The sequence below is a fragment of the Ambystoma mexicanum genome, chromosome 8 (genome assembly GCF_040938575.1).
Source record: "Ambystoma mexicanum isolate Mex_15411 chromosome 8, UKY_AmexF1_1, whole genome shotgun sequence".
Lineage (NCBI taxonomy): Eukaryota > Metazoa > Chordata > Amphibia > Caudata > Ambystomatidae > Ambystoma > Ambystoma mexicanum.
This window is the reverse complement of record NC_090929.1, coordinates 706,928,593-707,000,681: the sequence shown is the minus strand read 5'-3', so window position 1 is coordinate 707,000,681 and position 72,089 is coordinate 706,928,593. Positions and strand designations below refer to the sequence as shown.

Genomic DNA, 72,089 nt, shown 5'->3' with positions numbered 1-72,089 from the left:
CCAATTGAAAGTCTGGGAAGTTTTTGTTCAAGTTCTGATACCACCTTGAGGATGAATCTTGCTCATATTCTGAGAGTACAGCATTGTTTTATTTTGTGCTGAGTATCTGAGTGTTTCAGGTCATTTGATATGTAACCAGAAGGAGTCAGTAATAGCTTTGAATCACTTAATGAGCATTTCCAAGTAGCACATCAGAAAGAACTCCTCAAGTATAAACATTTCAGATCATTGGCACACACACTGACATGGCCTTCGGCTTTGACATATCACTGCATTATCTCTTTTTTGTAGAACCACAATGACCAGCGCACGGAGAGCTAAGCTGCATCAAGAACCATCGTCACATGACTTGAACCTAGAATTGGAGAGGAAAGACAAAGAACTAAACATGGTAAATTCCTTTTGCTTTTTAAATTAAAGAAAGTATCTTAAAACATGTGTGAACTGTGTCATCACTTTCATATATTGCTCTGAATGGGCTTTCTTCACTTTGTCAGAGCTCCTGCACATCGCTTGACAACACTGCTCATGTTCCTCGCAGAAATCTGCACTCGCTGCAGGGGGTAGAGATGAATCACACCAGATCCTTCAGCGAACCACCAATCAGTAGTGCAATGCATGACAGGGAAATAGGAGCAAGGCCAAAGGTCATGAAATTCCTTTCTAAAGCAAAGCGCAATTCAGAATCCAGTGCAGAGGCTCATATGGACATAAACCCAAGCGGCATATCGCCCCTCAATGGCAAAGCTGAAAAACAGTCAAAGGCCAACAGATTCTGCATTGGTATATCACCCGGCAAAAGAAAGTGCAGGAACAAGTTAAGTGCAGAGCCTGATATGGACAAGAACGCTAGTGGCATATCACCCCTTAATGGGAAAGCTGAAGAGGAGTCAGAGGCCAGCAGATTCTGCATTGGCACATCACCCGACAAGAGAAAATGCATAAAAGGGGATCCTGAAGAAGAGTCACAGGACATCGGGTTGTCCACTGGTACACATCTCACACGTGAGCCTCAGGTCACCAGAACCAAGTAAGTGAAATTAGATTTCAGACAAACTGAATGGTGGGAGAATTTGGCAAAAGTGAGAGAAACCAAACAATGTGATTTATTTCAGCAATGCAGAGTATGACCCAGTCAAAGCAGGAAGGAGGGTATATATTGCATAGCAGGTCTGTATTGACCATAACATTAAACAAGGATTAGATTATACTAGGTTGTCCTAAACAAAAATCCCAAGCAATGTTTTTTAACATGAAATCCACTGGAACTGCATAGCCAGAAACAGTGACATTTTAATGAAACCAAATAGAAATCCTGTTAGAAGCTGCAGAAAGATAATAAAGTAGCGCTTTATTGTTCGCAGTAGTTGTACAGCCCAAAACATTGTCTAATTTTAATTTATGATGCTTACGAATTCATGTTCCACATCTGTCCATATTTATGTATTTATGCTGTATATAGGATTAATGGATTTAGTTATATTGTCAGTTCCATGTACAGAATAAAACATGACACGCCTAGTTCTCAAAAACAATCTTTTTATAGGAGGTCATTGGGCCTCATTACGACTTCACAGGTGCAGAATTAACGTGCTGGCCTTACTGTGTACCGGCACGTAGGTGCACCAGCAAAGTACAAGTTTTCACATGGGACACCTGATTCACCTCCAGCTAAGAGCTCGAGGTATGTCAGACACCTTACCCGAAAATGTCCCAGAAACCGTGGAGTTTACGGTTGAGGACAGGTCCTTCTGCGACCACATTGATGTTTCGCCGATTTCAGGCAACCATCTCATGAGTGAAGGTGCTTAAATATGGGGAAGGTGTGGGGTGTCCAAATGTTATGTAGCCAGTCATGTTCGGAGGGTACTAACAGTTAACTATTCAAAACCTGGTGCAGATTGGTGAAACAGTGTGGAATTGTATAAGGAACGATGCTTCGCCAAGCAACAAACCCACAAATTCTGAGTTTTGCTTAAATCTAGGGAAAGGGATGGGGTGTCCAGATGTCATGTAGCCAGCAATGTCCAGAGGGTCCTAACAGGTAACTATGCAACATTTGGTATAGATTGGTGAAACAATGTGGAATTGTATAAGGAAGAACGTTTTGCCACAAACCCAGCCACCCACACATTTTCACTTTTATAAATATAAATAGATAGATGTAGTGCAGATCAGATCCAGCACAGAATCCTTTTTTTCTCTAGTTATATATGTAAATTAGGGTTACCACCTCCAGCTGAAGCTGTCCAGGGAGGTTTATTTTTGCCATGTTTATAGCTGTCATTGTTCATTAGTTCTTGCAATTTTTGTGAAAAGCACTGGTAAACTATTGCGGAACAGGAAGTTATCAAAACTACCCATTGTGATGAATCCTCAGATGTCGCCCCTTCTTCTCTAGGGAGAGCCCTTTCCCATGAGGCCAGGGAGGTGAGGCTGCTACCTAATAGTTCCCCTGTGGGTGGCACTCAGAGGGTGGATCTCATGGAGAGGGATCCCCTATGGGACTAGGTATGATTGCCCCATAGAATGTAGTATGCCAAAACATATCCCAACCTCCCTCCTCCTCCCACCCTATACAGGGTCCCATAATCCCACACAGATCCATGTATTTGTGTTGGGTAGAGGATTTGTTCCCCTCCCCTCCCAAGAAAGTAATGAGATGAGAAAGAGTAAGGACTACCTATGCAAGTCTTGTGTGGAAACTGGGACGAAGAAGAGTACAAGTAACAAGTAACAAGTATTGATGTTGAGAACATCAATACTGAGATGAAGAATAGGCGCAGAGTAATGAAGAATACTCTGAGGCACCAAGATCAACATTCTTATTTTTTTTTTTGATTACTTGAATTTAATCGATAAGAGTTTAACGATTTTTACAAGAACCTTTCTTCTACAGATGCGCTTGTGCGCTCCGATGCTGGGGTTGCGGGGTTAAAAAATCTTGGGTTAATGTTCGAGTAACACGAACCCTCAATGTCTGGGCTCTGTTTCCTCTTAGCTGGTTCCAGAGAGAGACAAGGTGGCTGAAGATGCCGATGACATCACCTCTTCTCCTTCTACTATATTAGTCTGTGTGCTGGCTATCATTTCGAATGCCAGATCTATCAATTTCACCGTTGTGATTGTCCATCTCGTTGTTTCTCCTGAGATTAACCTATTCCACACCGCCTCTTCATCTAGCGTGATCACCCCTTGCAGGCAGGATTGAAGATATATGTCTCTGTTTGTCCTCGTCTTGGGGCATCTTAGGACTAGATGTGTCAGTGTTTCCACTTCCTCCTTGTCCTTACATAAGCGACATCTATTATCCGTCTTCGGTGACCGAATTGCTAGGATTTGGTGGGTCATCAGCAGGTTTAATCTGGCTCTCAAAAATGTTCCTCGCATCTTTTTGTTCGGAAATTTCATGCAGTAATTCAAAGGCGTTTTCACCTTATTGAACATCGGCGGGAGATGTGTGAGTAACTTATTTTCCCTCGCAGTATCAATTTTCCGAATCCAATCCATTAGCTCGATTTTTGTTTTTACTCGATTCGGATTTATTCTTAGATCTTCTTCTGAGCAAGATATTTCTTTCAGAGCTTCCTTGATTGTTGTTGCCCAGTTATTAAGTGCCTTACAGATTCCGTTTTTGAGTTCTTCCGCGATCATAGCATATATTGGTAAAGAATCAGCCATTATGATTTTTCTGTAAAGTCTCATCTTGCTTTGTTCCACCGATGATGCGAGGGAGACCAGGCCTAGTTCCCTTCTAATTGCTGACATGGAGGTCGATTTAGGTAGACCTAGTACTGACTTCTACACATGGACTTCCAGTTTTTGACATATGGAGTTCGGCATGTTGAGAGAGGCTTCCATACCATATATAATAGCTGGCACCACCTTCGCCTTGTAAAACTTTATCGCTGGCACTATGGAGAATTTCCCAAATTTTTTGTCAATCAATCTTACTTGAGCTGTGAGTCTTTTCACCTTGTCCCATAGCTGGTCTTGCATGGCTTTATCAGCCGGTGACCCCTCCATGGTCACCCCTAGATATTTGAACTTGTCGACTACTTCCAGCTTTGTATCCTCCAAATGCCATTTCTGCTCCTTCAATCTCTTCTTTCTGGTTTTCTCGAGAACCAGCACTTTTGTTTTTGATGTATTAATTTCCAAATTATTTCTTCTCATATAGCTTGCCAGATTTGTCAATTTTCGTTGCAGCCCGATAGGCGTTTGGTCGATAATGATGGCATCATGTGCATAAAGCAGACGTGAGATGTTACTATTGCCAATTTACGGTGGGAAAGCTCTTATCTTTTCCATCCTCCTTCTGGTAGTCCCCCAAGAAAGTGATGAACAAGGCCGGGGCTAATGGGCAGCCCTGTTTAACACCTTGTTGGACTGCAATCTCTTCCGACAAGATGCCTTGCTTGCTCAGTTTCACCCTGACCTTCGTGTTGTCATGTAAAGCTTTTATCGGGCCCGTGATGGACGCTGGGCATTTCTAGTCACTTAGTTTTGACCATAGTTTTTCTCGGTCCACTTTATCGAATGCTTTCGATAAGTCTGCAAACGCCAGGTAAACTTTAGGAGATCCTTCTCTTACTTTCGCTTTCAGAATATGTAGCATCAAGATGTTTATGGTCGTACTTCCATTTTTCTGAAACCCTGTCTGGAAGGTGTCAAAGCAGGGTGCGCTTTTATCCCACATTCTAAAGTGGACCAGCAGCTGCGTTGCGTAGATTTTGCCCACAATATCTAACAAGGCTATGGGCCTATAACTTTCCGGGTTATCTCTTCCACCTTTTTTATACACCGGCACAATTATAGCCTTTAACCATGTTTCCGAGTCCCATTTTTGTTTGAGCGCAATGCGTGAAGATTTTGCTTATTATGACTGCCCAAGCGCTCGAAGCTTGTTTCAGGTCCACATTGGTCAATCCATCGGGCCCGGGCGCCCTCGATGTTTTTAAGCTTTTGATTGTCCTTTCGATATCGGTAACCTTCGCCACGTCCACCCAAGGGACTTTTGGATCTACTTTTTCGATAGTTGTTTTTGGCTTGGGGCGCTCAAATTGGGCCGTTAGGTATGTTTTCCAGCTTGTCTCAGAAACCGCATTTACCAATTCTGGTGGTTTTGAAGGATTTGCTGCTTTGATTATTGACCAGAAGTCACTAGATTTCTTGGAACTGAGACTTTTCAACATACTTTCGGCATCTTGTTGGTACAACTGTAGCCTGTAGTGTTTTATCCAGTGTTTGTACCTCTTAGTCTCAATGCTCCAATTTTCCTAGGCTTCCTTGTGGTCTTCTTTTTTAGCTATTTTTCTTAGTCTCCTGACCACTTTTCTTTTTTCCACCACCTGTTTGTCATAGACATGTGTTGCACTTGGCTTTTTCCTTGCCTGACTTCCCACTGGTTTTCTGTATGGCATTAACAGCGGAAGATAATTTGGTCGATTTACAGGCACTTGTACCTTGGCTGCGTCTGGGAGTATATATTTATCTGTTATTCTTCTAATGTCTTCTTCCGACAAACGGACTCTCGATTGTTGGATATTAGACTCCAGGTTATAGTTGTATGCATGCTTCTGCATTTGTGCTCCTCGCCATTTGCATGTCAGGAGATTATGATCACTGTGCATTGTTCTATGGACTTCGTACTCTTCGATCATTGGTAAGAACTCCGTTGACACAAAAATATAGTCCAGTGTTTCTTTGCAGTTCATGTTCTCCCACGTTGGAATATTCTTTTGGTTGGGGAATACCGCTGCGATGTTATGAAGGTTTCTTGGTTTAACCAACGCCCCCCATGCAATACCTCTCTCACGGGTCGTTCCTTGTACTTTCTCCAACTTCTTTTCTTTACTCCCATCACTACAATCCGCGTTTAAATCTCCACAGACAATGATGTCCGCATTCTCATACTCCGCGTTGAGTGAGTCTATTACTTCTGCCATTTTGGCGCAATAGATTTTGGTTGCCATTTTCTGTGGATTCCAATATGTGTTTATTATGATGAGTTGATTTTTGTCCACCTTCATCCCCGGTTCAGATTGGTCGGTCCATGAGGTCAGCGTAACTAACGTCTCATACGATTCGTGTAGCTTAGTCGGTGTTGCCAAGCCTACTCCCGTTTTTGTGGCTGTCAACAGGCCTGACGATGGGCGGCCTAGCACACCCTTGCTTGCCGACGATATTTCAACAACAAAGCCGTCAAGGCAGGGATTTTCTTGCAGCCAAGTCTCTTGTAGACATATAATGTCTAGTGAACCTAAATCGACGTCACCAGGTCTGGTTAAATGAACATGCCCCCTTGTGTTCCATGATCCCAATACAAAGCACTTCTTACTTTCATCTTGCTTTCCGTCATTCTGTTCAACCACCATAGCTGCCGCTAACAACTTTGATTGCTAGTTCTCTTTTTTTAAATTCAGTGCTGCTCTTATCCATGACAATGGACCTGTGCCTTCTCACGTACTGCTTGCTTCCACCGGGGCTGGTTTGCCTGACCTCTCGTTTCGGTTGTGGTAAGTGGTTCGTTCTATGCTATGTTGGCGATAGAAGTGTCGCGCTTCGGCTCTTGGTCGTGCGCTGTATTTATCTGGTACTGTTCCTTATGTTCATTCCTTGATTGCTTATTATCTTTGCTTTTCTCCTCACCATACCATCTTTTATTGTGTTTTTTATCCTCTGGTCGTACATACTCCCTCTCCGAGTCATAACCCTTTTTTTCTAAGCCTTTACAGATTCTATTGTCTCGATAACGCTCTTCTGTTCGTGATGTATAGTGGTATTCTCTCTCTCCTTTCTGGTTGTAGAGGTGGTCTTTCTTATCTCTTGGCGTTTTTCTCTTTATTTCTGTCAGCCCAAACCCGTTTTGTTCCATTTCTCTGATTGCGTTATCATCTGTGTGTTGCACGCTAGTTTCTTTAACATGGATGTAAGCCTTTGCGATCTTTCCTCTTTGATATGGCTCTACTAACAAGATTTCTTCTGTTTTTATCTTTTTCAGCGAATTCATTCTGCTTATTAGTTTCAAGATCGTCTTCCTGTTCAGAATCATGTATCCCTTTTTTGTATCAAGTTGTTCGACTTTGAAAATGCGTCCCTGTTTTTTTACTTTGGGAGAATCTGTTCTTCGACGATCCTCTGAGCTTTTAGCAGCCCCCATTCGCTGTGGTGGACTTTGTCGTCCCTGTTTTTTTGCTTTGGGCGAATCTGTTCTTCGATGATCCTTTGAGCTTTTGGAGGCCTCTATTCGCTGTGGTCGACTTTGTCGTCTCATTCTTTGGTCTCTAGGAGACCTAAGTCCCTCTTCCCTCTTCTTCTTTTTTTGTTCCCCTACTACTGTTCTCTTTTGTCTCTCATGTTCCTCTTGTAATCCTTTACTTGTTTGTGCTTTTGGGTTTTCTTTGTTCTCGATTTCTTTCTCTGGTTCTTTCTGTTCTTTTGTTTGTTGGTCCATATTCACCTCAATCACTGAGTTGTTTGAGGCGGTCTCCCAGTGTTGGGATAGATTCATCAAATTTGTATCGCACATGAAATCTTCTACTGATCGTGGGGAGCTCCTCATTTTATCTCTGTTTGTCACTCTCGGTGTATCTTCTTGGCTTTCCTTGTTTTTCTTTAATTTTTTTTTCCTTTGCCTTTGATGGTTCCGGCTGCTTCGCCTTCTCTCCCGGTGACGATTTCTGAATCTTGTCATTATTCGCTATTTTTAGTACCACTGGGACTTTTTCTTTGAGGGTGGTTAAGCAGTCCCGATTTAATTGGGTATAAGTGTTGGATTTTTGGACTTTCTTCATTTGCTTCCTTTATCTCTTGCTTTTTCTTTGAGTTGTCCACGATTTCGTCGTTCTGTCTTTTCTGATTGATTCCTCATGGTTCTCAACTCCTTTTGGCCCCTCTCCCTTGGTAAAAGCTCAATTTGTTTTTTAAGGTCCTCCACTTATTTTTCCCAGCCTTTATGATGTCCGATATTCCTTTCTTCTTATGCAGTGATGTAGCCTTCTATTTGGGTGATTTTCGTGGACATAGAAGCCAGGATTGATGTGTTGTCCTGTATTCCCTCTTTTATTGCTTTGTACAATTTGCACGGGGCATGAGCGGAGGGTGGGTGGGAGGGATAGAAACACACGGGGCATGAGTAGGGGTTGAGGGGAAAGACACACGGGGCATGAGTGGGGGGTGGGTGGGAGGGATAGAGACACACGGGGCATGAGCGGGGGGTGGGTGGGAGGGATAGAGACACACGGGGCATGAGCGGGGGGTGGGTGTGAGGGATAGAGACACACGGGGCATGAGCGGCGGTGGGTGGGAGACATAGAGACACACGGGGCATGAGCGGGTGGTGGGTGGTAGGGATAGAGACACACGGGGCATGAGCGGGGGGTGGGTGGGAGTGCTAGGGGCATGAGCGGGGGGTTGGTGGGAGGGCTAGAGACACACGGGGCATGAGTACGGGGTGAGGGGAGAGACACATGGGGCGTGAGCAGGGGGTGGGGGAGGGGGAGAGACACACACAGGGCATGAGCGGGGGGTGGGTGGGAGGGCTAGAGACACACGGGGCATGAACGGGGGGTGGGTGGGAGGGCTAGAGACACACGGGGCATGAGCGGGGGGTGGGTGGGATTGCTAGAGACACATGGGGCATGAGCGGGGGGTGGGTGGGAGGGCTAGAGACACACGGGGCATGAGCGGGAGTGGGGGGGAGGGAGAGAGACACACGGGGCATGAGCGGGGGTGGGTGGGAGGGAGAGAGACACACGGGGCATGAGCGGGGGTGGGTGGGAGCGAGAGAGACACACGGGGCATGAGCGGGGGGTGTGGGAGGCGTGAGACACACGGGGCATGGGTAGGGGGTGGGCGGGAGGGAGAGACACACACGGGGCATGAGCGGGGGTGGGGGGAGGGAAAGACACACACGGGGCATGAGCAGGGGGTAGGGGGAGGGAGAGAGACACACGGGGCATGAGCGGGGGGTGGCAGGAGGGAGAGAGACACACGGGGCACGAGCGGGTGCTGGTGGAGGGAGAGACACACACGGGGCATGAGCGGGGAGTGGGCAGGAGGGATAGAGACACACACGGGGCATGAGCGGGGGCTGGGGGGACAAACAAAAACACAGACATGCCGCACGGACATGAGTTTGTGCGGCAGATCCCGCTCCTCGGCCCTCCGCTGGCCACCGACACGGGGCATGAGCGTGGGTGAGGGGGAGGGAGAGAGACACACAGGGCATGAGCGGGGGTGGGGGTGCAGGGAGAGAGACACACGGGGCATGAGCGGGGGGAGGGAGAAAGACACACGGGGCATGAGCGGGGGTGGGGGGGAGGGATAGAGACACACGGGTTATGAGCGAGGGTGGGGGGGACGAACAAACACACAGACATGCCGCACGTACATGAGTTCGTTCGGCAGATCCCGCTCCTCGGCCCTCCGCTGGCCACCGTGTGCGATGGCGTGAGCGGAGGGCTGGAGGAACAGGGGACATACGGAGCATGAGTGGGGGTGGGGGGACAGGAAGGACACACGGGGCATGAGCGGGGGTGGGGGAACAGAAAGGACACACGGGGCATGAGCGGGGGGTGGTGCAGACACGGGCATGAGCGGGGATGGAAGGAACAAGAGACAGACACGCTCCTGCTGACCTGACAAAGCCTCTCATGCGGCAAAGAAAGATGGCGGGCATCTCTGAAGCCAGACGCACTGCACACTTTCACCGCATCCAATGAGAGAGCATGTCAGATGTCCACGGACATCACGCAAGCTGCTGACCCAATCACCGTCCTGTCCGCGGAGCGAACAGGGAAGTCCGTCCGCGGACCGAACACAGATATCACTAATTTTTTTTACCTACTTTTTGGTCATTTTAAAAAAAACTAATGGACGGATTTTCACCAAATTTGCAAAAGCACGCTTTCGGACCAAGCTGCTGCTCCTGGTCCAAATTTGGTGAAAATCCGTCCAGCGGTTTGGGTTGTAGACGCAAGCAAATTCGTTTTCCCATTACGTCTATGGGAAAAAAAAAGTTTTGGGACCCCCCCTATAACTTTGCCCCCCCAGGACGAATCCTCACCAAACTTTTCAAAAAAATTTATAGTGACCCAAATACTTGTTTGGTGAGGATTCATCCAGGGAGAGCGAAGTTATACGCTGCCCAAAAAGTGCTCTTCCTATGGAAACAGCAACTTAACCATAACTACATGGCCACTACCGTGCCATGTAATATATAAGCCGCCCAAAAAGTGCTCTTCCTATAGAAACAGCAACTTAACCATAACTACATGGCCACTACCGTGGCCATGTGATATATATATATATATATATATATATTCAGTGAAAAAACGTTAGTTAAGAGAGAGTTAAGGTGCTCAGATTTAATGCAACAAAACCCCTGAAATGCAGGACTCGTATTTTAAGCCAAGTCCACCTTACTTATTCACTCCCTGTTCCGCAGCAAATGACCACAATGATGACATCACTGGTGGCCACTATTTACATCACACATGACATCAATGATGACATCAATGATAGTGTTCCTAATGACATCATGCATAATATCACTGATATCACTGATTTTATTAACTACGTTTTGAAATATGACTGTTTTGCTACATAACAAATATGAACATATTTCATACTTACTCACTACATTGTATTCTGCACTTGTTTCCTTAAATGTAATGGACAGTGCATAAGTGTAGGTGCATACAGACATTATTACAATGAAGAGTAGTATATAAGCATGTATGTACTTTGGAAGGTAATTGTTATATTATATTGGAAAACAAATTAATAATTTATTTTAAAAAGAAATGACTAAAATATCAGTAATAAAATAGACATGTCTATAATTAAATATTTACTTTCTAATCTTAATTTCTTTTCTATAAATGTAGTTATGTAGTATAAGTAGCAAATGTTTGTGTATATTAGCCAAACTTCAAATTCTTAAATACTATACTATAACAATGCACACATGTACATGCTTTCTTTTATTTGTGATTATTTTTTATAAAACTTGTCATTTAGGAATGAATGTATTCATGTAATGTTATTACTATAAGGAGAATTGTAAATTTAAATTGTATTTGCTTACTAATACATGAAATTGAAACCATTTTATATGACACTACAAATTGTTCTTTTAAATTGTATATTGATAAGTTCGACAAATTAATGTTCCACGCATACTCATATGATTCTCCTATCAGTGTATTTTTCGATGTCATGTTGTTATTAAGTGTACGAAAATAAAATATTTATCTAAAGAGGTGAAAAAAGTATTCTAACTTATATAATCAATAATTTCATATATGATGTAATCATTGATCCAATCAGTGATATCATTAGTGATGCCATCAGTGATGTCATCGGTGATGACATGTGTGATGTCATCATTGTTGGCATACGCTGTGCAACAGGGGGCGCATAGTTAAGGTGGACCTGCTTGAGTGCTTGTCTTGCGAGTTCTCAATTTGAAGGGTTTTGTTGCATTAAATTTGGTCACCTTAACTGATGTTTCCACTGAATTTGAATGGTTTTGTTATACTATAGTTTTCCCGGGACATTCTAGCCATGGCCACTGTACATGTTGCACAAATAGTTTTCTTTTGGGCCCACTAGCCATCGCCACTGGCCATGTCACCATTAGTTTGTTACCAAACACCCAAGCCCCGCTGCCCAGTAGATGTAGGTTCTGCAGATATCAAACCTTTTTTTAAACTCCTTATTCCTGCGATAAATTCACAGTAATCATTTCCAATAACTCTGATTGCCTCACTAGCCCTCTCCCATTACCCTCTGTCACTCATTGCTTCGTGTGACGCAATTTTGTCTGAGCAAGTCTTGCAGCGTTGTTGTAGCAATCTCACAAGATTCCTGCAGTCTTCCTTAGATAAACCAAACAATGTTGTAACTGCAACTGGCTCCCCAACCCATCTCCAAATCCCCAACTTCACATGGTGTCTTCTTTCTTACTCCCGACCTCTGATGTGATTTCTATTGCTATGGGTATTGGTATTTATATAGCATCTAAGGACAGGCCAACTGAGCTCTGTTGTTGAAAACAGTCAGTGTTCCCCTGGGAGTTACTAGATAAACAGAAGGGTTTTGAGTCTCTCTTTGAAGTTGAGAGAGATGGTTATTAGACTGTCTAAGTTCATGAGGGAGTTCATTTCAAAGCGTGATTGCATCCTTTTGACTCCTCCAAATAGTGTAGTAAGTTTTTATTTTTGGCTTATCGCAGGAATCGCTTACATTGAGAAAAAAAAAATAATGAAAAGCCTCCGAGCCTCTCTGTTGCAAAGTAGCAAGACCGATATATATAAACGTTTTGAATATTTTACAAACTTCTGGCTGGATTTACTCCAAACTAGTCAAGGAAATTAAGTTAACACTATGTGCCCAAGTTGTTTCTTATTTGGTCCAAACCAGTGATTTTCACCCTACGGCCGTTCAATAACTGCGCTTATTCCCCATGTGACAATGATTGTGAGTAGGCTGAAAACTGTATTTTTTTGTTTTCTTAATTCTTTTTCATTCTTTTATGAATTGCCCCCAAAACATCCAGTTCGAGAGCACCCTTGACAAACTTATTGTTTGGAAAATTTCGTTCAAATCCATCCACCAAGTCAAAGGTTATTAGCAATAGAATATTGGGAAGAAAGACCTGCTTTTAATTTCTGAAAAGCATCTCAGACTCAGCTACAAAGCTTCATTTGAGGTAAATAAAAGTTTTTAGGAGCACGGGGCACCCCCTTCTCTGTCAAATATTTTAAAAAAGACTGGTCGGATTTTTCCCAAAACCAGTCAAGGAATGTATGCTTTGAGCCCAAGTTGTCTTTGATTTGGACCAAATTAACCTAGATGTTTTCGCGCTATGGCTTCCCACAATTGCACTTTTTCTCTATGGGGAAAATGAATGGTAGTAGGCCTGAAAATAGCGTTTCTTTGTTTTCTTAATGTCTTTTTAATTTTTTAACAAATTGTTCCCAGAATTTCCAGTTTGCGGGGGGCACATGACAAACATTTTGTTTGAAACATGTCATCCAAATCCGTCCAGCGAGTCAAAGGTTATTAACAACAGACATTTGTGAAAAGTCTATGTACAATGGTTTCACTTAACTATAGGGCGGCGACCACTGCCCTATAAAATATATGTCAATATGTTGTTGTTTTAGCGTGGACAAGTGCCAGGTGGGGCACTAAACACAAAGCTGGCTGCTCTCTTGCGCAAACATTTGTTCTTTATTAAAACGCTTCTATAACAGATTACTTTATATTTCTGTTATTTTTCATTCATTTCCTGCTGCCTATATTTATTTCTATTTATATATATACATACACACATCAGAGGCAATGAAGACCTCAGCAAGTGTAGTGTCAACGCTGCTGTCTACACTAGTGAGTAATGGGCATAGCACCCTGTATCCCTCACCCAGCACATATCAGTGAAGTGCATGGTGTTAGGTAAAAGCTTCACCTATCTGCTGCACTGGTGCACACTAAGGGCCTCATCATGAGTTGGGCTGTAGCCCTTAACTGCGGTGGTAACGGTATTACCACTGCATTTAAAGGCTGGCCCTATCACGAGTTGGGCACTAAATGGGCTGTGTTACCTCCAGTTTTTTCTGTAGGAGAAAATCCCTGTTTTCGGCGGTATTACCGCCAACTGTATTAGCCTGCAGTGTTATTGTTGAAAATGCTCCATTGGATCCAATGGACCCAATGGGGAATGGGGATTTACCGTTAACGCCCAACCCGTGATCAATACAGCCGGACCGGTGGGTGCTAAGGCTATTACAGTCGGGCACTATTACAGGCGGGATACAGCCCAACTCGTGATGAGGCCCTAAGTGTGCAACTACACAGGATAGCAGCTGCCATACCATGAAAGAGGGATCCTCTCCTACTTCTCTGTAATGCTGTATTTGGCATCTCCACCCTTTAAAGAGGTGCATTAGGGCCTGCTCAGGTGTGGGTACCAGGAACTCCCCAAGCAAGGCAGTTGCTCTGAGTCTTTAGCACCCAATTGAAAGTCTGGGAAGTTTTTGTTCAAGTTCTGATACCACCTTGAGGATGAATCTTGCTCATATTCTGAGAGTACAGCATTGTTTTATTTTGTGCTGAGTATCTGAGTGTTTCAGGTCATTTGATATGTAACCAGAAGGAGTCAGTAATAGCTTTGAATCACTTAATGAGCATTTCCAAGTAGCACATCAGAAAGAACTCCTCAAGTATAAACATTTCAGATCCTTGGCACACACACTGACATGGCCTTCGGCTTTGACATATCACTGCATTATCTCTTTTTTGTAGAACCACAATGACCAGCGCACGGAGAGCTAAGCTGCACCAAGAACCATCGTCACATGACTTGAACCTAGAATTGGAGAGGAAAGACAAAGAACTAAACATGGTAAATTCCTTTTGCTTTTTAAATTAAAGAAAGTATCTTAAAACATGTGTGAACTGTGTCATCACTTTCATATATTGCTCTGAATGGGCTTTCTTCACTTTGTCAGAGCTCCTGCACATCGCTTGACAACACTGCTCATGTTCCTCGCAGAAATCTGCACTCGCTGCAGGGGGGAGAGATGAATCACACCAGATCCTTCAGCGAACCACCAATCAGTAGTGCAATGCATGACAGGGAAATAGGAGCAAAGCCAAAGGTCATGAAATTCCTTTCTAAAGCAAAGCGCAATTCAGAATCCAGTGCAGAGGCTCATATGGACATAAACCCAAGCGGCATATCGCCCCTCAATGGCAAAGCTGAAAAACAGTCAAAGGCCAACAGATTCTGCATTGGTATATCACCCGGCAAAAGAAAGTGCAGGAACAAGTTAAGTGCAGACCCTGATCTGGACAAGAACGCTAGTGGCATATCACCCCTTAATGGGAAAGCAGAAGAGGAGTCAGAGGCCAGCAGATTCTGCATTGGCACATCACCCGACAAGAGAAAATGCAGGAATGAGTTAAGTGCAAAGCCTAAAATCAACATATCCTGCATAAAAGGGGATCCTGAAGAAGAGTCACAGGACATCGGATTGTCCACTGGTACACATCTCACACATGAGCCTCAGATCACCAGAACCAAGTAAGTGAAATTAGATTTCAGACAAACTGAATGGTGGGAGAATTTGGCAAAAGTGAGAGAAACCAAACAATGTGGTTTATTTCAGCAATGCAGAGTATGACCCAGTCAAAGCAGGAAGGAGGGTATATATTGCATAGCAGGTCTGTATTGACCATAACATTAAACGAGGATTAGATTATACTAGGTTGTCCTAAACAAAAATCCCAAGCAATGTTTTTTAACATGAAATCCACTGGAACTGCATAGCCAGAAACAGTGACATTTTAATGAAACCAAATAGAAATCCTGTTAGAAGCTGCAGAAAGATAATAAAGTAGCGCTTTATTGTTCGCAGTAGTTGTACAGCCCAAAACATTGTCTAATTTTAATTTATGATGCTTACGAATTCATGTTCCACATATGTCCGTATTTATGTATTTATGCTGTATATAGGATTAATGGATTTAGTTATATTGTCAGTTCCATGTACAGAATAAAACAACGATCTTTTTATAGGAGGTCATTGGGCCTCATTACGACTTCACAGGTGCAGAATTAACATGCTGGCCTTACTGTGTACCGGCACGTCTGTGCACCAGCAAAGTACAAGTTTTCACATGGGACACCTGATTCACCTCCAGCTAAGAGCTCGAGGTATGTCAGACACCTTACCCGAAAATGTCCCAGAAACCGTGGAGTTTACGGTTGAGGACTGGTCCTTCTGCGACCACATTGATGTTTCGCCGATTTCAGGCAACCATCTCATGAGTGAAGGTGCTTAAATATGGGGAAGGTGTGGGGTGTCCAAATGTTATGTAGCCAGTCATGTTCGGAGGGTACTAACAGTTAACTATTCAAAACCTGGTGCAGATTGGTGAAACAGTGTGGAATTGTATAAGGAACGATGCTTCGCCAAGCAACAAACCCACAAATTCTGAGTTTTGCTTAAATCTAGGGAAAGGGATGGGGTGTCCAGATGTCATGTAGCCAGCAATGTCCAGAGGGTCCTAACAGGTAACTATGCAACATTTGGTATAGATTGGTGAAACAATGTGGAATTGTATAAGGAAGAACGTTTTGCCACAAACCCAGCCACCCACACATTTTCACTTTTATAAATATAAATAGATAGATGTAGTGCAGATCAGTTCCAGCACAGAATCCTTTTTTTCTCTAGTTATATATGTAAATTAGGGTTACCACCTCCAGCTGAAGCTGTCCAGGGAGGTTTATTTTTGCCATGTTTATAGCTGTCATTGTTCATTAGTTCTTGCAGTTTTTGTGAAAAGCACTGGTAAACTATTGCGGCACAGGAAGTTATCAAAACTACCCATTGTGATGAATCCTCAGATGTCGCCCCTTCTTCTCTAGGGAGAGCCCTTTCCCATGAGGCCAGGGAGGTGAGGCTGCTACCTAATAGTTCCCCTGTGGGTGGCACTCAGAGGGTGGATCTCATGGAGAGGGATCCCCTATGGGACTAGGTATGATTGCCCCATAGAATGTAGTATGCCAAAACATATCCCAACCTCCCTCCTCCTCCCACCCTATACAGGGTCCCATAATCCCACACAGATCCATGTATTTGTGTTGGGTAGAGGATTTGTTCCCCTCCCCCCCAAGAAAGTAATGAGATGAGAAAGAGTAAGGACTACCTATGCAAGTCTTGTGTGGAAACTGGGACGAAGAAGAGTACAAGTAACAAGTAACAAGTATTGATGTTGAGAACATCAATACTGAGATGAAGAATAGGCGCAGAGTAATGAAGAATACTCTGAGGCACCAAGATCAACATTCTTATTTTTTTTTTTGATTACTTGAATTTAATCGAAAAGAGTTTAACGATTTTTACAAGAACCTTTCTTCTACAGATGCGCTTGTGCGCTCCGATGCTGGGGTTGCGGGGTTAAAAAATCTTGGGTTAAAGTTCGAGTAACACGAACCCTCAATGTCTGGGCTCTGTTTCCTCTTAGCTGTTCCAGAGAGAGACAAGGTGGCTGAAGATGCCGATGACATCACCTCCTCTCCTTCTACTATATTAGTCTGTGTGCTGGCTATCATTTCGAATGCCAGATCTATCAATTTCACCGTTGTGATTGCCCATCTCGTTGTTTCTCCTGAGATTAACCTATTCCACACCGCCTCTTCATCTAGCGTGATCACCCCTTGCAGGCAGGATTGAAGATATATGTCTCTGTTTGTCCTCGTCTTGGGGCATTTTAGGACTAGATGTTTCAGTGTTTCCACTTCCTCCTTGTCCTTACATAAGCGACATCTATTATCCATCTTCGGTGACCGAATTGCTAGGATTTGGTGGGTCATCAGCAGGTTTAATCTGGCTCTCAAAAATGTTCCTCGCATCTTTTTGTTCGGAAATTTCATGCAGTAATTCAAAGGCGTTTTCACCTTATTGAACATCGGCGGGAGATGTGTGAGTAACTTATTTTCCCTCGCAGTATCAATTGTCCGAATCCAATCCATTAGCTCGATTTTTGTTTTTACTCGATTCGGATTTATTCTTAGATCTTCTTCTGAGCAAGATATTTCTTTCAGAGCTTCTTTGATTGTTGTTGCCCAGTTATTAAGTGCCTTACAGGTTCCGTTTTTGAGTTCTTCCGCGATCATAGCATATATTGGTAAAGAATCAGCCATTATGATTTTTCTGTAAAGTCTCATCTTGCTTTGTTCCACCGATGATGCGAGGGAGACCAGGCCTAGTTCCCTTCTAATTGCTGACATGGAGGTCGATTTAGGTAGACCTAGTACTGACTTCCACACATGGCCTTCCAGTTTTTGCCATATGGAGTTCGGCATGTTGAGAGAGGCTTCCATACCATATATAATAGCTGGCACCACCTTCGCCTTGTAAAACTTTATCGCTGGCACTATGGAGAATTTCCCAAATTTTTTGGCAATCAATCTTACTTGAGCTGTGAGTCTTTTCACCTTGTCCCATAGCTGGTCTTGCATGGCTTTATCAGCCGGTGACCCGTCCATGGTCACCCCTAGATATTTGAACTTGTCGACTACTTCCAGCTTTGTATCCTCCAAATGCCATTTCTGCTCCTTCAATCTCTTCTTTCTGGTTTTCTCGAGAACCAGCACTTTTGTTTTTGATGTATTAATTTCCAAATTATTTCTTCTCATATAGCTTGCCAGATTTGTCAATTTTCGTTGCAGCCCGATAGGCGTTTGGTCGATAATGATGGCATCATGTGCATAAAGCAGACATGAGATGTTACTATTGCCAATTTACGGTGGGAAAGCTCTTATCTTTTCCATCCTCCTTCTGGTAGTCCCCCAAGAAAGCGATGAACAAGGCCGGGGCTAATGGGCAGCCCTGTTTAACACCTTGTTGGACTGCAATCTCTTCCGACAAGATGCCTTGCTTGCTCAGTTTCACCCTGATCTTTGTGTTGTCATGTAAAGCTTTTATCGGGCCCGTGATGGACGCTGGGCATTTCCAGTCACTTAGTTTTGACCATAGTTTTTCTCGGTCCACTTTATCGAATGCTTTCGATAAGTCTGCAAACGCCAGGTAAACTTTAGGAGATCCTTCTCTTACTTTCGCTTTCAGAATATGTAGCATCAAGATGTTTATTGTCGTACTTCCATTTTTCTGAAACCCTGTCTGGAAGGTGTCAAAGCAGGGTGCGCTTTTAGCCCACATTCTAAAGTGGACCAGCAGCTGCGTTGCGTAGATTTTGCCCACAATATCTAACAAGGCTATGGGCCTATAACTTTCCGGTTTATCTCTTCCACCTTTTTTATACACCGGCACAATTATAGCCTTTAACCATGTTTCCGGGTCCCATTTTTGTTTGAGCGCAATGCGTGAAGATTTTGCTTATTATGACTGCCCAAGCGCTCGAAGCTTGTTTCAGGTCCACATTGGTCAATCCATCGGGCCCGGGCACCCTCAATGTTTTTAAGCTTTTGATTGTCCTTTCGATATCGGTAACCTTCGCCATGTCCACCCAAGGGACTTTTGGATCTCCTTTTTCGATAGTTGTTTTTGGCTTGGGGCGTTCAAATTGGGCCGTTAGGTATGTTTTCCAGCTTGTCTCAGAAACCGCATTTACCAATTCTGGTGGTTTTGAAGGATTTGCTGCTTTGATTATTGACCAGAAGTCACTAGATTTCTTGGAACTGAGACTTTTCAACATACTTTCGGCATCTTGTTGGTACAACTGTAGCCTGTGGTTTTTTATCCAGTGTTTGTACCTCTTAGTCTCAATGCGCCAATTTTCCTAGGCTTCCTTGTGGTCTTCTTTTTTAGCTATTTTTCTTCGTCTCCTGACCACTTTTCTTTTTTCCACCACCTGTTTGTCATAGACATGTGTTGCACTTGGCTTTTTCCTTGCCTGACTTCCCACTGGTTTTCTGTATGGCATTAACAGCGGAAGATAATTTGGTCGATTTACAGGCACTTGTACCTTGGCTGCGTCTGGGAGTATATATTTATCTGTTATTCTTCTAATGTCTTCTTCCGACAAACGGACTCTCGATTGTTGGATATTAGACTCCAGGTTATAGTTGTATGCACGCTTCTGCATTTGTGCTCCTCGCCATTTGCATGTCAGGAGATTATGATCACTGTGCATTGTTCTATGGACTTCGTACTCTTCGATCATTGGTAAGAACTCCGTTGACACAAAAATATAGTCCAGTGTTGCTTTGCAGTTCATGTTCTCCCACGTTGGAATATTCTTTTGGTTGGGGAATACCGCTGCGATGTTATGAAGGTTTCTTGGTTTAACCAACGCCCCCCATGCAATACCTCTCGCACGGGTCGTTCCTTGTACTTTCTCCAACTTCTTTTCTTTACTCCCATCACTACAATCCGCGTTTAAATCTCCACAGACAATGATATCCGCATTCTCGTACTCCGCGTTGAGTGAGTCTATTACTTCCGCCATTTTGGCGCAATAGATTTTGGTTGCCATTTTCTGTGGATTCCAATATGTGTTTATTATGATGAGTTGATTTTTGTCCACCTTCACCCCCGATTCAGATTGGTCGGTCCATGAGGTCAGCGTAACTAACGTCTCATACGATTCGTGTAGCTTAGTCGGTGTTGCCAAGCCTACTCCCGTTTTTGTGGCTGTCAACAGGCCTGACGATGGGCGGCCTAGCACACCCTTGCTTGCCGACGATATTTCAACTACAAAGCCGTCAAGGCAGGGTTTTTCTTGCAGCCAAGTCTCTTGTAGACATATAATGTCTAGTGAACCTAAATCGACGTCACCAGGTCTCGTTAAATGAACATGCCCCCTTGTGTTCCATGATCCCAAAACAAAGCACTTCTTACTTTCATCTTGCTTTCCGTCATTCTGTTCACCCACCATAGCTGCCGCTAACAACTTTGATTGCTAGTTCTCTTTTTTTAAATTCAGTGCTGCTCTTATCCATGCCAATGGACCTGTGCCTTCTCACGTACTGCTTGCTTCCACCGGGGCTGGTTTGCCTGACCTCTCGTTTCGGTTGTGGTAAGTGGTTCGTTCTATGCTATGTTGGCAATAGAATTGTCGCGCTTCGGCTCTTGGTCGTGCGCTGTATTCATCTGGTACTGTTCCTTATGTTCATTCCTTGATTGCTTATTATCTTTGCTTTTCTCCTCACCATACCATCTTTTATTGTGTTTTTTATCCTCTAGTCGTACATACTCCCTCTCCGAGTCATAACCCTTTTTTTCTAAGCCTTTACAGATTCTATTGTCTCGATAATGCTCTTCTGTTTGTGATGTATAGTGGTATTCTCTCTCTCCTTTCTGGTTGTAGAGGTGGTCTTTCTTATCTCTTGGCCTTTCTCTCTTTATTTCTGTCAGCCCAAACCCGTTTTGTTCCATTTCTCTGATTGCGTTATCATCTGTGTGTTGCACGCTAGTTTCTTTAACATGGATGTAAGCCTTTGCGATCTTTCCTCTTTGATATGGCTCTACTAACAAGATTTCTTCTGTTTTTATCTTTTTCAGCGAATTCATTCTGCTCATTAGTTTCAAGATCGTCTTCCTGTTCAGAATCATGTATCCCTTTTTTGTATCAAGTTGTTCGACTTTGAAAATGCGTCCCTGTTTTTTTACTTTGGGAGAATCTGTTCTTCGACGATCCTCTGAGCTTTTAGCAGCCCCCATTCGCTGTGGTGGACTTTGTCGTCCCTGTTTTTTTGCTTTGGGCGAATCTGTTCTTCGATGATCCTCTGAGCTTTTGGAGGCCTCTATTCGCTGTGGTCGACTTTGTCGTCTCATTCTTTGGTCTCTAGGAGACCTAAGTCCCTCTTCCCTCTTCTTTTTTAGTTCCCCTACTACTGTTCTCTTTTGTCTCTCATGTTCCTCTTGTAATCCTTTACTTGTTTGTGCTTTTGGGGTTTCTATGTTCTCGATTTCTTTCTCTGGTTCTTTCTGTTCTTTTGATTGTTGGTCCATATTCACCTCAATCACTGAGTTGTTTGAGGCGGTCTCCCAGTGTTGGGATAGATTCATCAAATTTGTATCGCACATGAAATCTTTTACCGATCGTGGGGAGCTCCTCATTTTATCTCTGTTTGTCACTCTCGGTGTATCTTCTTGGCTTTCCTTGTTTTTCTTTACTTTTTTTTCCTTTGCCTTTGATGGTTCCGGCTGCTTCGCCTTCTCTCCCGGTGACGATTTCTGAATCTTGTCATTATTCGCTGTTTTTAGTACCACTGGGGCTTTTCTTTGAGGGTGGTTAAGCAGTCCCGATTTAATTGGGTATAAGTGTTGGATTTTTGGACTTTCTTCATTTGCTTCCTTTATCTCTTGCTTTTTCTTTGAGTTGTCCACGATTTCGTCGTTCTGTCTTTTCTGATTGATTCCTCATGGTTCTCAACTCCTTTTGGCCCCTCTCCCTTGGTAAAAGCTCAATTTGTTTTTTAAGGTCCTCCACTTCTTTTTCCCAGCCTTTATGATGTCCGATATTCCTTTCTTCTTATGCAGTGATGTAGCCTTCTATTTGGGTGATTTTCGTGGACATAGAAGCCAGGATTGATGTGTTGTCCTGTATTCCCTCTTTTATTGCTTCGTACAATTTGCACGGAGCATGAGCGGGGGTGGGGGGGAGGTAGAGAGACACAAGGGGCATGAGCGGGGGTTGGGGGGAGGAAGATAGACACACGGGGCATGAGTCGGGGTGTGAGGGCAGGGAGAGAGACACACGGTGCATGAGCGGGGGTGGGGGAGAGGGAGAGAGACACACGGGGCCTGAGCGGGGGTCGGGTGGAGGGAGAGAGACACACGGGGCATGAGCGGGGGTGGGCAGGAGGGATAGAGACACACGGGACATGAACGGGGGGTGCGCGGGAGGGATAGAGACACACGGGGCATGAGCGGGGGGTGGGCGGGAGGGATAGAGACACACAGGGCATGTCAATCAATCTTACTTGAGCTGTGAGTCTTTTCACCTTGTCGCATAGCTGGTCTTGCATGCCTTTATCAGCAGGTGACCCGTCCATGGTCACCCCTCGATATTTGAACTTGTCGACTACTTCCAGCTTTGTATCCTCCTAATGCCATTTCTGCTCCTTCAATCACTTCTTTCTGGTTTTCTCGAGAACCAGCACTTTTGTTTTTGATGTATTAATTTCCAAATTATTTCTTCTCATATAGCTTGCCAGATTTGTCAATTTTCTTTACAGCAAGATAGGCGTTTGGTCGATAATGATGGCATCATTTGCATAAAGAAGACGTGAGATGTTACTATTGCCAATTTTCGGTGGGAAAGCTCTTATCTTTTCCATCCTCTTTCTGGTAGTCCCCCAAGAAAGCGATGAACAAGGCCGGGTCTAATGGGCAGCCCTGTTTAACACCTTGTTGGACTGCAATCTCTTCCGACAAGATGCCTTGCTTGCTCAGTTTCACCCTGATCTTTGTGTTGTCATGTAAAGCTTTTATCGGGCCCGTGATGGACGCTGGGCATTTCCAGTCACTTAGTTTTGATCATAGTTTTTCTCGGTCCACTTTATCGAATGCTTTCGATAAGTCTGCAAACGCCAGGTAAACTTTAGGAGATCCTTCTCTTACTTTCGCTTTCAGAATATGTAGCATCAAGATGTTTATTGTCGTACTTCCATTTTTCTGAAACCCTGTCTGGAAGGTGTCAAAGCAGGGTGCGCTTTTAGCCCACATTCTAAAGTGGACCAGCAGCTGCGTTGCGTAGATTTTGCCCACAATATCTAACAAGGCTATGGGCCTATAACTTTCCGGGTTATCTCTTCCACCTTTTTTATACACCGGCACAATTATAGCCTTTAACCATGTTTCCGGGTCCCATTTTTGTTTGAGCGCAATGCGTGAAGATTTTGCTTATTATGACTGCCCAAGCGCTCGAAGCTTGTTTCAGGTCCACATTGGTCAATCCATCGGGCCCGGGCGCCCTCGATGTTTTTAAGCTTTTGATTGTCCTTTCGATATCGGTAACCTTCGCCACGTCCACCCAAGGGACTTTTGGATCTACTTTTTCGATAGTTGTTTTTGGCCTGGGGCGCTCAAATTGGGCCGTTAGGTATGTTTTCCAGCTTGTCTCAGAAACCGCATTTACCAATTCTGGTGGTTTTGAAGGATTTGCTGCTTTGATTATTGACCAGAAGTCACTAGATTTCTTGGAACTGAGACTTTTCAACATACTTTCGGCATCTTGTTGGTACAACTGTAGCCTGTGGCGTTTTATCCAGTGTTTGTACCTCTTAGTCTCAATGCGCCAATTTTCCTAGGCTTCCTTGTGGTCTTCTTTTTTAGCTATTTTTCTTAGTCTCCTGACCACTTTTCTTTTTTCCACCACCTGTTTGTCATAGACATGTGTTGCACTTGGCTTTTTCCTTGCCTGACTTTCCACTGGTTTTCTGTATGGCATTAACAGCGGAAGATAATTTGGTCGATTTACAGGCACTTGTACCTTGGCTGCGTCTGGGAGTATATATTTATCTGTTATTCTTCTAATGTCTTCTTCCGACAAACGGACTCTCGATTGTTGGATATTAGACTCCAGGTTATAGTTGTATGCATGCCTCTGCATTTGTGCTCCTCGCCATTTGCATGTCAGGAGATTATGATCACTGTGCATTGTTCTATGGACTTCGTACTCTTCGATCATTGGTAAGAACTCCGTTGACACAAAAATATAGTCCAGTGTTGCTTTGCAGTTCATGTTCTCCCACGTTGGAATATTCTTTTGGTTGGGGAATACCGCTGCAATGTTATGAAGGTTTCTTGGTTTAACCAACGCCCCCCATGCAATACCTCTCTCACGGGTCGTTCCTTGTACTTTCTCCAACTTCTTTTCTTTACTCCCATCACTACAATCCGCGTTTAAATCTCCACAGACAATGATGTCCGCATTCTCGTACTCCGCGTTGAGTGAGTCTATTACTTCTGCCATTTTGGCGCAATAGATTTTGGTTGCCATTTTCTGTGGATTCCAATATGTGTTTATTATGATGAGTTGATTTTTGTCCACCTTCACCCCCGATTCAGATTGGTCGGTCCATGAGGTCAGCGTAACTAACGTCTCATACGATTCGTGTAGCTTAGTCGGTGTTGCCAAGCCTACTCCCGTTTTTGTGGCTGTCAACAGGCCTGACGATGGGCGGCCTAGCACACCCTTGCTTGCCGACGATATTTCAACTACAAAGCCGTCAAGGCAGGGTTTTTCTTGCAGCCAAGTCTCTTGTAGACATATAATGTCTAGTGAACCTAAATCGACGTCACCAGGTCTCGTTAAATGAACATGCCCCCTTGTGTTCCATGATCCCAAAACAAAGCACTTCTTACTTTCATCTTGCTTTCCATCATTCTGTTCACCCACCATAGCTGCCGCTAACAACTTTGATTGCTAGTTCTCTTTTTTTAAATTCAGTGCTGCTCTTATCCATGCCAATGGACCTGTGCCTTCTCACGTACTGCTTGCTTCCACCGGGGCTGGTTTGCCTGACCTCTCGTTTCGGTTGTGGTAAGTGGTTCGTTCTATGCTATGTTGGCAATAGAATTGTCGCGCTTCGGCTCTTGGTCGTGCGCTGTATTCATCTGGTACTGTTCCTTATGTTCATTCCTTGATTGCTTATTATCTTTGCTTTTCTCCTCACCATACCATCTTTTATTGTGTTTTTTATCCTCTAGTCGTACATACTCCCTCTCCGAGTCATAACCCTTTTTTTCTAAGCCTTTACAGATTCTATTGTCTCGATAATGCTCTTCTGTTTGTGATGTATAGTGGTATTCTCTCTCTCCTTTCTGGTTGTAGAGGTGGTCTTTCTTATCTCTTGGCCTTTCTCTCTTTATTTCTGTCAGCCCAAACCCGTTTTGTTCCATTTCTCTGATTGCGTTATCATCTGTGTGTTGCACGCTAGTTTCTTTAACATGGATGTAAGCCTTTGCGATCTTTCCTCTTTGATATGGCTCTACTAACAAGATTTCTTCTGTTTTTATCTTTTTCAGCGAATTCATTCTGCTCATTAGTTTCAAGATCGTCTTCCTGTTCAGAATCATGTATCCCTTTTTTGTATCAAGTTGTTCGACTTTGAAAATGCGTCCCTGTTTTTTTACTTTGGGAGAATCTGTTCTTCGACGATCCTCTGAGCTTTTAGCAGCCCCCATTCGCTGTGGTGGACTTTGTCGTCCCTGTTTTTTTGCTTTGGGCGAATCTGTTCTTCGATGATCCTCTGAGCTTTTGGAGGCCTCTATTCGCTGTGGTCGACTTTGTCGTCTCATTCTTTGGTCTCTAGGAGACCTAAGTCCCTCTTCCCTCTTCTTTTTTAGTTCCCCTACTACTGTTCTCTTTTGTCTCTCATGTTCCTCTTGTAATCCTTTACTTGTTTGTGCTTTTGGGGTTTCTATGTTCTCGATTTCTTTCTCTGGTTCTTTCTGTTCTTTTGTTTGTTGGTCCATATTCACCTCAATCACTGAGTTGTTTGAGGCGGTCTCCCAGTGTTGGGATAGATTCATCAAATTTGTATCGCACATGAAATCTTTTACCGATCGTGGGGAGCTCCTCATTTTATCTCTGTTTGTCACTCTCGGTGTATCTTCTTGGCTTTCCTTGTTTTTCTTTACTTTTTTTTCCTTTGCCTTTGATGGTTCCGGCTGCTTCGCCTTCTCTCCCGGTGACGATTTCTGAATCTTGTCATTATTCGCTGTTTTTAGTACCACTGGGGCTTTTCTTTGAGGGTGGTTAAGCAGTCCCGATTTAATTGGGTATAAGTGTTGGATTTTTGGACTTTCTTCATTTGCTTCCTTTATCTCTTGCTTTTTCTTTGAGTTGTCCACGATTTCGTCGTTCTGTCTTTTCTGATTGATTCCTCATGGTTCTCAACTCCTTTTGGCCCCTCTCCCTTGGTAAAAGCTCAATTTGTTTTTTAAGGTCCTCCACTTCTTTTTCCCAGCCTTTATGATGTCCGATATTCCTTTCTTCTTATGCAGTGATGTAGCCTTCTATTTGGGTGATTTTCGTGGACATAGAAGCCAGGATTGATGTGATGTCCTGTATTCCCTCTTTTATTGCTTCGTACAATTTGCACGGAGCATGAGCGGGGGTGGGGGGGGGGTAGAGAGACACAAGGGGCATGAGCGGGGGTTGGGGGGAGGGAGATAGACACACGGGGCATGAGTCGGGGTGTGAGGGCAGGGAGAGAGACACACGGTGCATGAGCGGGGGTGGGGGAGAGGGAGAGAGACACACGGGGCCTGAGCGGGGGTCGGGTGGAGGGAGAGAGAGACACGGGGCATGAGCGGGGGTGGGCAGGAGGGATAGAGACACACGGGACATGAACGGGGGGTGCGCGGGAGGGATAGAGACACACGGGGCATGAGCGGGGGGTGGGCGGGAGGGATAGAGACACACAGGGCATGTCAATCAATCTTACTTGAGCTGTGAATCTTTTCACCTTGTCGCATAGCTGGTCTTGCATGCCTTTATCAGCAGGTGACCCGTCCATGGTCACCCCTCGATATTTGAACTTGTCGACTACTTCCAGCTTTGTATCCTCCAAATGCCATTTCTGCTCCTTCAATCACTTCTTTCTGGTTTTCTCGAGAACCAGCACTTTTGTTTTTGATGTATTAATTTCCAAATTATTTCTTCTCATATAGCTTGCCAGATTTGTCAATTTTCTTTGCAGCAAGATAGGCGTTTGGTCGATAATGATGGCATCATTTGCATAAAGAAGACGTGAGATGTTACTATTGCCAATTTTCGGTGGGAAAGCTCTTATCTTTTCCATCCTCTTTCTGGTAGTCCCCCAAGAAAGCGATGAACAAGGCCGGGTCTAATGGGCAGCCCTGTTTAACACCTTGTTGGACTGCAATCTCTTCCGACAAGATGCCTTGCTTGCTCAGTTTCACCCTGATCTTTGTGTTGTCATGTAAAGCTTTTATCGGGCCCGTGATGGACGCTGGGCATTTCCAGTCACTTAGTTTTGACCATAGTTTTTCTCGGTCCACTTTATCGAATGCTTTCGATAAGTCTGCAAACGCCAGGTAAACTTTAGGAGATCCTTCTCTTACTTTCGCTTTCAGAATATGTAGCATCAAGATGTTTATTGTCGTACTTCCATTTTTCTGAAACCCTGTCTGGAAGGTGTCAAAGCAGGGTGCGCTTTTAGCCCACATTCTAAAGTGGACCAGCAGCTGCGTTGCGTAGATTTTGCCCACAATATCTAACAAGGCTATGGGCCTATAACTTTCCGGGTTATCTCTTCCACCTTTTTTATACACCGGCACAATTATAGCCTTTAACCATGTTTCCGGGTCCCATTTTTGTTTGAGCGCAATGCGTGAAGATTTTGCTTATTATGACTGCCCAAGCGCTCGAAGCTTGTTTCAGGTCCACATTGGTCAATCCATCGGGCCCGGGCGCCCTCGATGTTTTTAAGCTTTTGATTGTCCTTTCGATATCGGTAACCTTCGCCACGTCCACCCAAGGGACTTTTGGATCTACTTTTTCGATAGTTGTTTTTGGCCTGGGGCGCTCAAATTGGGCCGTTAGGTATGTTTTCCAGCTTGTCTCAGAAACCGCATTTACCAATTCTGGTGGTTTTGAAGGATTTGCTGCTTTGATTATTGACCAGAAGTCACTAGATTTCTTGGAACTGAGACTTTTCAACATACTTTCGGCATCTTGTTGGTACAACTGTAGCCTGTGGCGTTTTATCCAGTGTTTGTACCTCTTAGTCTCAATGCGCCAAATTTTCCTAGGCTTCCTTGTGGTCTTCTTTTTTAGCTATTTTTCTTAGTCTCCTGACCACTTTTCTTTTTTCCACCACCTGTTTGTCATAGACATGTGTTGCACTTGGCTTTTTCCTTGCCTGACTTCCCACTGGTTTTCTGTATGGCATTAACAGCGGAAGATAATTTGGTCGATTTACAGGCACTTGTACCTTGGCTGCGTCTGGGAGTATATATTTATCTGTTATTCTTCTAATGTCTTCTTCCGACAAACGGACTCTCGATTGTTGGATATTAGACTCCAGGTTATAGTTGTATGCATGCCTCTGCATTTGTGCTCCTCGCCATTTGCATGTCAGGAGATTATGATCACTGTGCATTGTTCTATGGACTTCGTACTCTTCGATCATTGGTAAGAACTCCGTTGACACAAAAATATAGTCCAGTGTTGCTTTGCAGTTCATGTTCTCCCACGTTGGAATATTCTTTTGGTTGGGGAATACCGCTGCAATGTTATGAAGGTTTCTTGGTTTAACCAACGCCCCCCATGCAATACCTCTCTCACGGGTCGTTCCTTGTACTTTCTCCAACTTCTTTTCTTTACTCCCATCACTACAATCCGCGTTTAAATCTCCACAGACAATGATGTCCGCATTCTCGTACTCCGCGTTGAGTGAGTCTATTACTTCTGCCATTTTGGCGCAATAGATTTTGGTTGCCATTTTCTGTGGATTCCAATATGTGTTTATTATGATGAGTTGATTTTTGTCCACCTTCATCCCCGATTCAGATTGGTCGGTCCATGAGGTCAGCGTAACTAACGTCTCATACGATTCGTGTAGCTTAGTCGGTGTTGCCAAGCCTACTCCCGTTTTTATGGCTGTCAACAGGCCTGACGATGGGCAGCCTAGCACACCCTTGCTTGCCGACGATATTTCAACTACAAAGCCGTCAAGGCAGGGTTTTTCTTGCAGCCAAGTCTCTTGTAGACATATAATGTCTAGTGAACCTAAATCGACGTCACCAGGTCTGGTTAAATGAACATGCCCCCTTGTGTTCCATGATCCCAAAACAAAGCACTTCTTACTTTCATCTTGCTTTCCGTCATTCTGTTCACCCACCATAGCTGCCGCTAACAACTTTGATTGCTAGTTCTCTTTTTTTAAATTCAGTGCTGCTCTTATCCATGCCAATGGACCTGTGCCTTCTCACGTACTGCTTGCTTCCACCGGGGCTGGTTTGCCTGACCTCTCGTTTCGGTTGTGGTAAGTGGTTCGTTCTATGCTATGTTGGCGATAGAAGTGTCGCACTTCGGCTCTTGGTCGTGCGCTGTATTCATCTGGTACTGTTCCTTATGTTCATTCCTTGATTGCTTATTATCTTTGCTTTTCTCCTCACCATACCATCTTTTATTGTGTTTTTTATCCTCTAGTCGTACATACTCCCTCTCCGAGTCATAACCCTTTTTTTCTAAGCCTTTACAGATTCTATTGTCTCGATAACGCTCTTCTGTTCGTGATGTATAGTGGTATTCTCTCTCTCCTTTCTGGTTGTAGAGGTGGTCTTTCTTATCTCTTGGCGTTTTTCTCTTTATTTCTGTCAGCCCAAACCCGTTTTGTTCCATTTCTCTGATTGCGTTATCATCTGTGTGTTGCACGCTAGTTTCTTTAACATGGATGTAAGCCTTTGCGATCTTTCCTCTTTGATATGGCTCTACTAACAAGATTTCTTCTGTTTTTATCTTTTTCAGCGAATTCATTCTGCTTATTAGTTTCAAGATCGTCTTCCTGTTCAGAATCATGTATCCCTTTTTTGTATCAAGTTGTTCGACTTTGAAAATGCGTCCCTGTTTTTTTACTTTGGGAGAATCTGTTCTTCGACGATCCTCTGAGCTTTTAGCAGCCCCCATTCGCTGTGGTGGACTTTGTCGTCCCTGTTTTTTTGCTTTGGGCGAATCTGTTCTTCGATGATCCTCTGAGCTTTTGGAGGCCTCTATTCGCTGTGGTCGACTTTGTCGTCTCATTCTTTGGTCTCTAGGAGACCTAAGTCTCTCTTCCCTCTTCTTTTTTAGTTCCCCTACTACTGTTCTCTTTTGTCTCTCATGTTCCTCTTGTAATCCCTTACTTGTTTGTGCTTTTGGGGTTTCTATGTTCTCGATTTCTTTCTCTGGTTCTTTCTGTTCTTTTGTTTGTTGGTCCATATTCACCTCAATCACTGAGTTGTTTGAGGCGGTCTCCCAGTGTTGGGATAGATTCATCAAATTTGTATCGCACATGAAATCTTTTACCGATCGTGGGGAGCTCCTCATTTTATCTCTGTTTGTCACTCTCGGTGTATCTTCTTGGCTTTCCTTGTTTTTCTTCACTTTTTTTTCCTTTGCCTTTGATGGTTCCGGCTGCTTCGCCTTCTCTCCCGGTGACGATTTCTGAATCTTGTCATTATTCGCTATTTTTAGTACCACTGGGACCTTTCTTTGAGGGTGGTTAAGCAGTCCCGATTTAATTGGGTATAAGTGTTGGATTTTTGGACTTTCTTCATTTGCTTCCTTTATCTCTTGCTTTTTCTTTGAGTTGTCCACGATTTCGTCGTTCTGTCTTTTCTGATTGATTCCTCATGGTTCTCAACTCCTTTTGGCCCCTCTCCCTTGGTAAAAGCTCAATTTGTTTTTTAAGGTCCTCCACTTCTTTTTCCCAGCCTTTATGATGTCCGATATTCCTTTCTTCTTATGCAGTGATGTAGCCTTCTATTTGGGTGATTTTCGTGGACATAGAAGCCAGGATTGATGTGTTGTCCTGTATTCCCTCTTTTATTGCTTTGTACAATTTGCACGGGGCATGAGCGGAGGGTGGGTGGGAGGGATAGAAACACACGGGGCATGAGTAGGGGTTGAGGGGAAAGACACACGGGGCATGAGTGGGGGGTGGGTGGGAGGGATAGAGACACACGGGGCATGAGCGGGGGGTGGGTGGGAGGGATAGAGACACACGGGGCATGAGCGGGGGGTGGGTGTGAGGGATAGAGACACACGGGGCATGAGCGGCGGTGGGTGGGAGACATAGAGACACACGGGGCATGAGCGGGTGGTGGGTGGTAGGGATAGAGACACACGGGGCATGAGCGGGGGGTGGGTGGGAGTGCTAGGGGCATGAGCGGGGGGTTGGTGGGAGGGCTAGAGACACACGGGGCATGAGTACGGGGTGAGGGGAGAGACACATGGGGCGTGAGCAGGGGGTGGGGGAGGGGGAGAGACACACACAGGGCATGAGCGGGGGGTGGGTGGGAGGGCTAGAGACACACGGGGCATGAACGGGGGGTGGGTGGGAGGGCTAGAGACACACGGGGCATGAGCGGGGGGTGGGTGGGATTGCTAGAGACACATGGGGCATGAGCGGGGGGTGGGTGGGAGGGCTAGAGACACACGGGGCATGAGCGGGAGTGGGGGGGAGGGAGAGAGACACACGGGGCATGAGCGGGGGTGGGTGGGAGGGAGAGAGACACACGGGGCATGAGCGGGGGTGGGTGGGAGGGAGAGAGACACACGGGGCATGAGCGGGGGGTGTGGGAGGCGTGAGACACACGGGGCATGGGTAGGGGGTGGGCGGGAGGGAGAGACACACACGGGGCATGAGCGGGGGTGGGGGGAGGGAAAGACACACACGGGGCATGAGCAGGGGGTAGGGGGAGGGAGAGAGACACACGGGGCATGAGCGGGGGGTGGCAGGAGGGAGAGAGACACACGGGGCACGAGCGGGTGTTGGTGGAGGGAGAGACACACACGGGGCATGAGCGGGGAGTGGGCAGGAGGGATAGAGACACACACGGGGCATGAGCGGGGGCTGGGGGGACAAACAAAAACACAGACATGCCGCACGGACATGAGTTTGTGCGGCAGATCCCGCTCCTCGGCCCTCCGCTGGCCACCGACACGGGGCATGAGCGTGGGTGAGGGGGAGGGAGAGAGACACACAGGGCATGAGCGGGGGTGGGGGTGCAGGGAGAGAGACACACGGGGCATGAGCGGGGGGAGGGAGAAAGACACACGGGGCATGAGCGGGGGTGGGGGGGAGGGATAGAGACACACGGGTTATGAGCGAGGGTGGGGGGGACGAACAAACACACAGACATGCCGCACGTACATGAGTTCGTTCGGCAGATCCCGCTCCTCGGCCCTCCGCTGGCCACCGTGTGCGATGGCGTGAGCGGAGGGCTGGAGGAACAGGGGACATACGGAGCATGAGTGGGGGTGGGGGGACAGGAAGGACACACGGGGCATGAGCGGGGGTGGGGGAACAGAAAGGACACACGGGGCATGAGCGGGGGGTGGTGCAGACACGGGCATGAGCGGGGATGGAAGGAACAAGAGACAGACACGCTCCTGCTGACCTGACAAAGCCTCTCATGCGGCAAAGAAAGATGGCGGGCATCTCTGAAGCCAGACGCACTGCACACTTTCACCGCATCCAATGAGAGAGCATGTCAGATGTCCACGGACATCACGCAAGCTGCTGACCCAATCACCGTCCTGTCCGCGGAGCGAACAGGGAAGTCCGTCCGCGGACCGAACACAGATATCACTAATTCTTTTTACCTACTTTTTGGTCATTTTAAAAAAAACTAATGGACGGATTTTCACCAAATTTGCAAAAGCACGCTTTCGGACCAAGCTGCTGCTCCTGGTCCAAATTTGGTGAAAATCCGTCCAGCGGTTTGGGTTGTAGACGCAAGCAAATTCGTTTTCCCATTACGTCTATGGGAAAAAAAAAGTTTTGGGACCCCCCCTATAACTTTGCCCCCCCAGGACGAATCCTCACCAAACTTTTCAAAAAAATTTAGAGTGACCCAAATACTTGTTTGGTGAGGATTCATCCAGGGAGAGCGAAGTTATACGCTGCCCAAAAAGTGCTCTTCCTATGGAAACAGCAACTTAACCATAACTACATGGCCACTACCGTGCCATGTAATATATAAGCCGCCCAAAAAGTGCTCTTCCTATAGAAACAGCAACTTAACCATAACTACATGGCCACTACCGTGGCCATGTGATATATATATATATATATATATATATTCAGTGAAAAAACGTTAGTTAAGAGAGAGTTAAGGTGCTCAGATTTAATGCAACAAAACCCCTGAAATGCAGGACTCGTATTTTAAGCCAAGTCCACCTTACTTATTCACTCCCTGTTCCGCAGCAAATGACCACAATGATGACATCACTGGTGGCCACTATTTACATCACACATGACATCAATGATGACATCAATGATAGTGTTCCTAATGACATCATGCATAATATCACTGATATCACTGATTTTATTAACTACGTTTTGAAATATGACTGTTTTGCTACATAACAAATATGAACATATTTCATACTTACTCACTACATTGTATTCTGCACTTGTTTCCTTAAATGTAATGGACAGTGCATAAGTGTAGGTGCATACAGACATTATTACAATGAAGAGTAGTATATAAGCATGTATGTACTTTGGAAGGTAATTGTTATATTATATTGGAAAACAAATTAATAATTTATTTTAAAAAGAAATGACTAAAATATCAGTAATAAAATAGACATGTCTATAATTAAATATTTACTTTCTAATCTTAATTTCTTTTCTATAAATGTAGTTATGTAGTATAAGTAGCAAATGTTTGTGTATATTAGCCAAACTTCAAATTCTTAAATACTATACTATAACAATGCACACATGTACATGCTTTCTTTTATTTGTGATTATTTTTTATAAAACTTGTCATTTAGGAATGAATGTATTCATGTAATGTTATTACTATAAGGAGAATTGTAAATTTAAATTGTATTTGCTTACTAATACATGAAATTGAAACCATTTTATATGACACTACAAATTGTTCTTTTAAATTGTATATTGATAAGTTCGACAAATTAATGTTCCACGCATACTCATATGATTCTCCTGTATCAGTGTATTTTTCGATGTCATGTTGTTATTAAGTGTACGAAAATAAAATATTTATCTAAAGAGGTGAAAAAAGTATTCTAACTTATATAATCAATAATTTCATATATGATGTAATCATTGATCCAATCAGTGATATCATTAGTGATGCCATCAGTGATGTCATCGGTGATGACATGTGTGATGTCATCATTGTTGGCATACGCTGTGCAACAGGGGGCGCATAGTTAAGGTGGACCTGCTTGAGTGCTTGTCTTGCGAGTTCTCAATTTGAAGGGTTTTGTTGCATTAAATTTGGTCACCTTAACTGATGTTTCCACTGAATTTGAATGGTTTTGTTATACTATAGTTTTCCCGGGACATTCTAGCCATGGCCACTGTACATGTTGCACAAATAGTTTTCTTTTGGGCCCACTAGCCATCGCCACTGGCCATGTCACCATTAGTTTGTTACCAAACACCCAAGCCCCGCTGCCCAGTAGATGTAGGTTCTGCAGATATCAAACCTTTTTTTAAACTCCTTATTCCTGCGATAAATTCACAGTAATCATTTCCAATAACTCTGATTGCCTCACTAGCCCTCTCCCATTACCCTCTGTCACTCATTGCTTCGTGTGACGCAATTTTGTCTGAGCAAGTCTTGCAGCGTTGTTGTAGCAATCTCACAAGATTCCTGCAGTCTTCCTTAGATAAACCAAACAATGTTGTAACTGCAACTGGCTCCCCAACCCATCTCCAAATCCCCAACTTCACATGGTGTCTTCTTTCTTACTCCCGACCTCTGATGTGATTTCTATTGCTATGGGTATTGGTATTTATATAGCATCTAAGGACAGGCCAACTGAGCTCTGTTGTTGAAAACAGTCAGTGTTCCCCTGGGAGTTACTAGATAAACAGAAGGGTTTTGAGTCTCTCTTTGAAGTTGAGAGAGATGGTTATTAGACTGTCTAAGTTCATGAGGGAGTTCATTTCAAAGCGTGATTGCATCCTTTTGACTCCTCCAAATAGTGTAGTAAGTTTTTATTTTTGGTTTATCGCAGGAATCGCTTACATTGAGAAAAAAAAAATAATGAAAAGCCTCCGAGCCTCTCTGTTGCAAAGTAGCAAGACCGATATATATAAACGTTTTGAATATTTTACAAACTTCTGGCTGGATTTACTCCAAACTAGTCAAGGAAATTAAGTTAACACTATGTGCCCAAGTTGTTTCTTATTTGGTCCAAACCAGTGATTTTCACCCTACGGCCGTTCAATAACTGCGCTTATTCCCCATGTGACAATGATTGTGAGTAGGCTGAAAACTGTATTTTTTTGTTTTCTTAATTCTTTTTCATTCTTTTATGAATTGCCCCCAAAACATCCAGTTCGAGAGCACCCTTGACAAACTTATTGTTTGGAAAATTTCGTTCAAATCCATCCACCAAGTCAAAGGTTATTAGCAATAGAATATTGGGAAGAAAGACCTGCTTTTAATTTCTGAAAAGCATCTCAGACTCAGCTACAAAGCTTCATTTGAGGTAAATAAAAGTTTTTAGGAGCACGGGGCACCCCCTTCTCTGTCAAATATTTTAAAAAAGACTGGTCGGATTTTTCCCAAAACCAGTCAAGGAATGTATGCTTTGAGCCCAAGTTGTCTTTGATTTGGACCAAATTAACCTAGATGTTTTCGCGCTATGGCTTCCCACAATTGCACTTTTTCTCTATGGGGAAAATGAATGGTAGTAGGCCTGAAAATAGCGTTTCTTTGTTTTCTTAATGTCTTTTTAATTTTTTAACAAATTGTTCCCAGAATTTCCAGTTTGCGGGGGGCACATGACAAACATTTTGTTTGAAACATGTCATCCAAATCCGTCCAGCGAGTCAAAGGTTATTAACAACAGACATTTGTGAAAAGTCTATGTACAATGGTTTCACTTAACTATAGGGCGGCGACCACTGCCCTATAAAATATATGTCAATATGTTGTTGTTTTAGCGTGGACAAGTGCCAGGTGGGGCACTAAACACAAAGCTGGCTGCTCTCTTGCGCAAACATTTGTTCTTTATTAAAACGCTTCTATAACAGATTACTTTATATTTCTGTTATTTTTCATTCATTTCCTGCTGCCTATATTTATTTCTATTTATATATATACATACACACATCAGAGGCAATGAAGACCTCAGCAAGTGTAGTGTCAACGCTGCTGTCTACACTAGTGAGTAATGGGCATAGCACCCTGTATCCCTCACCCAGCACATATCAGTGAAGTGCATGGTGTTAGGTAAAAGCTTCACCTATCTGCTGCACTGGTGCACACTAAGGGCCTCATCATGAGTTGGGCTGTAGCCCTTAACTGCGGTGGTAACGGTATTACCACTGCATTTAAAGGCTGGCCCTATCACGAGTTGGGCACTAAATGGGCTGTGTTACCTCCAGTTTTTTCTGTAGGAGAAAATCCCTGTTTTCGGCGGTATTACCGCCAACTGTATTAGCCTGCAGTGTTATTGTTGAAAATGCTCCATTGGATCCAATGGACCCAATGGGGAATGGGGATTTACCGTTAACGCCCAACCCGTGATCAATACAGCCGGACCGGTGGGTGCTAAGGCTATTACAGTCGGGCACTATTACAGGCGGGATACAGCCCAACTCGTGATGAGGCCCTAAGTGTGCAACTACACAGGATAGCAGCTGCCATACCATGAAAGAGGGATCCTCTCCTACTTCTCTGTAATGCTGTATTTGGCATCTCCACCCTTTAAAGAGGTGCATTAGGGCCTGCTCAGGTGTGGGTACCAGGAACTCCCCAAGCAAGGCAGTTGCTCTGAGTCTTTAGCACCCAATTGAAAGTCTGGGAAGTTTTTGTTCAAGTTCTGATACCACCTTGAGGATGAATCTTGCTCATATTCTGAGAGTACAGCATTGTTTTATTTTGTGCTGAGTATCTGAGTGTTTCAGGTCATTTGATATGTAACCAGAAGGAGTCAGTAATAGCTTTGAATCACTTAATGAGCATTTCCAAGTAGCACATCAGAAAGAACTCCTCAAGTATAAACATTTCAGATCCTTGGCACACACACTGACATGGCCTTCGGCTTTGACATATCACTGCATTATCTCTTTTTTGTAGAACCACAATGACCAGCGCACGGAGAGCTAAGCTGCACCAAGAACCATCGTCACATGACTTGAACCTAGAATTGGAGAGGAAAGACAAAGAACTAAACATGGTAAATTCCTTTTGCTTTTTAAATTAAAGAAAGTATCTTAAAACATGTGTGAACTGTGTCATCACTTTCATATATTGCTCTGAATGGGCTTTCTTCACTTTGTCAGAGCTCCTGCACATCGCTTGACAACACTGCTCATGTTCCTCGCAGAAATCTGCACTCGCTGCAGGGGGGAGAGATGAATCACACCAGATCCTTCAGCGAACCACCAATCAGTAGTGCAATGCATGACAGGGAAATAGGAGCAAGGCCAAAGGTCATGAAATTCCTTTCTAAAGCAAAGCGCAATTCAGAATCCAGTGCAGAGGCTCATATGGACATAAACCCAAGCGGCATATCGCCCCTCAATGGCAAAGCTGAAAAACAGTCAAAGGCCAACAGATTCTGCATTGGTATATCACCCGGCAAAAGAAAGTGCAGGAACAAGTTAAGTGCAGACCCTGATCTGGACAAGAACGCTAGTGGCATATCTCCCCTTAATGGGAAAGCAGAAGAGGAGTCAGAGGCCAGCAGATTCTGCATTGGCACATCACCCGACAAGAGAAAATGCAGGAATGAGTTAAGTGCAAAGCCTAAAATCAACATATCCTGCATAAAAGGGGATCCTGAAGAAGAGTCACAGGACATCGGATTGTCCACTGGTACACATCTCACACATGAGCCTCAGATCACCAGAACCAAGTAAGTGAAATTAGATTTCAGACAAACTGAATGGTGGGAGAATTTGGCAAAAGTGAGAGAAACCAAACAATGTGGTTTATTTCAGCAATGCAGAGTATGACCCAGTCAAAGCAGGAAGGAGGGTATATATTGCATAGCAGGTCTGTATTGACCATAACATTAAACGAGGATTAGATTATACTAGGTTGTCCTAAACAAAAATCCCAAGCAATGTTTTTTAACATGAAATCCACTGGAACTGCATAGCCAGAAACAGTGACATTTTAATGAAACCAAATAGAAATCCTGTTAGAAGCTGCAGAAAGATAATAAAGTAGCGCTTTATTGTTCGCAGTAGTTGTACAGCCCAAAACATTGTCTAATTTTAATTTATGATGCTTACGAATTCATGTTCCACATATGTCCGTATTTATGTATTTATGCTGTATATAGGATTAATGGATTTAGTTATATTGTCAGTTCCATGTACAGAATAAAACAACGATCTTTTTATAGGAGGTCATTGGGCCTCATTACGACTTCACAGGTGCAGAATTAACATGCTGGCCTTACTGTGTACCGGCACGTCTGTGCACCAGCAAAGTACAAGTTTTCACATGGGACACCTGATTCACCTCCAGCTAAGAGCTCGAGGTATGTCAGACACCTTACCCGAAAATGTCCCAGAAACCGTGGAGTTTACGGTTGAGGACTGGTCCTTCTGCGACCACATTGATGTTTCGCCGATTTCAGGCAACCATCTCATGAGTGAAGGTGCTTAAATATGGGGAAGGTGTGGGGTGTCCAAATGTTATGTAGCCAGTCATGTTCGGAGGGTACTAACAGTTAACTATTCAAAACCTGGTGCAGATTGGTGAAACAGTGTGGAATTGTATAAGGAACGATGCTTCGCCAAGCAACAAACCCACAAATTCTGAGTTTTGCTTAAATCTAGGGAAAGGGATGGGGTGTCCAGATGTCATGTAGCCAGCAATGTCCAGAGGGTCCTAACAGGTAACTATGCAACATTTGGTATAGATTGGTGAAACAATGTGGAATTGTATAAGGAAGAACGTTTTGCCACAAACCCAGCCACCCACACATTTTCACTTTTATAAATATAAATAGATAGATGTAGTGCAGATCAGTTCCAGCACAGAATCCTTTTTTTCTCTAGTTATATATGTAAATTAGGGTTACCACCTCCAGCTGAAGCTGTCCAGGGAGGTTTATTTTTGCCATGTTTATAGCTGTCATTGTTCATTAGTTCTTGCAGTTTTTGTGAAAAGCACTGGTAAACTATTGCGGCACAGGAAGTTATCAAAACTACCCATTGTGATGAATCCTCAGATGTCGCCCCTTCTTCTCTAGGGAGAGCCCTTTCCCATGAGGCCAGGGAGGTGAGGCTGCTACCTAATAGTTCCCCTGTGGGTGGCACTCAGAGGGTGGATCTCATGGAGAGGGATCCCCTATGGGACTAGGTATGATTGCCCCATAGAATGTAGTATGCCAAAACATATCCCAACCTCCCTCCTCCTCCCACCCTATACAGGGTCCCATAATCCCACACAGATCCATGTATTTGTGTTGGGTAGAGGATTTGTTCCCCTCCCCCCCAAGAAAGTAATGAGATGAGAAAGAGTAAGGACTACCTATGCAAGTCTTGTGTGGAAACTGGGACGAAGAAGAGTACAAGTAACAAGTAACAAGTATTGATGTTGAGAACATCAATACTGAGATGAAGAATAGGCGCAGAGTAATGAAGAATACTCTGAGGCACCAAGATCAACATTCTTATTTTTTTTTTTGATTACTTGAATTTAATCGAAAAGAGTTTAACGATTTTTACAAGAACCTTTCTTCTACAGATGCGCTTGTGCGCTCCGATGCTGGGGTTGCGGGGTTAAAAAATCTTGGGTTAAAGTTCGAGTAACACGAACCCTCAATGTCTGGGCTCTGTTTCCTCTTAGCTGTTCCAGAGAGAGACAAGGTGGCTGAAGATGCCGATGACATCACCTCCTCTCCTTCTACTATATTAGTCTGTGTGCTGGCTATCATTTCGAATGCCAGATCTATCAATTTCACCGTTGTGATTGCCCATCTCGTTGTTTCTCCTGAGATTAACCTATTCCACACCGCCTCTTCATCTAGCGTGATCACCCCTTGCAGGCAGGATTGAAGATATATGTCTCTGTTTGTCCTCGTCTTGGGGCATTTTAGGACTAGATGTTTCAGTGTTTCCACTTCCTCCTTGTCCTTACATAAGCGACATCTATTATCCATCTTCGGTGACCGAATTGCTAGGATTTGGTGGGTCATCAGCAGGTTTAATCTGGCTCTCAAAAATGTTCCTCGCATCTTTTTGTTCGGAAATTTCATGCAGTAATTCAAAGGCGTTTTCACCTTATTGAACATCGGCGGGAGATGTGTGAGTAACTTATTTTCCCTCGCAGTATCAATTGTCCGAATCCAATCCATTAGCTCGATTTTTGTTTTTACTCGATTCGGATTTATTCTTAGATCTTCTTCTGAGCAAGATATTTCTTTCAGAGCTTCTTTGATTGTTGTTGCCCAGTTATTAAGTGCCTTACAGGTTCCGTTTTTGAGTTCTTCCGCGATCATAGCATATATTGGTAAAGAATCAGCCATTATGATTTTTCTGTAAAGTCTCATCTTGCTTTGTTCCACCGATGATGCGAGGGAGACCAGGCCTAGTTCCCTTCTAATTGCTGACATGGAGGTCGATTTAGGTAGACCTAGTACTGACTTCCACACATGGCCTTCCAGTTTTTGCCATATGGAGTTCGGCATGTTGAGAGAGGCTTCCATACCATATATAATAGCTGGCACCACCTTCGCCTTGTAAAACTTTATCGCTGGCACTATGGAGAATTTCCCAAATTTTTTGGCAATCAATCTTACTTGAGCTGTGAGTCTTTTCACCTTGTCCCATAGCTGGTCTTGCATGGCTTTATCAGCCGGTGACCCGTCCATGGTCACCCCTAGATATTTGAACTTGTCGACTACTTCCAGCTTTGTATCCTCCAAATGCCATTTCTGCTCCTTCAATCTCTTCTTTCTGGTTTTCTCGAGAACCAGCACTTTTGTTTTTGATGTATTAATTTCCAAATTATTTCTTCTCATATAGCTTGCCAGATTTGTCAATTTTCGTTGCAGCCCGATAGGCGTTTGGTCGATAATGATGGCATCATGTGCATAAAGCAGACATGAGATGTTACTATTGCCAATTTACGGTGGGAAAGCTCTTATCTTTTCCATCCTCCTTCTGGTAGTCCCCCAAGAAAGCGATGAACAAGGCCGGGGCTAATGGGCAGCCCTGTTTAACACCTTGTTGGACTGCAATCTCTTCCGACAAGATGCCTTGCTTGCTCAGTTTCACCCTGATCTTTGTGTTGTCATGTAAAGCTTTTATCGGGCCCGTGATGGACGCTGGGCATTTCCAGTCACTTAGTTTTGACCATAGTTTTTCTCGGTCCACTTTATCGAATGCTTTCGATAAGTCTGCAAACGCCAGGTAAACTTTAGGAGATCCTTCTCTTACTTTCGCTTTCAGAATATGTAGCATCAAGATGTTTATTGTCGTACTTCCATTTTTCTGAAACCCTGTCTGGAAGGTGTCAAAGCAGGGTGCGCTTTTAGCCCACATTCTAAAGTGGACCAGCAGCTGCGTTGCGTAGATTTTGCCCACAATATCTAACAAGGCTATGGGCCTATAACTTTCCGGTTTATCTCTTCCACCTTTTTTATACACCGGCACAATTATAGCCTTTAACCATGTTTCCGGGTCCCATTTTTGTTTGAGCGCAATGCGTGAAGATTTTGCTTATTATGACTGCCCAAGCGCTCGAAGCTTGTTTCAGGTCCACATTGGTCAATCCATCGGGCCCGGGCACCCTCAATGTTTTTAAGCTTTTGATTGTCCTTTCGATATCGGTAACCTTCGCCATGTCCACCCAAGGGACTTTTGGATCTCCTTTTTCGATAGTTGTTTTTGGCTTGGGGCGTTCAAATTGGGCCGTTAGGTATGTTTTCCAGCTTGTCTCAGAAACCGCATTTACCAATTCTGGTGGTTTTGAAGGATTTGCTGCTTTGATTATTGACCAGAAGTCACTAGATTTCTTGGAACTGAGACTTTTCAACATACTTTCGGCATCTTGTTGGTACAACTGTAGCCTGTGGTTTTTTATCCAGTGTTTGTACCTCTTAGTCTCAATGCGCCAATTTTCCTAGGCTTCCTTGTGGTCTTCTTTTTTAGCTATTTTTCTTCGTCTCCTGACCACTTTTCTTTTTTCCACCACCTGTTTGTCATAGACATGTGTTGCACTTGGCTTTTTCCTTGCCTGACTTCCCACTGGTTTTCTGTATGGCATTAACAGCGGAAGATAATTTGGTCGATTTACAGGCACTTGTACCTTGGCTGCGTCTGGGAGTATATATTTATCTGTTATTCTTCTAATGTCTTCTTCCGACAAACGGACTCTCGATTGTTGGATATTAGACTCCAGGTTATAGTTGTATGCACGCTTCTGCATTTGTGCTCCTCGCCATTTGCATGTCAGGAGATTATGATCACTGTGCATTGTTCTATGGACTTCGTACTCTTCGATCATTGGTAAGAACTCCGTTGACACAAAAATATAGTCCAGTGTTGCTTTGCAGTTCATGTTCTCCCACGTTGGAATATTCTTTTGGTTGGGGAATACCGCTGCGATGTTATGAAGGTTTCTTGGTTTAACCAACGCCCCCCATGCAATACCTCTCGCACGGGTCGTTCCTTGTACTTTCTCCAACTTCTTTTCTTTACTCCCATCACTACAATCCGCGTTTAAATCTCCACAGACAATGATATCCGCATTCTCGTACTCCGCGTTGAGTGAGTCTATTACTTCCGCCATTTTGGCGCAATAGATTTTGGTTGCCATTTTCTGTGGATTCCAATATGTGTTTATTATGATGAGTTGATTTTTGTCCACCTTCACCCCCGATTCAGATTGGTCGGTCCATGAGGTCAGCGTAACTAACGTCTCATACGATTCGTGTAGCTTAGTCGGTGTTGCCAAGCCTACTCCCGTTTTTGTGGCTGTCAACAGGCCTGACGATGGGCGGCCTAGCACACCCTTGCTTGCCGACGATATTTCAACTACAAAGCCGTCAAGGCAGGGTTTTTCTTGCAGCCAAGTCTCTTGTAGACATATAATGTCTAGTGAACCTAAATCGACGTCACCAGGTCTCGTTAAATGAACATGCCCCCTTGTGTTCCATGATCCCAAAACAAAGCACTTCTTACTTTCATCTTGCTTTCCGTCATTCTGTTCACCCACCATAGCTGCCGCTAACAACTTTGATTGCTAGTTCTCTTTTTTTAAATTCAGTGCTGCTCTTATCCATGCCAATGGACCTGTGCCTTCTCACGTACTGCTTGCTTCCACCGGGGCTGGTTTGCCTGACCTCTCGTTTCGGTTGTGGTAAGTGGTTCGTTCTATGCTATGTTGGCAATAGAATTGTCGCGCTTCGGCTCTTGGTCGTGCGCTGTATTCATCTGGTACTGTTCCTTATGTTCATTCCTTGATTGCTTATTATCTTTGCTTTTCTCCTCACCATACCATCTTTTATTGTGTTTTTTATCCTCTAGTCGTACATACTCCCTCTCCGAGTCATAACCCTTTTTTTCTAAGCCTTTACAGATTCTATTGTCTCGATAATGCTCTTCTGTTTGTGATGTATAGTGGTATTCTCTCTCTCCTTTCTGGTTGTAGAGGTGGTCTTTCTTATCTCTTGGCCTTTCTCTCTTTATTTCTGTCAGCCCAAACCCGTTTTGTTCCATTTCTCTGATTGCGTTATCATCTGTGTGTTGCACGCTAGTTTCTTTAACATGGATGTAAGCCTTTGCGATCTTTCCTCTTTGATATGGCTCTACTAACAAGATTTCTTCTGTTTTTATCTTTTTCAGCGAATTCATTCTGCTCATTAGTTTCAAGATCGTCTTCCTGTTCAGAATCATGTATCCCTTTTTTGTATCAAGTTGTTCGACTTTGAAAATGCGTCCCTGTTTTTTTACTTTGGGAGAATCTGTTCTTCGACGATCCTCTGAGCTTTTAGCAGCCCCCATTCGCTGTGGTGGACTTTGTCGTCCCTGTTTTTTTGCTTTGGGCGAATCTGTTCTTCGATGATCCTCTGAGCTTTTGGAGGCCTCTATTCGCTGTGGTCGACTTTGTCGTCTCATTCTTTGGTCTCTAGGAGACCTAAGTCCCTCTTCCCTCTTCTTTTTTAGTTCCCCTACTACTGTTCTCTTTTGTCTCTCATGTTCCTCTTGTAATCCTTTACTTGTTTGTGCTTTTGGGGTTTCTATGTTCTCGATTTCTTTCTCTGGTTCTTTCTGTTCTTTTGATTGTTGGTCCATATTCACCTCAATCACTGAGTTGTTTGAGGCGGTCTCCCAGTGTTGGGATAGATTCATCAAATTTGTATCGCACATGAAATCTTTTACCGATCGTGGGGAGCTCCTCATTTTATCTCTGTTTGTCACTCTCGGTGTATCTTCTTGGCTTTCCTTGTTTTTCTTTACTTTTTTTTCCTTTGCCTTTGATGGTTCCGGCTGCTTCGCCTTCTCTCCCGGTGACGATTTCTGAATCTTGTCATTATTCGCTGTTTTTAGTACCACTGGGGCTTTTCTTTGAGGGTGGTTAAGCAGTCCCGATTTAATTGGGTATAAGTGTTGGATTTTTGGACTTTCTTCATTTGCTTCCTTTATCTCTTGCTTTTTCTTTGAGTTGTCCACGATTTCGTCGTTCTGTCTTTTCTGATTGATTCCTCATGGTTCTCAACTCCTTTTGGCCCCTCTCCCTTGGTAAAAGCTCAATTTGTTTTTTAAGGTCCTCCACTTCTTTTTCCCAGCCTTTATGATGTCCGATATTCCTTTCTTCTTATGCAGTGATGTAGCCTTCTATTTGGGTGATTTTCGTGGACATAGAAGCCAGGATTGATGTGTTGTCCTGTATTCCCTCTTTTATTGCTTCGTACAATTTGCACGGAGCATGAGCGGGGGTGGGGGGGAGGTAGAGAGACACAAGGGGCATGAGCGGGGGTTGGGGGGAGGAAGATAGACACACGGGGCATGAGTCGGGGTGTGAGGGCAGGGAGAGAGACACACGGTGCATGAGCGGGGGTGGGGGAGAGGGAGAGAGACACACGGGGCCTGAGCGGGGGTCGGGTGGAGGGAGAGAGACACACGGGGCATGAGCGGGGGTGGGCAGGAGGGATAGAGACACACGGGACATGAACGGGGGGTGCGCGGGAGGGATAGAGACACACGGGGCATGAGCGGGGGGTGGGCGGGAGGGATAGAGACACACAGGGCATGTCAATCAATCTTACTTGAGCTGTGAGTCTTTTCACCTTGTCGCATAGCTGGTCTTGCATGCCTTTATCAGCAGGTGACCCGTCCATGGTCACCCCTCGATATTTGAACTTGTCGACTACTTCCAGCTTTGTATCCTCCAAATGCCATTTCTGCTCCTTCAATCACTTCTTTCTGGTTTTCTCGAGAACCAGCACTTTTGTTTTTGATGTATTAATTTCCAAATTATTTCTTCTCATATAGCTTGCCAGATTTGTCAATTTTCTTTACAGCAAGATAGGCGTTTGGTCGATAATGATGGCATCATTTGCATAAAGAAGACGTGAGATGTTACTATTGCCAATTTTCGGTGGGAAAGCTCTTATCTTTTCCATCCTCTTTCTGGTAGTCCCCCAAGAAAGCGATGAACAAGGCCGGGTCTAATGGGCAGCCCTGTTTAACACCTTGTTGGACTGCAATCTCTTCCGACAAGATGCCTTGCTTGCTCAGTTTCACCCTGATCTTTGTGTTGTCATGTAAAGCTTTTATCGGGCCCGTGATGGACGCTGGGCATTTCCAGTCACTTAGTTTTGATGATAGTTTTTCTCGGTCCACTTTATCGAATGCTTTCGATAAGTCTGCAAACGCCAGGTAAACTTTAGGAGATCCTTCTCTTACTTTCGCTTTCAGAATATGTAGCATCAAGATGTTTATTGTCGTACTTCCATTTTTCTGAAACCCTGTCTGGAAGGTGTCAAAGCAGGGTGCGCTTTTAGCCCACATTCTAAAGTGGACCAGCAGCTGCGTTGCGTAGATTTTGCCCACAATATCTAACAAGGCTATGGGCCTATAACTTTCCGGGTTATCTCTTCCACCTTTTTTATACACCGGCACAATTATAGCCTTTAACCATGTTTCCGGGTCCCATTTTTGTTTGAGCGCAATGCGTGAAGATTTTGCTTATTATGACTGCCCAAGCGCTCGAAGCTTGTTTCAGGTCCACATTGGTCAATCCATCGGGCCCGGGCGCCCTCGATGTTTTTAAGCTTTTGATTGTCCTTTCGATATCGGTAACCTTCGCCACGTCCACCCAAGGGACTTTTGGATCTACTTTTTCGATAGTTGTTTTTGGCCTGGGGCGCTCAAATTGGGCCGTTAGGTATGTTTTCCAGCTTGTCTCAGAAACCGCATTTACCAATTCTGGTGGTTTTGAAGGATTTGCTGCTTTGATTATTGACCAGAAGTCACTAGATTTCTTGGAACTGAGACTTTTCAACATACTTTCGGCATCTTGTTGGTACAACTGTAGCCTGTGGCGTTTTATCCAGTGTTTGTACCTCTTAGTCTCAATGCGCCAATTTTCCTAGGCTTCCTTGTGGTCTTCTTTTTTAGCTATTTTTCTTAGTCTCCTGACCACTTTTCTTTTTTCCACCACCTGTTTGTCATAGACATGTGTTGCACTTGGCTTTTTCCTTGCCTGACTTTCCACTGGTTTTCTGTATGGCATTAACAGCGGAAGATAATTTGGTCGATTTACAGGCACTTGTACCTTGGCTGCGTCTGGGAGTATATATTTATCTGTTATTCTTCTAATGTCTTCTTCCGACAAACGGACTCTCGATTGTTGGATATTAGACTCCAGGTTATAGTTGTATGCATGCCTCTGCATTTGTGCTCCTCGCCATTTGCATGTCAGGAGATTATGATCACTGTGCATTGTTCTATGGACTTCGTACTCTTCGATCATTGGTAAGAACTCCGTTGACACAAAAATATAGTCCAGTGTTGCTTTGCAGTTCATGTTCTCCCACGTTGGAATATTCTTTTGGTTGGGGAATACCGCTGCAATGTTATGAAGGTTTCTTGGTTTAACCAACGCCCCCCATGCAATACCTCTCTCACGGGTCGTTCCTTGTACTTTCTCCAACTTCTTTTCTTTACTCCCATCACTACAATCCGCGTTTAAATCTCCACAGACAATGATGTCCGCATTCTCGTACTCCGCGTTGAGTGAGTCTATTACTTCTGCCATTTTGGCGCAATAGATTTTGGTTGCCATTTTCTGTGGATTCCAATATGTGTTTATTATGATGAGTTGATTTTTGTCCACCTTCACCCCCGATTCAGATTGGTCGGTCCATGAGGTCAGCGTAACTAACGTCTCATACGATTCGTGTAGCTTAGTCGGTGTTGCCAAGCCTACTCCCGTTTTTGTGGCTGTCAACAGGCCTGACGATGGGCGGCCTAGCACACCCTTGCCTGCCGACGATATTTCAACTACAAAGCCGTCAAGGCAGGGTTTTTCTTGCAGCCAAGTCTCTTGTAGACATATAATGTCTAGTGAACCTAAATCGACGTCACCAGGTCTCGTTAAATGAACATGCCCCCTTGTGTTCCATGATCCCAAAACAAAGCACTTCTTACTTTCATCTTGCTTTCCATCATTCTGTTCACCCACCATAGCTGCCGCTAACAACTTTGATTGCTAGTTCTCTTTTTTTAAATTCAGTGCTGCTCTTATCCATGCCAATGGACCTGTGCCTTCTCACGTACTGCTTGCTTCCACCGGGGCTGGTTTGCCTGACCTCTCGTTTCGGTTGTGGTAAGTGGTTCGTTCTATGCTATGTTGGCAATAGAATTGTCGCGCTTCGGCTCTTGGTCGTGCGCTGTATTCATCTGGTACTGTTCCTTATGTTCATTCCTTGATTGCTTATTATCTTTGCTTTTCTCCTCACCATACCATCTTTTATTGTGTTTTTTATCCTCTAGTCGTACATACTCCCTCTCCGAGTCATAACCCTTTTTTTCTAAGCCTTTACAGATTCTATTGTCTCGATAATGCTCTTCTGTTTGTGATGTATAGTGGTATTCTCTCTCTCCTTTCTGGTTGTAGAGGTGGTCTTTCTTATCTCTTGGCCTTTCTCTCTTTATTTCTGTCAGCCCAAACCCGTTTTGTTCCATTTCTCTGATTGCGTTATCATCTGTGTGTTGCACGCTAGTTTCTTTAACATGGATGTAAGCCTTTGCGATCTTTCCTCTTTGATATGGCTCTACTAACAAGATTTCTTCTGTTTTTATCTTTTTCAGCGAATTCATTCTGCTCATTAGTTTCAAGATCGTCTTCCTGTTCAGAATCATGTATCCCTTTTTTGTATCAAGTTGTTCGACTTTGAAAATGCGTCCCTGTTTTTTTACTTTGGGAGAATCTGTTCTTCGACGATCCTCTGAGCTTTTAGCAGCCCCCATTCGCTGTGGTGGACTTTGTCGTCCCTGTTTTTTTGCTTTGGGCGAATCTGTTCTTCGATGATCCTCTGAGCTTTTGGAGGCCTCTATTCGCTGTGGTCGACTTTGTCGTCTCATTCTTTGGTCTCTAGGAGACCTAAGTCCCTCTTCCCTCTTCTTTTTTAGTTCCCCTACTACTGTTCTCTTTTGTCTCTCATGTTCCTCTTGTAATCCTTTACTTGTTTGTGCTTTTGGGGTTTCTATGTTCTCGATTTCTTTCTCTGGTTCTTTCTGTTCTTTTGTTTGTTGGTCCATATTCACCTCAATCACTGAGTTGTTTGAGGCGGTCTCCCAGTGTTGGGATAGATTCATCAAATTTGTATCGCACATGAAATCTTTTACCGATCGTGGGGAGCTCCTCATTTTATCTCTGTTTGTCACTCTCGGTGTATCTTCTTGGCTTTCCTTGTTTTTCTTTACTTTTTTTTCCTTTGCCTTTGATGGTTCCGGCTGCTTCGCCTTCTCTCCCGGTGACGATTTCTGAATCTTGTCATTATTCGCTGTTTTTAGTACCACTGGGGCTTTTCTTTGAGGGTGGTTAAGCAGTCCCGATTTAATTGGGTATAAGTGTTGGATTTTTGGACTTTCTTCATTTGCTTCCTTTATCTCTTGCTTTTTCTTTGAGTTGTCCACGATTTCGTTGTTCTGTCTTTTCTGATTGATTCCTCATGGTTCTCAACTCCTTTTGGCCCCTCTCCCTTGGTAAAAGCTCAATTTGTTTTTTAAGGTCCTCCACTTCTTTTTCCCAGCCTTTATGATGTCCGATATTCCTTTCTTCTTATGCAGTGATGTAGCCTTCTATTTGGGTGATTTTCGTGGACATAGAAGCCAGGATTGATGTGATGTCCTGTATTCCCTCTTTTATTGCTTCGTACAATTTGCACGGAGCATGAGCGGGGGTGGGGGGGGGGTAGAGAGACACAAGGGGCATGAGCGGGGGTTGGGGGGAGGGAGATAGACACACGGGGCATGAGTCGGGGTGTGAGGGCAGGGAGAGAGACACACGGTGCATGAGCGGGGGTGGGGGAGAGGGAGAGAGACACACGGGGCCTGAGCGGGGGTCGGGTGGAGGGAGAGAGAGACACGGGGCATGAGCGGGGGTGGGCAGGAGGGATAGAGACACACGGGACATGAACGGGGGGTGCGCGGGAGGGATAGAGACACACGGGGCATGAGCGGGGGGTGGGCGGGAGGGATAGAGACACACAGGGCATGTCAATCAATCTTACTTGAGCTGTGAATCTTTTCACCTTGTCGCATAGCTGGTCTTGCATGCCTTTATCAGCAGGTGACCCGTCCATGGTCACCCCTCGATATTTGAACTTGTCGACTACTTCCAGCTTTGTATCCTCCAAATGCCATTTCTGCTCCTTCAATCACTTCTTTCTGGTTTTCTCGAGAACCAGCACTTTTGTTTTTGATGTATTAATTTCCAAATTATTTCTTCTCATATAGCTTGCCAGATTTGTCAATTTTCTTTGCAGCAAGATAGGCGTTTGGTCGATAATGATGGCATCATTTGCATAAAGAAGACGTGAGATGTTACTATTGCCAATTTTCGGTGGGAAAGCTCTTATCTTTTCCATCCTCTTTCTGGTAGTCCCCCAAGAAAGCGATGAACAAGGCCGGGTCTAATGGGCAGCCCTGTTTAACACCTTGTTGGACTGCAATCTCTTCCGACAAGATGCCTTGCTTGCTCAGTTTCACCCTGATCTTTGTGTTGTCATGTAAAGCTTTTATCGGGCCCGTGATGGACGCTGGGCATTTCCAGTCACTTAGTTTTGACCATAGTTTTTCTCGGTCCACTTTATCGAATGCTTTCGATAAGTCTGCAAACGCCAGGTAAACTTTAGGAGATCCTTCTCTTACTTTCGCTTTCAGAATATGTAGCATCAAGATGTTTATTGTCGTACTTCCATTTTTCTGAAACCCTGTCTGGAAGGTGTCAAAGCAGGGTGCGCTTTTAGCCCACATTCTAAAGTGGACCAGCAGCTGCGTTGCGTAGATTTTGCCCACAATATCTAACAAGGCTATGGGCCTATAACTTTCCGGGTTATCTCTTCCACCTTTTTTATACACCGGCACAATTATAGCCTTTAACCATGTTTCCGGGTCCCATTTTTGTTTGAGCGCAATGCGTGAAGATTTTGCTTATTATGACTGCCCAAGCGCTCGAAGCTTGTTTCAGGTCCACATTGGTCAATCCATCGGGCCCGGGCGCCCTCGATGTTTTTAAGCTTTTGATTGTCCTTTCGATATCGGTAACCTTCGCCACGTCCACCCAAGGGACTTTTGGATCTACTTTTTCGATAGTTGTTTTTGGCCTGGGGCGCTCAAATTGGGCCGTTAGGTATGTTTTCCAGCTTGTCTCAGAAACCGCATTTACCAATTCTGGTGGTTTTGAAGGATTTGCTGCTTTGATTATTGACCAGAAGTCACTAGATTTCTTGGAACTGAGACTTTTCAACATACTTTCGGCATCTTGTTGGTACAACTGTAGCCTGTGGCGTTTTATCCAGTGTTTGTACCTCTTAGTCTCAATGCGCCAAATTTTCCTAGGCTTCCTTGTGGTCTTCTTTTTTAGCTATTTTTCTTAGTCTCCTGACCACTTTTCTTTTTTCCACCACCTGTTTGTCATAGACATGTGTTGCACTTGGCTTTTTCCTTGCCTGACTTCCCACTGGTTTTCTGTATGGCATTAACAGCGGAAGATAATTTGGTCGATTTACAGGCACTTGTACCTTGGCTGCGTCTGGGAGTATATATTTATCTGTTATTCTTCTAATGTCTTCTTCCGACAAACGGACTCTCGATTGTTGGATATTAGACTCCAGGTTATAGTTGTATGCATGCCTCTGCATTTGTGCTCCTCGCCATTTGCATGTCAGGAGATTATGATCACTGTGCATTGTTCTATGGACTTCGTACTCTTCGATCATTGGTAAGAACTCCGTTGACACAAAAATATAGTCCAGTGTTGCTTTGCAGTTCATGTTCTCCCACGTTGGAATATTCTTTTGGTTGGGGAATACCGCTGCAATGTTATGAAGGTTTCTTGGTTTAACCAACGCCCCCCATGCAATACCTCTCTCACGGGTCGTTCCTTGTACTTTCTCCAACTTCTTTTCTTTACTCCCATCACTACAATCCGCGTTTAAATCTCCACAGACAATGATGTCCGCATTCTCGTACTCCGCGTTGAGTGAGTCTATTACTTCTGCCATTTTGGCGCAATAGATTTTGGTTGCCATTTTCTGTGGATTCCAATATGTGTTTATTATGATGAGTTGATTTTTGTCCACCTTCATCCCCGATTCAGATTGGTCGGTCCATGAGGTCAGCGTAACTAACGTCTCATACGATTCGTGTAGCTTAGTCGGTGTTGCCAAGCCTACTCCCGTTTTTATGGCTGTCAACAGGCCTGACGATGGGCAGCCTAGCACACCCTTGCTTGCCGACGATATTTCAACTACAAAGCCGTCAAGGCAGGGTTTTTCTTGCAGCCAAGTCTCTTGTAGACATATAATGTCTAGTGAACCTAAATCGACGTCACCAGGTCTGGTTAAATGAACATGCCCCCTTGTGTTCCATGATCCCAAAACAAAGCACTTCTTACTTTCATCTTGCTTTCCGTCATTCTGTTCACCCACCATAGCTGCCGCTAACAACTTTGATTGCTAGTTCTCTTTTTTTAAATTCAGTGCTGCTCTTATCCATGCCAATGGACCTGTGCCTTCTCACGTACTGCTTGCTTCCACCGGGGCTGGTTTGCCTGACCTCTCGTTTCGGTTGTGGTAAGTGGTTCGTTCTATGCTATGTTGGCGATAGAAGTGTCGCACTTCGGCTCTTGGTCGTGCGCTGTATTCATCTGGTACTGTTCCTTATGTTCATTCCTTGATTGCTTATTATCTTTGCTTTTCTCCTCACCATACCATCTTTTATTGTGTTTTTTATCCTCTAGTCGTACATACTCCCTCTCAGAGTCATAACCCTTTTTTTCTAAGCCTTTACAGATTCTATTGTCTCGATAACGCTCTTCTGTTCGTGATGTATAGTGGTATTCTCTCTCTCCTTTCTGGTTGTAGAGGTGGTCTTTCTTATCTCTTGGCGTTTTTCTCTTTATTTCTGTCAGCCCAAACCCGTTTTGTTCCATTTCTCTGATTGCGTTATCATCTGTGTGTTGCACGCTAGTTTCTTTAACATGGATGTAAGCCTTTGCGATCTTTCCTCTTTGATATGGCTCTACTAACAAGATTTCTTCTGTTTTTATCTTTTTCAGCGAATTCATTCTGCTTATTAGTTTCAAGATCGTCTTCCTGTTCAGAATCATGTATCCCTTTTTTGTATCAAGTTGTTCGACTTTGAAAATGCGTCCCTGTTTTTTTACTTTGGGAGAATCTGTTCTTCGACGATCCTCTGAGCTTTTAGCAGCCCCCATTCGCTGTGGTGGACTTTGTCGTCCCTGTTTTTTTGCTTTGGGCGAATCTGTTCTTCGATGATCCTCTGAGCTTTTGGAGGCCTCTATTCGCTGTGGTCGACTTTGTCGTCTCATTCTTTGGTCTCTAGGAGACCTAAGTCTCTCTTCCCTCTTCTTTTTTAGTTCCCCTACTACTGTTCTCTTTTGTCTCTCATGTTCCTCTTGTAATCCCTTACTTGTTTGTGCTTTTGGGGTTTCTATGTTCTCGATTTCTTTCTCTGGTTCTTTCTGTTCTTTTGTTTGTTGGTCCATATTCACCTCAATCACTGAGTTGTTTGAGGCGGTCTCCCAGTGTTGGGATAGATTCATCAAATTTGTATCGCACATGAAATCTTTTACCGATCGTGGGGAGCTCCTCATTTTATCTCTGTTTGTCACTCTCGGTGTATCTTCTTGGCTTTCCTTGTTTTTCTTCACTTTTTTTTCCTTTGCCTTTGATGGTTCCGGCTGCTTCGCCTTCTCTCCCGGTGACGATTTCTGAATCTTGTCATTATTCGCTATTTTTAGTACCACTGGGACCTTTCTTTGAGGGTGGTTAAGCAGTCCCGATTTAATTGGGTATAAGTGTTGGATTTTTGGACTTTCTTCATTTGCTTCCTTTATCTCTTGCTTTTTCTTTGAGTTGTCCACGATTTCGTCGTTCTGTCTTTTCTGATTGATTCCTCATGGTTCTCAACTCCTTTTGGCCCCTCTCCCTTGGTAAAAGCTCAATTTGTTTTTTAAGGTCCTCCACTTCTTTTTCCCAGCCTTTATGATGTCCGATATTCCTTTCTTCTTATGCAGTGATGTAGCCTTCTATTTGGGTGATTTTCGTGGACATAGAAGCCAGGATTGATGTGTTGTCCTGTATTCCCTCTTTTATTGCTTCGTACAATTTGCACGGGGCATGAGCGGGGGTGAGGGGGAGGTAGAGAGACACACGGGGCATGAGCGGGGGTTGGGGGGAGGGAGATAGACACACGGGGCATGAGTGGGCGTGGGGGGCAGGGAGAGAGACACACGGGGCATGAGCGGGGGTGGGGGAGAGGGAGAGAGAGACACACGGGGCCTGAGCGGGGGTCGGGGGGAGGGAGAGAGACACACGGGGCATGAGCAGGGGTGGGCAGGAGGGATAGAGACACACGGGGCATGAACGGGGGTGCGCGGGAGGGATAGAGACACACGGGGCATGAGCGGGGGGTGGGCGGGAGGGATAGAGACACACGGGGCATGAGCGTGGGGTGGGTGGGAGGGATAGAGACACACGGGGCATGAGCGGGGGGTGGGCGGGAGGGATAGAGACACACGGGGCATGAGCGGGGGTGGGGGGGAGGGAGAGAGACACACGGGGCATGAGCGGAGGGTGGGTCGGAGGGATAGAGACACACGGGGCATGAGCGGGGGTGGGTGGGAGGGATAGAGACACACGGGGCATGAGCGGGGTGGGTGAGAGGGCAAGAGACACACGGGGCATAAGTAGGGGTTGAGGGGAGAGACACACGGGGCATGAGTGGGGGGTGGGTGGGAGGGATAGAGACACACGGGGCATGAGCGGGGGGTGGGTGGGAGGGATAGAGACACACGCACGGGGCATGAGCGGGGGGTGGGTGGGAGGGATAGAGACACACGGGGCATGAGCGGGGGGTGGGTGGGAGGGTTAGAGACACACGGGGCATGAGCGGGGGGTGTGTGGGAGGGATAGAGACACATGGGGCATGAGCGGGGGGTGGGTGGGAATGCTAGGGGCATGAGCGGGGGGTGGGTGGGAGTACTAGAGACACACGGGGCATGAGTACGGGGTGAGGGGAGAGACACACAGGGCGTGAGCAGGGGGTGGGGGAGGGGGAGAGACACACACGGGGCATGAGCGGGGGGTGGGTGGGAGTTCTAGAGACGCACGGGGCATGAGCGGGGGGTGGGTGGGAGGGCTAGAGACACACGGGGCATGAGCGGGGGGTGGGTGGGATTGCTAGAGACACATGGGGCATGAGCGGGGGGTGGGTGGGAGGGCTAGGGACACACGGGGCATGAGCGGGAGTGGGGGGGAGGGAGAGAGACACACGGAGCATGAGCGGGGGTGGGTGGAAGGGAGAGAGACACACGGGGCATGAGCGGGGGTGGGGGGGCGAGAGACACACAGGGCATGGGTGGGGGGTGGGCGGGAGGGAGAGAGACACACGTGGCATGAGCGGGGGTTGGGGGAGGGAGAGACACACACGGGGCATGAGCAGGGGGTGGGGGGAGGGAGAGAGACACACGGGGCATGAGCGGGGGGTGGGCAGGAGGGATAGAGACACACACGGGGCATGAGCGGGGGGTGGGGGGACAAACAAATACACGGACATGCCGCACGGACATGAGTTCATGCGGCAGATCCCGCTCCTCGGCCCTCCGCTGGCCACCGACACGGGGCATGAGCGGGGGTGGGGTGGAGGTAGAGGTAGAGAGACACACGGGGCATGAGCGGGGGTCGGGGGGGAGGGAGAGAGACACACGGGGCATGAGCGGGGGTGGGGGGAGGGAGAGAGACACACGGGGCATGAGCGGGGGTGGGGGGGCAGGGAGAGAGACACACGGGGCATGAGCGGGGGAGGGAGAAAGACACACGGGGCATGAGCGGGGGTGGGGTGGAGGGAGAGAGACACACGGGGCATGAGCGGGGGGTGGGCGGGAGGGATAGAGACACACGGGGCATGAGCGAGGGTGGGGGGGACGAACAAACACACGGACATGCCGCACGTACATGAGTTTGTTTGGCAGATCCCGCTCCTCTGCCCTCCACTGGCCACCGTGTGCGATGGCGTGAGCGGAGGGCTGGAGGAACAGGGGACATACGGAGCATGAGTGGGGGTGGGGGGACAGGAAGGACACACAGGGCATGAGCGGGGGTGGGGGGACAGAAAGGACACACGGGGCATGAGCGGGGGGTGGTGCAGACACGGGCATGAGCGGGGGTGGAAGGAACAAGAGACAGACACGCTCCTGCTGACCTGACAAAGCCTCTCATGCGGCAAAGAAAGATGGCGGGCATCTCTGAAGCCAGACGCACTGCACACTTTCACCGCATCCAATGAGAGAGCACGTCAGATGTCCACGGACATCACGCAAGCTGCTGGCCCAATCATCGTCCTGTCCGCGGAGCGAACAGGGAAGTCCGTCCGCGGACCGAACACAGATATCACTAATTTTTTTTTACCTACTTTTTGGTCATTTTAAAAAAAAAACTAATGGAGGGATTTTCACCAAATTTGGAAAAGCACGCTTTCGGGACCAAGCTGCTGCTCCTGGTCCAAATTTGGTGAAAATCCGTCCAGCGGTTTGGGCTGTAGACACGAGCAAATTCATTTTCCCATTAAGTCTATGGGAAAAAAAAAGTTTTGGGACCCCCCCTATAACTTTGCCCCCCCAGGACGAATCCTCACCAAACTTTTCAAAAAAATTTAGAGTGACCCAAATACTTGTTTGGTGAGGATTCGTCCAGGGAGAGCGAAGTTATACGCCGCCCAAAAAGTGCTCTTCCTATGGAAACAGCAACTTAACCATAACTACATGGCCACTACCGTGGCCATGTGATATATATATCTATATTCAGTGAAAAAACGTTAGTTAAGAGAGAGTTAAGGTGCTCAGATTTAATGCAACAAAACCCCTGAAATGCAGGACTCGTATTTTAAGCCAAGTCCACCTTACTTATTCACTCCCTGTTCCGTAGCAAATGACCACAATGATGACATCACTGGTGGCCACTATTTACATCACACATGACATCAATGATGACATCAATGATAGTGTTCCTAATGACATCATGCATAATATCACTGATATCACTGATTTTATTAACTACGTTTTGAAATATGACTGTTTTGCTACATAACAAATATGAACATATTTCATACTTACTCACTACATTGTATCTGCACTTGTTTCCTTAAATGTAATGGACAGTGCATAAGTGTAGGTGCATACAGACATTATTACAATGAAGAGTAGTATATAAGCATGTATGTACTTTGGAAGGTAATTGTTATATTATATTGGAAAACAAATGAATAATTTATTTTAAAAAGAAATGACTAAAATATCAGTAATGAAATAGACATGTCTATAATTAAATATTTACTTTCTAATCTTAATTTCTTTTCTATAAATGTAGTTATGTAGTATAAGTAGCAAATGTTTGTGTATATTAGCCAAACTTCAAATTCTTAAATACTATACTATAACAATGCACACATGTACATGCTTTCTTTTGTATGTGATTATTTTTTATAAAACTTGTCATTTAGGAATGAATGTGTTCATGTAATGTTATTACTATAAGGAGAATTGTAAATTTAAATTGTATTTGCTTACTAATACATGAAATTGAAACCATTTTATATGACACTACAAATTGTTCTTTTAAATTGTTTATTGATAAGTTCGACAAAATAATGTTCCACGCATACTCATATGATTCTCCTGTATCAGTGTATTTTTCGATGTCATGTTGTTATTAAGTGTACGAAAATAAAATATTTATCTAAAGAGGTGAAAAAAGTATTCTAACTTATATAATCAATAATTTCATATATGATGTAATCATTGATCCAATCAGTGATATCATTAGTGATGCCATCAGTGATGACATGTGTGATGCCATCATTGTTGGCATACGCTGTGCAACAGGGAGCGCATAGTTAAGGTGGACCTGCTTGAGTGCTTGTCTTGCGAGTTCTCAATTTTAAGGGTTTTGTTGCATTAAATTTGGTCACCTTAATTAATGTTTCCACTGAATTTGAATGGTTTTGTTATGCTATAGTTTTCCCGGGACAGTCTAGCCATAGCCACTGTACATGTTGCACAAATAGTTTTCTTTTGGGCCTACTAGCCATCGCCACTGGCCATGTCACCATTAGTTTGTTACCAAACACCCAAGCCCCGCTGCCCAGTAGATGTAGGTTCTGCAGATATCAAACCTTTTTTTAAACTCCTTATTCCTGCGATAAATTCACAGTAATAATTTCCAATAACTCTGATTGCCTCACTAGCCCTCTCCCATTACCCTCTGTCACTCATTGCTTCGTGTGACGCAATTTTGTCTTAGCAGGTCTTGCAGCGTTGTTGTAGCAATCTCACGAGATTCCTGCATTCTTCCTTAGATAAACCAAACAATGTTGTAACTGCAACTGGCTCCCCAACCCATCTCCAAATCCCCAACTTCACATGGTGTCTTCTTTCTTACTCCCGACCTCTGATGTGATTTCTATTGCTATGAGTATTGGTATTTATATAGCATCTACGGACAGGCCAACTGAGCTCTGTTGTTCAAAACAGTCAGTGTTCCCCTGGGATTTACTACTTAAACAGAAGGGTTTTGAGTCTCTCTTTGAAGTTGAGAGAGATGGTTATTAGACTCTCTAAGTTCATGAGGGAGTTCATTTCAAAGCGTGATGCATCCTTTTGACTCCTCCAAATAGTGTAGTAAGTTTTTATTTTTGGCTTATCGCAGGAATCGCTTACATTGAGAAAAAAAAAATAATGAAAAGCCTCTGAGCCTCTCTGTTGCAAAGTAGCAAGACCGATATATATAAACGTTTTGAATATTTTAAAAACTTCTGGCTGGATTTACTCCAAACTAGTCAAGGAAATTAAGTTAACACTATGTGCCCAAGTTGTTTCTTATTTGGTCCAAACCAGTGATTTTCACCCTACGGCCGTTCAATAACTGCGCTTATTCTCCATGTGACAATGATTGTGAGTAGGCTGAAAACTGTATTTTTTTGTTTTCTTAATTCTTTTTTATTCTTTTATGAATTGCCCCCAAAACATCCAGTTCGAGAGCGCCCTTGAAAAACTTATTGTTTGGAAAATTTCGTTCAAATCCATCCACCAAGTCAAAGGTTATTAGCAATAGAATATTGGGAAGAAAGACCTGCTTTTAATTTCTGAAAAGCATCTCAGACTCTGCTACAAAGCTTCATTTGAGGTAAATAAAAGTTTTTAGGAGCACGGGGCACCCCCTTCTCTGTCAAATATTTTTAAAAAGACTGGTCGGATTTTTCCCAAAACCAGTCAAGGAATGTATGCTTTGAGCCCAAGTTGTCTTTGATTTGGACCAAATTCACCTAGATGTTTTCGCGCTATGGCTTCCCACAATTGCACTTTTTCTCTATGGGGAAAATGAATGGTAGTAGGCCTGAAAATAGCGTTTCTTTGTTTTCTTAATGTCTTTTTCATTTTTTAACAAATTGTTCCCAGAATTTCCAGTTTGCGGGGGGCACATGACAAACATTTTGTTTGAAACATGTCATCCAAATCCGTCCAGCGAGTCAAAGGTTATTAACAACAGACATTTGTGAAAAGTCTATGTACAATGGTTTCACTTAACTATAGGGCGGCGACCACTGCCCCCTATAAAATATATGTCAATATGTTGTTCTTTTAGCGTGAACAAGTGCCAGGTGGGGCACTAAACACAAAGCTGGCTGCTCTCTTGCGCAAACATTTGTTCTTTATTAAAACGCTTCTATAACAGATTACTTTATATTTCTGTTATTTTTCATTCATTTCCTGCTGCCTATATTTATTTCTATTTATATATATACATACACACATCAGAGGCAATGAAGACCTCAGCAAGTGTAGTGTCAACACTGCTGTCTACACTAGTGAGTAATGGGCATAGCACCCTGTATCCCTCACCCAGCACATATCAGTGAAGTGCATGGTGTTAGGTAAAAGCTTCACCTATCTGCTGCACTGGTGCACACTAAGGGCCTCATCACGAGTTGGGCTGTAGCCCTTAAATGCGGTGGTAACGGTATTACCACTGCATTTAAGGGCTGGCCCTATCACGAGTTGGGCACTAAATGGGCTGTGTTACCTCCAGTTTTTTCTGTAGGAGAAAATCCTTGTTTCGGCGGTATTACCGCCAACTGTATTAGCCTGCAGTGTTAGTGTTGAAAATGCTCCATTGGATCCAATGGACCCAATGGGGAATGGGGATTTACCGTTAACGCCCAACCCGTGATCCGGCTGTAATACAGCCGGACCGGTGGGTGCTAAGGCTATTACAGTCGGGCACTATTACAGGCGGGATACAGCCCAACTCGTGATGAGGCCCTAAGTGTGCAACTACACAGGATAGCAGCTGCCATACCATGAAAGAGGGATCCTCTCCTACTTCTCTGTAATGCTGTATTTGGCATCTCCACCCTTTAAAGAGGTGCATTAGGGCCTGCTCAGGTGTGGGTACCAGGAACTCCCCCAGCAAGGCAGTTGCTCTGAGTCTTTAGCACCCAATTGAAAGTCTGGGAAGTTTTTGTTCAAGTTCTTTGAGGATGAATCTTGCTCATATTCTGAGAGTACAGCATTGTTTTATTTTGTGCTGAGTATCTGAGTGTTTCAGGTCATTTGATATGTAACCAGAAGGAGTCAGTAATAGCTTTGAATCACTTAATGAGCATTTCCAAGTAGCACATCAGAAAGAACTCCTCAAGTATAAACATTTCAGATCCTTGGCACACACACTGACATGGCCTTCGGCTTTGACATATCACTGCATTATCTCTTTTTTGTAGAACCACAATGACCAGCGCACAGAGAGCTAAGCTGCACCAAGAACCATCGTCACATGACTTGAACCTAGAATTGGAGAGGAAAGACAAAGAACTAAACATGGTAAATTCCTTTTGCTTTTTAAATTAAAGAAAGTATCTTAAAAAATGTGTGAACTGTGTCATCACTTTCATATGTTGCTCTGAATGGGCTTTCTTCACTTTGTCAGAGCTCCTGCACATCGCTTGACAACACTGCTCATGTTCCTCGCAGAAATCTGCACTCGCTGCAGGGGGGAGAGATGAATCGCACCACATCCTTCAGCGAACCACCAATCAGTAGTGCAATGCAACACAGGGAAATAGGAGCAAGGCCAAAGGTCATGAAATTCCTTTCTAAAGCAAAGCGCAATTCAGAATCCAGTGCAGAGGCTCATATGGACATAAACCCAAGCGGCATATCGCCCCTCAATAGCAAAGCTGAAAAACAGTCAAAGGCCAACAGATTCTGCATTGGTATATCACCCAGCAAAAGAAAGTGCAGGAACAAGTTAAGTGCAGAGCCTGATCTGGACAAGAACGCTAGTGGCATATCACCCCTTAATGGGAAAGCTGAAGAGGAGTCAGAGGCCAGCAGATTCTGCATTGGCACATCACCCGACAAGAGAAAATGCAGGAATGAGTTAAGTGTAAAGCTTAAAATCAACATATCCTGCATAAAAGGGGATCCTGAAGAAGAGTCACAGGACATCGGATTGTCCACTGGTACACATCTCACACATGAGCCTCAGGTCACCAGAACCAGGTAAGTGAAATTAGATTTCAGACAAACTGAATGGTGGGAGAATTTGGCAAAAGTGAGAGAAACCAAAAAATGTGGTTTATTTCAGCAATGCAGAGTATGACCCAGTCAAAGCAGGAAGGAGGGTATATATTGCATAGCAGGTCTGTATTGACCATAACATTAAACGAGGATTAAATTATACTAGGTTGTCCTAAACAAAAATCCCAAGCAATGTTTTTTAACATGAAATCCACTGGAACTGCATAGCCAGAAACAGTGACATTTTAAAGAAACCAAATAGAAATCCTGTTAGAAGCTGCAGAAAGATAATAAAGTAGCGCTTTATTGTTCGCAGTAGTTGTACAGCCCAAAACATTGTCTAATTTTCATTTATGATGCTTACGAATTCATGTTCCACATCTGTCCATATTTATGTATTTATGCTGTATATAGGATTAATGGATTTAGTTATATTGTCAGTTCCATGTACAGAATAAAACATGACACGCCTAGTTCTCAAAAACGATCTTTTTATAGGAGGTCATTGGGCCTCATTACGACTTTACAGGTGCAGAATTAACGTGCTGGCATTACTGTGTACCGGCACGTCTGTGCACCAGCAAAGTACAAGTTTTCACATGGGACACCTGATTCACCTCCAGCTAAGAGCTCGAGGTATGTCAGACACCTTACCCGAAAATGTCCCAGAAACCGTGGAGTTTACGTTTGAGGACTGGTCCTTCTGCGACCACATTGATGTTTCGCCGATTTCAGGCAACCATCTCATGAGTGAAGGTGCTTAAATATGGGGAAGGTGTGGGGTGTCCAAATGTTATGTAGCCAGTCATGTTCGGAGGGTACTAACAGTTAACTATTCAAAACCTGGTGCAGATTGGTGAAACAGTGTGGCATTGTATAAGGAACGATGCTTCGCCAAGCAACAAACCCACAAATTCTGAGTTTTGCTTAAATCTAGGGAAAGGGATGGGGTGTCCAGATGTCATGTAGCCAGCAATGTCCAGAGGGTCCTAACAGGTAACTATGCAACATTTGGTATAGATTGGTGAAACAATGTGGAATTGTATAAGGAAGAACGTTTTGCCACAAACCCAGCCACCCACACATTTTCACTTTTATAAATATAGATAGATAGATGCAGTGCAGATCAGCTCCAGCACAGAATCCTTTTTTTCTCTAGTTATATATGTAAATTAGGGTTACCACCTCCAGCTGAAGCTGTCCAGGGAGGTTTATTTTTGCCATGTTTATAGCTGTCATTGTTCATTAGTTCTTGCAGTTTTTGTGAAAAGCACTGGTAAACTATTGCGGCACAGGAAGTTATCAAAACTACCCATTGTGATGAATCCTCAGATGTCGCCCCTTCTTCTCTAGGGAGAGCCCTTTCCCATGAGGCCAGGGAGGTGAGGCTGCTACCTAATAGTTCCCCTGTGGGTGGCACTCAGAGGGTGGATCTCATGGAGAGGGATCCCCTATGGGACTAGGTATGATTGCCCCATAGAATGTAGTATGCCAAAACATATCCCAACCTCCCTCCTCCTCCCACCCTATACAGGGTCCCATAATCCCACACAGATCCATGTATTTGTGTTGGGTAGAGGATTTGTCCCCCTCCCCCCCAAAAAAGTAATGAGATGAGAAAGAGTAAGGACTACCTATGCAAGTCTTGTGTGGAAACTGGGACGAAGAAGAGTACAAGTAACAAGTAACAAGTATTGATGTTGAGAACATCAATACTGAGATGAAGAATAGGCGCAGAGTAATGAAGAATACTCTGAGGCACCAAGATCAACATTCTTATTTTTTTTTTTATTACTTGAATTTAATCAAAAAGAGTTTAACGATTTTTACAAGAACCTTTCTTCTACAGATGCGCTTGTGCGCTCCGATGCTGGGGTTGCGGGGTTAAAAAATCTTGGGTTAAAGTTCGAGTAACACGAACCCTCAATGTCTGGGCTCTGTTTCCTCTTAGCTGGTTCCAGAGAGAGACAAGGTGGCTGAAGATGCCGATGACATCACCTCCTCTCCTTCTACTATATTAGTCTGTGTGCTGGCTATCATTTCGAATGCCAGATCTATCAATTTCACCATTGTGATTGTCCATCTCGTTGTTTCTCCTGAGATTAACCTATTCCACACCGCCTCTTCATCTAGCGTGATCACCCCTTGCAGGCAGGATTGAAGATATATGTCTCTGTTTGTCCTCGTCTTGGGGCATCTTAGGACTAGATGTTTCAGTGTTTCCACTTCCTCCTTGTCCTTACATAAGCGACATCTATTATCCATCTTCGGTGACCGAATTGCTAGGATTTGGTGGGTCATCAGCAGGTTTAATCTGGCTCTCAAAAATGTTCCTCGCATCTTTTTGTTCGGAAATTTCATGCAGTAATTCAAAGGCGTTTTCACCTTATTGAACATCGGCGGGAGATGTGTGAGTAACTTATTTTCCCTCGCAGTATCAATTGTCCGAATCCAATCCATTAGCTCGATTTTTGTTTTTACTCGATTCAGATTTATTCTTAGATCTTCTTCTGAGCAAAATATTTCATTCAGAGCTTCTTTGATTGTTGTTGCCCAGTTATTAAGTGCCTTACAGGTTCCGTTTTTGAGTTCTTCCGCGATCATAGCATATATTCGTAAAGAATCAGCCATTATGATTTTTCTGTAAAGTCTCATCTTGCTTTGTTCCACTGATGATGCGAGGCAGACCAGGCCTAGTTCCCTTCTAATTGCTGACACGGAGGTCGATTTAGGTAGACCTAGTACTGACTTCCACACATGGCCTTCCAGTTTTTGCCATATGGAGTTCGGCATGTTGAGAGAGGCTTCCATACCATATATAATAGCTGGCACCACCTTCGCCTTGTAAAACTTTATCGTTGGCACTATGGAGAATTTCCCAAATTTTTTGTCAATCAATCTTACTTGAGCTGTGAGTCTTTTCACCTTGTCCCATAGCTGGTCTTGCATGGCTTTATCAGCCGGTGACCCGTCCATGGTCACCCCTAGATATTTGAACTTGTCGACTACTTCCAGCTTTGTATCCTCCAAATGCCATTTCTGCTCCTTCAATCTCTTCTTTCTGGTTTTCTCGAGAACCAGCACTTTTGTTTTTGATGTATTAATTTCCAAATTATTTCTTCTCATATAGCTTGCCAGATTTGTCAATTTTCGTTGCAGCCAGATAGGCGTTTGGTCGATAATGATGGCATCATTTGCATAAAGCAGACGTGAGATGTTACTATTGCCAATTTTCGGTGGGAAAGCTCTTATCTTTTCCATCCTCCTTCTGGTATTTCCCCAAGAAAGCGATGAACAAGGCCGGGGCTAATGGGCAGCCCTATTTAATACCTTGTTGGACTGCAATCTCTTCCGACAAGATGCCTTGCTTGCTCAGTTTCACCCTGATCTTTGTGTTGTCATGTAAAGCTTTTATCGGGCCCGTGATGGACGCTGGGCATTTCCAGTCACTTAGTTTTGACCATAGTTTTTCTCGGTCCACTTTATCGAATGCTTTCGATAAGTCTGCAAACACCAGGTAAACTTTAGGAGATCCTTCTCTTACTTTCGCTTTCAGAATATGTAGCATCAACATGTTTATTGTCGTACTTCCATTTTTCTGAAACCCTGTCTGGAAGGTGTCAAAGCAGGGTGCGCTTTTAGCCCACATTCTAAAGTGGACCAGCAGCTGCGTTGCGTAGATTTTGCCCACAATATCTAACAAGGCTATGGGCCTGTAACTTTCCGGGTTATCTCTTCCACCTTTTTTATACACCGGCACAATTATAGCCTTTAACCATGTTTCTGGGTCCCATTTTTGTTTGAGCGCAATGCGTGAAGATTTTGCTTATTATGACTGCCCAAGCGCTCGAAGCTTGTTTCAGGTCCACATTGGTCAATCCATCGGGCCCGGGCGCCCTCGATGTTATTAAGCTTTTGATTGTCCTTTCGATATCGGTAAGCTTCGCCATGTCCACCCAAGGGACTTTTGGATCTCCTTTTTCGATAGTTGTTTTTGGCTTGGGGCGTTCAAATTGGGCCGTTAGGTATGTTTTCCAGCTTGTCTCAGAAACCGCATTTACCAATTCTGGTGGTTTTGAAGGATTTGCTGCTTTGATTATTGACCAGAAGTCACTAGATTTCTTGGAACTGAGACTTTTCAACATACTTTCGGCATCTTGTTGGTACTACTGTAGTCTGTGGTGTTTTATCCAGTGTTTGTACCTCTTAGTCTCTATGCGCCAATTTTCCTAGGCTTCCTTGTGGCCTTCTTTTTTAGCTATTTTTCTTAGTCTCCTGACCACTTTTCTTTTTTCCACCACCTGTTTGTCATAGACATGTGTTGCACATGGCTTTTTCCTCGCCTGACTTCCCGCTGGTTTTCTGTATGGCATTAACAGCGGAAGATAATTTGTTCGATTTACAGGCACTTGTACCTTGGCTGCGTCTGGGAGTATATATTTATCTGTTATTCTTCTAATGTCTTCTTCCGACAAACGGACTCTCGATTGTTGGATATTAGACTCGAGGTTATAGTTGTATGCATGCTTCTGCATTTGTGCTCCTCGCCATTTGCATGTCAGGAGATTATGATCACTGTGCATTGTTCTATGGACTTCGTACTCTTCGATCATTGGTAAGAACTCTGTTGACACAAAAATATAGTCCAGTGTTGCTTTGCAGTTCATGTTCTCCCACGTTGGAATATTCTTTTGGTTCGGGAATACCGTTGCGATGTTATGAAGGTTTCTTGGTTTAACGCCCCCCATGCAATACCTCTCTCACGGGTCGTTCCTTGTACTTTCTCCAACTTCTTTTCTTTACTCCCATCACTACAATCCGCGTTTAAATCTCCACAGACAATGATGTCTGCATTCTCGTACTCCGCGTTGAATTACTTCCGCCATTTTGGCGCAATAGATTTTGGTTGCCATTTTCTGTGGATTCCAATATGTGTTTATTATGATAAGTTGATTTTTGTCCACCTTCATCCCCGATTCAGATTGGTCGGTCCATGAGGTCAGCATAACTAACGTCTCATACGATTCGTGTAGCTTAGTCGGTGTTGCCAAGCCTACTCCCGTTTTTGTGGCTGTCAACAGGCCTGACGATGGGCGGTCTAGCACACCCTTGCTTGCCGACGATATTTCAACTACAAAGCCGTCAAGGCAGGGTTTTTCTTGCATCCAAGTCTCTTGTAGACATATAATGTCTAGTGAACCTAAATCGACGTCACCAGGTCTGGTTAAATGAACATGCCCCCTTGTGTTCCATGATCCCAAAACAAAGCACTTCTTACTTTCATCTTGCTTTCCGTCATTCTGTTCACCCACCATAGCTGCCGCTAACAACTTTGATTGTTAGTTCTCTTTTTTTAAATTCAGTGCTGCTCTTATCCATGCCAATGGATCTGTGCCTTCTCAGTTACTGCTTGCTTCCACCGGGGCTGGTTTGCCTGACCTCTCGTTTCGGTTGTGGTACGTGGTTCGTTCTATGCTATGTTGGCGATAGAAGTGTCGCGCTTCGGCTCTTGGTCGTGCGCTGTATTTATCTGGTACTGTTCCTTATGTTCATTCCTTGATTGCTTATTATCTTTGCTTTTCTCCTCACCATACCATCTTTTATTGTGTTTTTTATCCTCTAGTCGTACATACTCCCTCTCCGAGTCATAACCCTTTTTTTCTAAGCCTTTACAGATTCTATTGTCTCGATAACGCTCTTCTGTTCGTGATGTATAGTGGTATTCTCTCTCTCCTTTCTGGTTGTAGAGGTGGTCTTTCTTATCTCTTGGCGTTTCTCTCTTTATTTCTGTCAGCCCAAACCCGTTTTGTTCCATTTCTCTGATTGCGTTATCATCTGTGTGTTGCACGCTAGTTTCTTTAACATGGATGTAAGCCTTTGCGATCTTTCCTCTTTGATATGGCTTTACTAACAAGATTTCTTCTGTTTTTATCTTTTTCAGCGAATTCATTCTGCTCATTAGTTTCAAGATCGTCTTCCTGTTCAGAATCATGTATCCCTTTTTTGTATCAAGTTGTTCGACTTTGAAAATGCGTCCCTGTTTTTTTACTTTGGGAGAATCTGTTCTTCGACGATCCTCTGAGCTTTTAGCGGCCCCCATTCGCTGTGGTGGACTTTGTCGTCCCTGTTTTTTTGCTTTGGGCGAATCTGTTCTTCGATGATCCTCTGAGCTTTTGGAGGCCTCTATTCGCTGTGGTCGACTTTGTCGTCTCATTCTTTGGTCTCTAGGAGACCTAAGTCCCTCTTCCCTCTTCTTTTTTTGTCCCCCTACTACTGTTCTCTTTTGTCTCTCATGTTCCTCTTGTAATCCTTTACTTGTTTGTGCTTTTGGGGTTTCTATGTTCTGATTTCTTTCTCTGGTTCTTTCTGTTCTTTTGTTTGTTGGTCCATATTCACCTCAATCACTGAGTTGTTTGAGGCGGTCTCCCAGTGTTGGGATAGATTCATCAAATTTGTATCGCACATGAAATCTTCTACCGATCGTGGGGAGCTCCTCATTTTATCTCTGTTTGTCACTCTCAGTGTATCTTCTTGGCTTTCCTTGTTTTTCTTTACTTTTTTTTCCTTTGCCTTTGATGGTTCCGGCTGCTTCGCCTTCTCTCCCGGTGACGATTTCTGAATCTTGTCATTATTCGCTATTTTTAGTACCACTGCGACTTTTCTTTGAGGGTGGTTAAGCAGTCCCGATTTAATTGGGTATAAGTGTTGGATTTTTGGACTTTCTTCATTTGCTTCCTTTATCTCTTGCTTTTTCTTTGCGTTGTCCACGATTTCGTCGTTCTGTCTTTTCTGATTGATTCCTCATGGTTCTCACCTCCTTTTGGCCCCTCTCCCTTGGTAAAAGCTCAATTTGTTTTTTAAGGTCCTCCACTTCTTTTTCCCAGCCTTTATGATGTCCGATATTCCTTTCTTCTTATGCAGTGATGTAGCCTTCTATTTGGGTGATTTTCGTGGACATAGAAGCCAGGATTGATGTGTTGTCCTGTATTCCCTCTTTTATTGCTTCGTACAATTTGCAATAAGGGGCTAATGCGATCGTTATGGCCGACATAATAGTTAGTAAGTCTGTTTTTTTTCTTGGTGACTCCTTTTGCGTTGGCGTGGCTATTTCACTTAATCGTCTTTTTTTAGGAGATTTTGGTGTACTTGCTATTTTCCCTAGGGTTGCCATTGCTTCCATAAACAAGCTGTCACTCAGCCTAGTCCTATATGGCTCTCCCTCTGTCCCTGACCGTTTGTGTTGTTCTTTCAGGCCTTCTCTTTGAAGGCTCACTCCGTGAAGATCTCTTACTTTCTCAGGGGTCCGTAATACGTGGCCTAAATTCAGATGGCCTTTTGACCCATCTGGGCGAGAGAGGTTTAGGCGGAGCTCTTTTAGTTGTGTCATCTGTTTTTGCTAATCAGAGCCTTCTTCCGAAAGCTTCGGTTGCACATTAGTTGTCGGCTTCATCATATTATGGGGGGGCTTTTCTCGGGCCGGCTCCGGTCTTCGCTGGTCATCTTCGGTTCTTATTGTGTTCTCCCGCCCTTCTGAGGGCACCTCCTGTTGTTCTTTTAAAGTGCTTGGCCTTCGACTTTCTTCTCTTTCCTCTATTTGGTGTCTGATTGCTTTAGCCGCATTTCTTTTTTCCAATAGGATCTGAGACAGACCTACGTTGGCCGGTCCTTCTTGCGCCACGTCTAAGCCTGGGGACCGTTGTCTGTTCTCTGCTGATTTCTCCTGGACTGCTTCTAGGATATCAGCATCCGACAGTTCATTTTCCGAATCCAATTTGCGCTTCTGTTGGTTGAAAAAGAATGCTTTTAGCGTACCTGACAGAGATACTGGTGTCACCCTTTTTGTGATCCTTCATTTCTTTTTTGTAATTGCATTTTTCTATTTTCTCCTACCATTTTCGCTTTTCCTCGGTGCATGCCGCCTTAATCTTTAGTGTTTTTTGTTGTTTTCGTTATTTTGATCTTATCTTGGTTTTTTCTTTGAATTGTTATTTTGTTAACGGTTTTTCTTTTTTTCTGTTTCAGTGGTGACACTTTTCTCTCCGACCCCGACTCCGACTCCGACTCCGACTCTGATGTTATAATTTCACTTTCTCTCGTGCTTTCGTCTCTTCCACACTCGTTCGTGTCATTTCTGTTCGGGTTGATTTTTTGCTCCTTGTTCAGGTATTTTTCCTTTTGACCTTTGTGTTCTTCTATGGCACTTTCCTTAGTGTCTGGCTCCACTGCCGCTTTTGGGGACACTGGCCCCCTATGGACCATTGCTTGTACAGACGTTTCTGAATGCGTCCCCTGAGGAGGTTCTGGGTCATTTCCTTCGTCCTTTTCATGGGTTACTTTATCCCTTTCTGTGGCTGCCCTTTCCTGCTCCTTTGTCGGGCTTTCCGTATGTTCCTCTGTCAACCCCCCTTCCTCTCGTTCTTTGGTGTTGCCTGACAGTCCTCAGCATTTCTTGATGCGGACACGCCCCTCCTCACACTCCGTCCACGTCAAGCTTTTCCTGGACGGCCCCTGGTCAGGCGAGCCTGACGTGCCTGCTCTGCGGTTTTCCAATGGCTCCGATCCACTCGCCTCCTCCCGTTCCTCAATGCTGCAGCGCGCCCGCTGAGGGTCCGTCAGTGGCTGCCCTTCGGCTGCCGCTGCCGGAGACCCACTCGTCTCACCGGCGGTACGCGAGGCGGTGCTCGCTTCGAGTCCAGGTAAGTCCTTTTTCTTTACCCCGCTTGGTTCTTCTTGCAGGTCTTGTGTTTCCTGTGTATCTTGGGTGGTTTCAGCTTGCATTTGCCTTGGGAGGGTTGTCGTCTTCCATGCCTTCTCCCTGAGCTCGATGTTCGCGATCTTCCACTGCATACTAAGTGCTTGCAGCTCTTAGTTTATTTTTTGGGCACATTCTTCGCTGATAGTCGACTTTGTTTTCAGCCTCCTAATTGGGGACTTGACACTCCTTAGACGCCTCCGGGTTTGGTCTGTGTCTGAATCCCCCACTGCCTCTTCCAATCTTTCGTTTCTGGTGCCTTTTCGCCCTGAGAGTTTATCGGCTTTCTCAGTCGAGTCCATTCTCCCTCGGACTCCAGCGACTCCCAGCGGACTCCAGCAGACTCAACTCTCCTCACCAACTCCGCTTCTTATTTATTCATTTATTTATTTATTGTTCACTTGTTAGGTGGTTATACAGGAAGCAAATACTGTTTAAAGCGCCCACAGGCCAACAGGGAGGGGACAGGGGATGATAGACAATGTAATTACAACAATGTTTAACATTTAAATACAACAATATAAGAAGAGACAATGGGGAGGGGAAGACGAACCTACCATGCCTTGTGAGTGTTCAGAACATGCAAGCGCAGAGGGGAGAGGAGTATGGGATAGGTGCTGTGGTACTCATGGAGAGAAGCAGGTGAAGTGCTATGAAGAAAGGTAAGTGCAACCTCCAGTGGTGGAGGGTGAGCCTAGGCAAATTCAGAGGATAAACAGCAACTGGGATGATAAGATGTGGCAATTAGCAGGGGAGAGAGGGAGGGAAGGAAGAGGTCAAGAGGAAGGTTTTGAGGCTTTTCCGGAAACTAAAGGAGGTCCTCAAGACCAAGAGGGAGGGGGAGGCTGTTCCAATGAAGGGAGCCCGCTACTCAATACGGAAAATCTGTAAATCACAGGAAGATAAAAAGTGAAGAAGGACTAAGGAAAAGGATAAGCCCTCCATCGAGGAGCATCGAGAAAGGAGGCTGTGTCACGAAAGAGGGAACAGAAGACCGGGACGTAGGAGCACCTGAAGGGATGTTCCTTCTCGGTCTGCAAGCAGGCAGGCCGCTGGGCTGGAAGAAATGGAAGCCAGGTGGAAGGAAGCCACCATGCCGTGCGGATGTGGAGAGAGCCTCCAGCTACCTAGCCTTCACCGATGCAGAGCCACTGCAACTAATGGGAAGCCTGTGAGAGAGAGATAGAGACTGCGGGAGACCGAATGGAGCAGAAGAAGCACCCTGTACAGGCAGAGAAATCAGGTGGCTGGAAACCACCAAACCGTGTGGACATGGAGCAATCCTCCAACTCCCCTGCCCTCACCACTGTGTAGCCGTCGCAGCCAGAAAGTAGCCTGTGAGAGAGAGAGAACACAGGAGACCGAACGGAGCAGAAGAAGCACTCCGTGCGGGCAGAGAAATCAGGTGTAAGAAAACCACTGAACCTTGCAGACATGGAGCGAGCCTCCAGCCGCCCAGCCCTCACTGCTGCAGAGTCACCACAGACAGGAAGGAGCACACGAGAGAGAGAGAGAGAGAGAGAGAGAGAGAACACAGGAAAGTGAACAGAACAGGAAGAGCACTCCGGCCAGACAGAGAAGACCCAGTAACGAAACCAGAGGTACCAGGGTTGTTGGGGGTAGACAAAAGGGAACAGAAACCTCAAGAACCAGGTCTGAGATTGCCTTAAATAAAGAAACCCAAGTAAATACCTGGCAGGCCATAGAACGAGCTATATGAGAGATAACCTGTAAAGAGTCAAGAGGGGTCTGGGACCCACCACCAAGGGAGAAGGAGATCACTAATCACTTCCTTCATCCCAGTCCCTGGTAAGTTAGTGAAC

General features: G+C 44.6%; 2 protein-coding genes across 2 annotated transcripts in view; both read left to right on the top strand.

Annotated features, from left to right (window-relative positions):
* Positions 1-1,034, top strand: part of LOC138472460 (uncharacterized) — a 14,901-nt gene extending 13,867 nt beyond the window's left edge. Inside the window, exons 3-4 of the mRNA XM_069610641.1 lie at positions 292-391; positions 498-1,034. Coding sequence (XP_069466742.1) covers positions 292-391; positions 498-1,034 — 637 coding nt within the window. The remainder of the gene's footprint in view (positions 1-291; positions 392-497) is intronic.
* Positions 1,035-14,319: 13,285 nt separating this feature from the next.
* Positions 14,320-62,278, top strand: LOC138472459 (uncharacterized). The gene is made up of 7 exons (XM_069610640.1): positions 14,320-14,413; positions 14,520-15,094; positions 37,299-37,398; positions 37,505-38,079; positions 60,716-60,815; positions 60,922-61,496; positions 62,044-62,278. The coding sequence occupies exons 1-7, from the start codon at positions 14,321-14,323 to the stop codon at positions 62,276-62,278; spliced, it is 2,253 nt and encodes a 750-aa protein (XP_069466741.1). The 5' UTR covers position 14,320.
* The last annotated feature ends 9,811 nt before the right edge of the window (positions 62,279-72,089 follow it).

What these genes read in the sequence shown, in the direction of transcription:
- LOC138472459 (XM_069610640.1), top strand. Translation starts at nt 14,321, where the DNA reads ATGACCAGCGCACGGAGAGCTAAGCTGCACCAAGAACCATCGTCACAT. An exon ending in CCTCAGATCACCAGAACCAA is followed by an intron (nt 15,095 to 37,298) that starts GTAAGTGAAATT and finishes TCTTTTTTGTAG; the next exon opens with AACCACAATGACCAGCGCAC. An exon ending in AAGACAAAGAACTAAACATG is followed by an intron (nt 60,816 to 60,921) that starts GTAAATTCCTTT and finishes TCACTTTGTCAG; the next exon opens with AGCTCCTGCACATCGCTTGA.